Here is a 68,564-nt window from a genome sequence, read left to right as displayed (position 1 = left end):
AATTCTTAAATCTAATTGCAAATGTGAATATTTTTGAAAATCGAATTTCTCTTGCAATTGCCTCACAATATGGCAATTTATATGCTTTATTAACCTAGTGTTAGACTTTCTCAAGATCCAACTAATTCATGCAAAATATAGAAATTGCCCAGGTTACCATAGCAGACATTCTAGTCATCTATATAATATATTTTTAGGACTTATGTATATTAAAAGGCTATAAAATAGACTTGGCATTTCTACAAATGTTTAGTAACTTGTTAGCCATGTTTAGCTTCAATTGACAAAAACTTTCCTAGAATTTCTCTTCAAGTGTAAGCCTACAGGAAAGGTCTATATTTGCGATAACCTTTTTCTAATACACTTTGTAGACAAAAGGTCCTTCTAGATATATGGAAGGACAACAAATTATTAGTATCTACGCTTTATTGACACTTTGGCAAATTGATTTAGTGACAGAGACACGAGGGGTTGCTAGGATGGAAGTGACAGAGAGTCTTCTCCCAATAGTCGGTCAGGAAGTAAAAGTTTTTTCTGTTTTTTTTGCAACTTTCCCCCTTGCTAAGCAACATTTTGGGGCCAATTAGCCAGAAACCGTAAATAAATTACACAAATTAGTTTCGTTTTTTCCTTGTCACCCCCCGAACTACAGCGTATCCTGCTCTATGTAGCTTTACCAACATTGTCCTGGTCAACAAGTTAACAATTTTTTTTTGTTTTCGTTTTTGGGAGGAAGTTTCTGTTGGCTTTTATCATTGTTGGTTTTCTGGGCAAACATCAAATTTTGATGAGGCAAATGTTTTTGCCTGTCGAGCCAAAAGTTAAATTTGCTTTTGTTTAGTTTTTAGTTATTTTTTTGGTTGTTGTGCTGGGGTTGTGGTTCGCTTTGCCTCTCTCTCCTCTCTTATATAGTGCTAACAAGCTCATTAGGAGTAAACCAAAAGCAAAAATATTAATGAAAGTAGACGGGGGGAAATAAAAAAATTTGCTTGGTCAGCCACTTAAATATTTTTTTTTGGTACAAAAAATAAACTAACGAGAAACTTTCACTTGGAGTCTTAATTATTAATCATGGGTCTATGTTGTTTTTTGACCTTTATCGTTCCTCTAGTATGGCGAACTATCGCTGACAACGAATCCTGCATTTAGTTTGTACAATACGCCGCAAAGAGCACCAGCTGCCCAACGTCCCATTTATACGGCTCCACCGCCTTTGCTATCGACACGTACACCACCCAATATTTACACCAGAATTCCGGGTCGAGGATCAGTTGGAGGACCCAATGGTGGAGCCACTACCACTGCCACATATTTGCCTGCCTACGAGACCCGCACCTCACCCACCTCCCCTTACGGCTCGACCACCACATGCACCATGCCCCTGCTGGGTGGCCAATCGAATGGCTCGCTGCAGACCAATAGCAGTGCTGGAGCAGTTGGAGCTGGAGCTGGATTAGTTGGCACTAACTGTAATACTCTACCACATCCGGGTAGCCTACATGCGGGTGGAATCTCAGCCGCTTTGACCAGCTCGGTGACCAGCGGGAACATCACCATTGGAGCTGCCCAATCACTGTTGACTTCACCCAGATCTCAGGCGGCCTACACTGGCTTGGGGCTGGTCGGTGGCACAAGTGGCACTCAATCGCCTTTGCTCAGTGTGGGCGGCTCTCTGCTGGGCGCCGGAAACTATGAGACGGTGACCTCCTGAGAGTTACCCAAAGAGGACATCAAATGTCAGATTGTCTGCATAGGCGGCGGGAGTAGTACGTGCACAACATTGGGCGCCGAGCGCACTACCATTGTCTAAGGGATGTATACACACATAATAACTGAGGTAATCCGAATCTGTATTATAGTAGTTAAGCGATGGCACAGTGTGTACGAGTATTTTTGTTTCTAACTGTTAGCCTAAAACAAAAAAATAATTCAAAACCTACAAGACTTCCGGATGCTAAAAGAAAACAAAAACAAAAGAATGCAAATAACAAGCGGTTAAAAGTAAACTCCCAATTATAGAAATATATATTGAGATATAGATACTATTTATAGAGATATGAAAGAGATGTTAATATCACACACACAAACCTAATGCATTTACTTAGTTTACTCTACTTGGTGTCAAGGTATGTGAAAATGAGGTTAGATCTAGCCAATAAAGTGAGGTTAGATACTAAAAGTAGGGTTAACTACTGAAAAGTGAGGTTAGATCTAACCCTAAAATTGACGTTACCTTGGGAAGTATTCCATGTAAGGTTAGCTAATGAAATTGAGGTTATGGTCTATGAAAAATTAACTTGAAAATGACAATTCCACATACTTCAGATAAAAATTGTCTGCCTGCTTCACATACTTAATATTTACTTTGTATACTTGACTTACATTTGTGCGAAAGAACACTTCAGTGAACAAACAGAGCTATGCTTAAAACAAACAAAAACAAGAACAAAACGAAAACTAATTTAAACAAATACTTAAAACAACTACACGAACAAGAGAAAGCCCTTCTATCAACAATTAGTTTTAGTCACCAACTTGTACATAATTCGAGAGTTAAGCTTAATAGATATACAAAATAAATATATATTAATTAACTAACTGTGTAGCATTAATTCTAGACATTAAACTAATTGTAGTCTAAACTAAACTAGTTAGTCACATTGAATCTACGAAAAGACTATCCCAAAAAACAAAAAGCCCCCAAGAACGAATCCTGAGTATATATAGCAAATATATATATGGCATATCTGAAAATCGTACGTACATATATATATATAAATATAGTTAAAGTCAATATACATCTAGCACAAGCAACCAACATAAAGAAACTGAAATAGGCAAGAACTTTATCTAACCGATATCAATATATATATGTATACTATAAATGTGTGTGTATATGCATAGGAATCGATATATATATGTATATGGATAATGAAGCATCATTTGTTGAATTTGGTAAAAAAAAAAACACGAAAGAAAAAAAGGTAAAATAAATTTTATATAAAATCTGTTGTCGAAAACTTTATCAAATATATGTATGTACATCTATGTATAAAAAACAAAACAAAAACAAAGAAATATAATATAATTGTATATGTAAAAACCGAAAAACCAAATTTGCCACCCGCCCAATTTTCCAATTCAATAATCTCACACACACACACACACCCACTCAGAGATACACATACACACAAACTAAAAGTTTTCTCAATGTTCAACATTCTCTTTTCGGAAATCCCCCCATCTTAACCTGCAAGTGCTTTTTCAAAATGACAAAATCAAATTGTATTGTGACTCGAATTGTAAATGTAAAACAAATGAAATGAAATGCAAAAAGAAATACAATTTTTTATTATATAAGTGATTAGAGTTGAACTTATATATACAATTTATATATATATACATATGTATAAATTTTATTTCTCAAAATTATTTTCAAAGATTACTTTCAAAAGTTTTGCGTTTTTCCACTAACAAATGAAATTTACTTTAACAAAACCAACAAACTATTTGAGTTGTAAGATATATTAAATTATATAATATATTCATTTTATCGAATATAATTTAAAAAAGAAACAAAGTTTTTATGTGTAATACAAATAATTCTACAAAACCCAAAAACAAAACAAAAATTAAAACAAAAACAAAACTACAAAAAAAAAAAACAAGAATTATGTGCAAAGAATAAATAAAGAACTAAAATCTGAAAAATATATTAAAAACTTGTTTTTAATCATAGAGATTTAAAATAATTTCTTTACAAGAGAAACGATTAGTCGCCGGTAAGTAACTTAGATCTTTTACTATAAGAACATATTGGTAAGAAGTATTATTTTCCAATTTAGACTAAGTTAAGTTATAACTTAAAAACGGTTTTAAATGTACACCATAAATGCATTTAGAAGAGACTCCATATTCTTCTTAGATCGTAAAGCATTTTCCATAAAAGATATGAGATATAGAGATGAAATGAAAAATGCAAAAAGTTACGGCAAAATTCAGTAGGAAAAGGGGGTCAAAAAATTCCGAAATTGCGTTTAATAATATCTGAACGTACCCTTAACTTTAACGATAAGACAAAAGCTTTATTTACCAAATTATTCACAATTATGTTTGTGAAAACTTGAACTACATTTGAAAGTTTCTAAAATCCTTTATCGTAAACTGCATTTTTGAAGAAATTCTTAACTTTTCATTGGAAATTATTTGTTGCAAAAGGTTTATAACTCAATACAACACTCAATCTTGGTTTTATATATGATCAAATCAACTCCTATGCAAATTTCATTAGCTAAATATTTAGTTTTTTACGCGTCTAAAGCCACGACGTATTCCTGTGGTTCGTGCATTAATTTCAGACAAGCTGTTCGACATACCCTTTTTTGCATAGGGTATAATTAATTTAGCGTCTCACACTGACAGAAATAATAATTCATAATTTAAAGACTGCTAAATGGAGAAGAGGAAGGTTGGTTTCGGTTCCTATATGATTCATAAACAAAAGCTTTGACCTCGCTGCAGGACATGAACTTGTGTAAGCATATTTGTCCTTTTTTGGCAGGACACGCAATACACTTTTTTCATCATCGTCTCCTTTTGTTGGAATTAATTAACGAAACCCCAAAAACAGCAACATATGTTTGTGTGTGAGTGTGTGTGTGTGAGTGTGTGTGTGTGTGTGTGTGAGTAGGGGCCTAATAGAAAAAGAAGCAGTTGGGGGAACATTGAAAGAGCGTAGTATGTTATGTCCACATCCTGCGGCGAAACTTGTCACAGACTAATTTCGTGTCTCAGCTCATAAATTGATATTAATGAGTGGCACATATACATACATACATACAATACACACACAAAATTTATATATATTTATTTGCGTTTATTTGTTCGTTCGTTTTGTGACGATTCCTGACAGTTACAAAGTGCCCCCCACCAAATTCCACTCATCCCTGCTCATATAGCAATTTGAGAGCTTGGCGACCAAAGTCCTGCGGTTATTTAACATGAGTTGCCATTCAAATAAACATAAACTTCTCCATCCATCTAACAATTCACTCATGTATGTGTGTGTGTGTGTGTGTGTGTCTGTATACTCATCCCCTGTGGGAGACATGACACATTTAGTTGAAACTATAAATTGTCTTTACTTTGGAGAGGGTGGAGAAATTTCTATTTATTTTACTGGGAATTCGTTTGCATTTTCTTCTTAAGCCTCTCCACATATTCGAGAATCATTTCTGGTGTCTCGGATTCCCTTTCTTTGCGGTCAGACATAAAATTATCCATTTCCAATTGCCTACGCTGACCTATAGACTGAAGGCGATCCATTAGATTTTCATCCGATTGTTCATTATTTGTTTCCTTTGAACTTTGTTCTACTCGCTTTTCTAGTCCTGATGCATCTTCACTTTCCTCATCAGCTGATTCGTTGTCAATAAAGGCTTTACTTTTAATGGATGATTTTCTAGAACGTTTCTCTTTGGTGGTTTTCTTTTTGGCCTTTTTAGCTGGTGGTGGACTTGTGTTCTCTTCATTCTCTAGATTTTCTCCAGCATTTTCATCAACATTAACATCATCATCATCATCGTCATCTTCATTAGAGTGTCTTTTCTTTTGGGTTTGGTTCTTTTTGGGCACTTTTTTCATTTCATTATTAACAGTGCTAATAAGTTTTTTGGTTCTTTCTAAGACTTCGAGGCGTTTGGCCATTTGATTTTCTTGTAGTTGCTTTTCTGCCAACTGTCGTTGTATTTTCTCTTGCTGCAATTGCTTTTGCAATTCCTGATAGCGTTGCTCCTGCAATCGTACACGATCTTCATCCAATTGCTCTTGTTCCCTTACTCTGTTGAGCTCTTCGGGTAAATCCAACAAAATGGCACGACATTTTTTAGCCTGTCGTTGTGCTTGACGCTCATATTTGGAGGCTACAAGGCCATCAAAGTACCTAAATGAGAGTTTGATTAGTAAAAAAATGGCTAAAAAGAAGTTTCCCATTTACCTCAAGGCCACTTTTAGTTCCTGTTCTGCCAACATTAGTTCTTTTAGGTCGGGTCTCTGCATACCAAAGACCATTAGACTATATTGCTTAATAGTCACAGCTAGATTATATAGCAAAATAAGATCGTGGGGCGCCACATGACGTGCTTGGAGTAGAACAAACTTAGCCTCTTTGGCTTTGCCGCCTAGATAGAGGGATCTGGCCAAAAGTTGCATGATCGCCACAGATTTTGGTGGCAAAAAATCATCCAGGCATTGCTTATACATTTGACTAGCCTGCTTATATTTCTTCAATTCTAGCGATACATTGGCCAAATTGAGTAGACTCTGAGTGCAATATTTACTCGACTCTAAGATCTGCTTGAAGACAGCTTCACCCTCGTTGAGTAAACCTCCGGCGCACAGAGCAGCTCCAATGCCATTGGCTGCCCAAAGATTTCGAGGATTTTGCTCCAGGGCCTAGAAAAACGTCACTTTTAGTGAATGTTGCTTCAGCAATTTCGTTTACCCACCCTTCTAAAGAGCTGTAGGGCCTTCTCTTGATGTCGCTTGGACGTACTATCTTCTAATCTTCCGAAAGTGCGATGAACATTTATAAGACACACATTGCCCACTGCAACCATGGTATAAGAGTCTCTGCGTGTCTCCCGCCGACGTAGTATAACATTATGACAATACATAGCTTGAGTGGTCATTCCATGCTTCATGAAGTAATTGCCCATTAGACATCTATCAGAGAGAGAAGCAATCAATGTGAGGGACTAATCAATTGTTTGTCATTACTTACCTAGCAGATAAATTATCATTATCCACTTTAAGCACTTCCTTGTAATAATCCATGGCCGTGACATATTGGTGACGTTTGGCAGCCATTTTACCTAATCTTATGTAGCAATCTATGTACTTGGGATATTCTTGTATGAGATGCTTATATAAATTCTCTGCTAGGTCTTCTCTGTGGAGTTCTTCCAGCACACGAGCACGATTGAAGCTTATGGTAAGTCTATTACTCTCATTAGTATCTCCGGCCAATGCGTGGTCAAGGGTGACCAAAGCCTTCTGTGGTTGTTTGCCATACATAAGCGAAGCCCCCAAATTGTTAAACAATTCCACAGGGATACTTTGACCTATATCTTGAAAGATCTTTACGGCCTGCTCATAGGATTTAATGGTCTGTGACCAGAGCTCTTTGTTTTCATATGCCCTGGCGTAAATCAGCCAAATGTCAAAGTCCTTATTCAATCTCGGAGATAGTCCTAAACTCTTATTTAAGAACTCCAAAGCCCCATCCACCTTGGGACCCGCATTATCTTGTACATAGAGCATGGAGAGTAGACGCAATCCATATAAATTATTGGGCACAATCTTTATTAGCGTCTCTAGGCAATTCATTGCCTTGTCCAATTGATTGCGACGCATATACATCTGGGCCAGTCCCAAATGTGGTGGAGCATAGCCATTGGGACAAGATTTCACAGACATTTTGTAGAACTCAAAGGCCCGATCAAAATGGCCGGTGGCATGAAAAGAGCGTGCGATTTGTAAAAAGTTTTGAGCACGTAATTCTGCGCTGTCCGTGTGGGCAATAGCATTACCCGCCAGAGTTTGCACCCGCTCGTAACTCTTGACGTAGTAATAATGTTGGGCCAGGCAACTAAGGATCATGGGATCACGATTATATTGCTCATAGGCAGCGCACAACAGATAAATAGCTTCTTGTTGGGACTGCTTATCCAGTACATTCAGTTTAATGACAGCCATGCCCACCAAGGCATTCTGACAACGACCATTGCATTCGAGTGCCAACTCAAAAGCCCGCCGAGCCCAGTCCACACTGTCCATCTTGAGAAAACAGTGACCCACACCCACACGAACATCGCCAGGACCGCGTGGATAATGCATCAACACACTCTTGAAGTAACCCAAGGCACCTGAATAGTCGCGCCGATTGTAGGCCAAACAACCGCGTCCTATCAGACACGGAACATTATGTGGCATGATCTTGAGAATACTGAGAAAAATGTTATCCGCATCTTGCGAACGTCCGGAACTCAACATCATTGCATAGGCGCGTACCACCGAATACTGACGATCATTCGGCTGCAGTCCTTGCGCTGCATTCAAAAGATTTGTTATCTTTGCCTGCAAGGCAGCTCGTCGATTTCCCGTCTCACGGTACGCCATGTTTGTGAAATAACCCGCCAGGAGGGTATACGTCCGTATGAGATCTTCCTTATAGCCCACATATAGTTTTCCACTCTTCACAATGGCCGCCTCCAGCAGCATGACAAAGCTTTCAAATTGACGGGCCGAGTAATAGAGCAACTGAGTAAGGCGTAGGCTTTAACTTTAGTTAACATTTTATTTATCCTTAATTACTTACAGCTTTTTGTATCCATGTGCGTAGATTTAGACGCTTTGCGGATAGTTCAAAGAGAAGATCATGGACATTTTCCAACGTTTTATTTCCAATTTCACTCATATTGAATTCAACTTTTCACTATTTTCACAATATATTCTGATACACAAATGACAACAGTGTTGAAAAGTCTTAATTGAATGTGTCAAAAGGAGTTGCCATATTTTGTGTAACCACTTGAAGTAAGCAAAGAAATATATCAAAGGCACAGTGATTGAGGAACGATTAATTACTAAACTTGGTGAAAAATAATGGTCGATAAATTTTCAGGGTTTTTTATTTTGAAATCTCGCATATAATTTACTTTACACGATTTTAAAAATAAATAAATCCTTCATCAAATCTTTTATATAAGGCCACAGTAGAAATTGGGGCGGAATCGTTTGAGTTCCAACAATTTTCTATAGTTTTTACCAAAAAGCAAGAAATTTTGAATCTTGGTGCTGTGGAACTATCTCTAAGAAAAACAAAATTTGAAGCATTGGAACTCGTCTAGGTGAAATATGATGAAAACACTTAATATCCAATCAGTTGCTAATTTTGATTAATATATAAGCATAAGAGCTTTTTTTTCATTTATATTTTAAATTTAATTTATATATATTCGCTTAAACTTCTATAGAAGGAGATGTAAAGTGAAATTTTTACTATCAAAATTTCGCATTAACTACGTCATAGATATTACGTTAAATATCTGCAAGATAAACGAAAAATAAAAGAGAACTAGGTAAACACCTTTGTAAAGCTGACAAAACGAACATAAAATGTTATGTGTAGATATATTTTCTGAAAACGACCTTGATTTCTGCATATGTATATCGAAATTGCCGCCGTACCTCACCATATTGTCAATGTCATGGGAACCTGTAATGACGTAAATTACACTGATTTCTCTTTCAACGATTATGGGGCTAGTGCTATATATAAATAAACATTTCGTTTTATTGTTATGTTTGACGATTCTGCTATGCCTTCACATTCGTTTACAACACTGAATGGGTATTTATTTATTTTTATTTTTTTGCTTGTCACCTTTTTTGACCCAATATATACATTGCCCCACCTCACCTCCCTCTCTTATTGTTAAACAATTTCCGATAATTGTTTGGAATGAAACATTGATTGCGCACTTTGCTGAAACCCACAAAGAAACAGAATAATAACATACATTGAAACATTGTTAATCCATTCGATATGGACAGATTAGCTACCAGTTCAACATCCGCATCTGAAGAACTTGTTCTTGACTGTCATTGGACTGTTTTGGACTATAAATACTCTGGTCTGAGTGAACCTAAGCATCAGTCAACGCACTTCAAACGTTCGTCAAACAACCAACAAACCAAAAAACCTCAACTCAAAATGAAAGTAAGCAGATCTTAAAAAAAAAACAGAAATTTTTACTACATCTTATTAAATTTCACTCGTCTTCCATCTCCGTAGTTCCTCATCTGCTTCGCTCTCTTTGTTGCCGTGGCCCAGGCTCATGTGGTGGCTCCAGTGACCACTTATGCCGCTGCTGCTCCAGCTTTGACCTATGCCGCTGCTGCTCCAGTTACCACTTATGCTGCTGCTGCCTATCCCCGTGCCTACTCAGCCTATGCTCCTTCGGTCTACTCTGCCTCCTATGTTGCTCCTTCGGTCTACTCCTCATTTGCTTCACCTCTGACCACCTATGCTGCTGCTCCCGTTGTCTCTCTGCTGAAGAAGTAAATCCATAAGAAAAATCATCCAAATCATGTATCAAATTGCCAGAGCGTTAAAAATAAATTTATGAAATGAAGATTGACAAAGGGTCTTATTTACCTAATAGTTGTTCATATAAAATTGATAAATAGAAAAGGATTTTTGCATTAACTTTAAATTGAATGGGGAGGACAGTCATTGGGAGGTAAATCAGTTTCGGATTGCATGATTTCAGCTATCTCCTATTCAAAAATGAAAATTAATAAGTAATAATACTAAAAAACCATTGAAGTTAAAAATTTTAACCTATTTATATTATGCAACCCTAACTAGTTCCTTATAATGGTTGTTCACCACCAAAATATTGCCTATGGGCAACACTGGTAGATAAATGTCGACCGACTTCCTGCCTTATTGCCTTAAATTATAACATATTGCTCAGTTTAAACACCTTAAAAGCTTTATTTTAACCAAATTTAATAATTTCAGAACCTGTAAAGTGCATATATGTATGTTCTCTGCTGACTTATTGGCCTCTCTTCCTATGTGAAATATCTTGATAGTTTGACCCCAAAAATCGTGTGACTGTCAAAACAATACCTTATAGTTGAAATTTGCAATTCAAATCTTGTTTGACCTCATCCCAATTGCATGGACACTTGTACATATATAATGACTAAGTAGTATATATATAGATATTTGGGTATGTGTGTGTGTGTGTTGGAGGATACATAAATTAGTAGATATATGTATGCAAGTCCTTGGTCTATGTCGTTTATCCACTCAACACGCTAGCTCATTGCCTGTGTCATCTAAACAGTTTACGGTTAATTCGTTAGCATACATATTTTATTTAAACTTTGGAGTTGTTAGCCCACTTTGGGAAAGGCTTACTATGGTTGCCTGCCCAGGCATCCGGTTGCCCGTTAATGTTATGCAAATGAATTATGACTCAACTGGGCAGGAGTTGGACTCCATGCTTCATGGAACGTGCTAAGGAGGCACGTGTTTGTCACACACACACACATACACACACGCACACTTCGCACACATACAAATCGTCACATAATCTTCCATAAATACTCCCGCAAACATTACATGGCTGAGATGGGCAAAATGAGGGCTACTCATGACAGGAAGTTGTCAGCTTAAACTAAGTAAATTTATTGATTTTTATTTACTTAGATTAACTTGAAGGAAGACCAAGAACGAAGAACGAAACCTCCTGCTTCTCCATCTCTAAGTCGGATGCGCAGATTTGTGAAAAATTCATTCCGAAAAACTGTTGGCAAACTGTTTCTTTTGATCAACTTCCGCTGGGGTGAGCAGCGATTATGCACAACAAAAAGTTTTTCGGGCGCAAAACATTTCCGCTTTCTCTACTCACTGTAAATGGCAGAGGTTTTTTGGTGGGTAGAGAGGGGGGGTAGCTAAAAGTAGTAGGGGAAAACTTTTGCCTAAATCACTTAGCCCAAAAACAAGTGTCGGCATGTCGAAAAATCACGCAGTACGCGCAGCAGTGAGAGAAACTTTTTGCCAAAAGCCAGATCCAAGTGGAAAAGTTTGCAACAGTTGAGAAATTCTAGATATAAACATATATATATCTAATATATACATATATTTACTTGTATTGTGATTACATTTATTTTGGCTTTTGACTTGAGTCTGGCAAATTTTGTAAATAATTAATTATTGTTTTTACACGAAATATTTTGTCAATCAACATTTGCCAAGTTAAATATTTAATTAACATTTACGGTCAAGTAATAAGAACCAAAATTTTGGCAAATGTTTATTATAAATAATTGAAGGAATAACTGTCAAGATTGTTGCATAAATTATGAAAACATTTTGTTATGTGTAAATGTTGTTTTAATAATGATTGCCTACTTTTAGGTGGCTTATTGACAAAGTGTTTACACTATATCACAAATAATAACTATTCAGTTTTAAGCAAAAAAAAAGAGCTGCCACAACATTAAGTGAAGATTAAATCATTTAGAACAGTTTTCACTCTACGACAAAAGATTAAAAAGAGAGGAAATGTTGCTTTAAATACTGTTGCCTACTTTAGGCAGTAAATTGATGTAAAATTCAAGTATTTGAGCAGAGTGAAAATTCGCCAAAAATTAGGAAAATATATATGTATATTTATTTGCAATTTTCAAAAGTGCAACAAAATGAACTCCTTTTCCCATTGCCTTTTGACTTTCTGCACAACTGCACTTCAAACTTGAGACATCACACTCATTTGTCTCTCACTCTTTCAGTTCTCTTCGGAAGCTTCGGAAGGACTTTGAGGACGTGGCCGTGACGAAATAGCCATTGTCAAGGCATTGCAACTGACTAATAAACAAGCAAGAACGTGTAGAAGGATTATTTTCTTCCCTTTATTGTTGTTGTTTTGTTTTTGTGTCTTACCACTTGAGACGCATCCGAATGTGTGCTCCAAGGATGTACATGTAGTATATATTTGATATGCACTCAACTTGGTCCAGGCTTAATTATAAGGAACAATTTGATGGAACAAATGCTGGCAGCACCAAAGTAAATATTTTACAAGATGTTGGCAGCTGAATATCGGATTAGTTCTCAACTCAATTCCAACTCCTTCATTCCATTCATTCAATTTCGATGTGTATTGTATGTTTTTTTGTGCCCACTGTATTCTGTTCTATTCTGTACTGTATACGGTTCTCGCTTCCGATCAGTTAAGCTGATGCCATTTTCTTCAATTGCTTTTATCATGTTCTCGTTTTGTTTGCCTTCCATTCAACTTGTCGCATTCAGAAATTCAAATATCCTAGGGTTGTTGTCTCTTGGGTGGCAAGTACATACACACACTCTCACACACACACTGCAACGATGTGAGAGATTGTCCTCTTTGTATAACAATACTGAATACCACTGAATGAATATTCTACATATTATTGCATACTTTGATGAGCAACATGCCAAAGGATATTGGACTGAAAATTCAAAATTCCCAAAGCTCTGCAAAGCCGGATATTCAATTTAAATAAAGTAGGTTATTAACTAACTTATTAACAAGTCAATTTAGCGCTGAATTATTTACGATTCTATTAAGCCGGGGAAAAAATGGTTGCATTTTATTACGATTGCATACTTTGGGGATGTCAATTAATGCCTATTTTGGTACGACATTATATAAAAGTATTAATATTTGCTTAAGTTGATACACTTCTTTGAAGGCATTTATTAATTTTACTGGAAAAACCAACAATTGTACAATTAGTGCCTACTTTTGGGAGTATACATGTTAGAAATCCACGATTTTTTGAACGAAACAGATCAAATAGATTATTTTGTTAAATTAAATGTTTACAACAAATTTGAAATTATGAATGATGGTGTTGCCTAGCTTAGGAAACTTATTTATATAAGAAATGTAAGAAAAAGGATACGATTTGCAATTTTCAATGGAATAAGTTTCTTTTTCATATATTTTCGTTCTCTTGTTTACTTTGTGAACTATTTACATTCATATAATTCGAAATTCTCTTTTATATTTTGCAGTATGTAACTACTTTTGCATTTCATTTAATGCAGGCCTTGAACCGGACAACATCTACAGGCATTCGTTTGCACAATTTTCTACCCTTTCATTTATCATATTCAAATATACTATATAAATATATAAGTATATACACATATCAGGCAAATGCTCGTTATGCTCGGCCATTCAAGGCTAAAATACATTAACAAAAAAGTTTTTTTGGCAAAAAACTTTTGTTTTGTCAGCTTTTTGTTTAAATTAATAAAACATCAGCTAATTTAACATACTTTATTATACAAACAAACTAAAAATTTACTAAAATTTTCCTGAGAGCTCAGTAACAACAGCAACAAGAGCAAAAACAAAGCAAAAGCATTAAGCAAACACAGTCCAAAAGTATGCTTTAACTTTGCGCATTACATAAATTCACACTGATGCACAAACACACACACACACATCTAGGTACACACACACAGAGAGAGGGTGAAAGAGGGATAGAATGAGAAGGGAGCTTAGAGTAGAACTAGAGAAAGAGCCATAACATTTATCATGAGCACTTAAGGATGCTTAAATTACAAACAAAACTCGAGGAAAGGGGAGAAAATGGGGAGAAATAGAACACACAGAACACAGAGCAACAACAACAACTGAAAACAACAACAATAAAGTTAAATCAATTTGATAAACTGTCAATAATACACCATAATTTAATGTCAACAGATTTCTTCTCTCTATAATATTGTTTTTTTTTTTTTTTGTGTTCTCTCTCTCTGTTCGTGTCATAAGAAATTATGATGATGTTACCATGTTTCCTTCCTTCCACCAAATTTCCCTCAACTTTCCCCTACTCCGTATATCCTATCAGTTTCTCTCTGTTCTGTGTGTCTTTAGCTTTCTATTAGCAGGCAGTGACAAGCGGACAACAAGACAAATTTGCTGCCTGAGATTTGTCAAAGATATCACTAGGAAACAAAACTTCTAAAAATCTCAAAAGCAAAGCTCAGCCAGTGGATAGGATAGAATGAATGAATGGATTGGGAGTGGGAGCGAACACAATGCCAAGAAATGGCCCCTTTGACGCCCCCGTTGAATGTTGGTGAGAATGATGACAATGATGACGACTTGGTCTCTCAGTGCGTGCGTGCCTCGAATCCTTTTGTGTATGTGAGTGTGTGTGTGTGTGTGTTTGGGTGTATATTGCGGGCTGTTGGCAACGACCTTCATAAAACAAACACGACGATAATGAATAAAAGAGAGACAGACATGAATCGCAGGGTGGGAAGAGAAATGGTTTGGAAAAGCGGAAATAGGCATTTGGTGCCAGGCACTGAGCAAACATTACCACTGAGACCGAGACACGACCCACTCAACTTGAAATCCCTGCAACTAACTAGGCGATAATCGACATTTGATTTGGTGCCGACTGAAACTTTTCGTCCCAAAAAGAGTTGCCAAATACACACTTTAAACTAGCTAATCCCTTATGGTTCACTCCATGGCATTATCTTCTTCTGTTATCGGTTTAATCTTTCAAAGGAGAACTTTAACTTTGCTATTTATGCTACTTCTTTTACTTAGCTACCTACCAAGTAAAATAATTTTTTTCTTCCCTTCTTTGAATACCCTGCAGTCAGGTTGTCAATAAGAGTATATTAAAGTGACGGAATTTTCGACTCAAGTTCTTTAAAAAGTTTTCCACCGCCTTTTGTTTAAGAATCAAGATTAACTACAGTAACTTTTACAATATTTTAATTAAATAATGATAAATCAGTTAACTAAGTTTCCAAAGAATCGGAGAAAAAGTAGTGGAGTTACACAAAGATATATATTAAACTGGAGAGATGGACTTTCAGTCGTGGGCATAGGGGGAAGAATATTAAGTTTAGTTTAACATATAAGTTGATTTTTTCGAAAATTTCATCGGTAATCGGAGTAGTAGTTGGTCTCGATAAAGTTTCTATACTCTGTATATTAAAACCATTTAAGATTTTGACAATGTCCCTTTTTTGGGTTTTATTGACTCGAATCTATCTGAAAGCACTTTTTATTCTCTTTTAGGACCTTACATTTATTAGCCTACTTTTGGATATCTGAGTTGGATGTCATGATTTTGTGTTTGCGACTTGAATTATGGTAGGGTATTTGGCAAGTCGTTGCATTGCATTTGGTTGAATTTCTCGTCGAGTATTTTTCCTTTTTGCACATTTTTCACTTTACGAAATTAAGCCAGTTAAGCAGCGGAAGTCATGTTAGAGCTCCGCCCTGGCTCTACTTCCCCTCAGCCCAACCAACAACAACCTGACATTGTAAATTTGCATAAAAGATGCTTTTCAGTATTTTTTTTTTGTTCGTTTTTTGGGAAGCAAAGAAATGAAAACCCAACCTGAGTTTTTCATTTTTTTTTCTCTCGCTCTTGTAATAAAATATTTTTTAGCCAAAGCAAGAAACAGGAGAAAAAGAAGCCAAAGAAAGCGAGGGAGAGAAAAAAAAAGTAAACTAAACAACGAATAAGCAAGAGATATGGAATTTTTTGTCTGTGTGTGTGTGTGTGTGTATGTGTGGAATTAAGTTAACGGAAACGGAAATGGAAATGAAAGCTGCAACGACGTGGCCATATGGCCCCAGCCAGTGAGAAAGATGATCGCCGACAGCTGCTGCATGGCATTTTTTTTTTTTTTCGTTGTTGTCTTTGTGTGTCCTTTGTGTGTTTGGGTTGTTTATTTTTGTTTTTTTGTTCCTTTTTTGGTCGCTTTGTGTTTTCCGTTGCCTTTGACCTTGTTGGCCTAATCCTCTAGCGAGAGCAGGGAACTATGTTGATTCTCTGACTGAGAATATTGACATTGCAATGGAGTTGCATGCGCTGGGGGCGGTCTCAAGACATGCCAATAGTTACAACAGCAAATGCACATGGCTGAAATAGAGTGAAAATAGAATGCCACGAATTCAAAGAGAATCGGAAATTAGTCATTGCAATTATTGTTTCTCTCACTGAGACAGATGAGCAGCATCCAAGTCACAATGGCAATGGACAATACCATATTATAGTTGGAGTCATTGGCTAACAAAGAAAATTTATTCATTAAATTGGGAATAGTTTGTTGGAAAAAGTAAAAGTAATTACCTTCATTTGTGTGTTTAGACCATTCATCTGTTAGATTCAGACTACTTAGGGTCACAATTGATATAATTTCCATTTTACAAAGTGAGAGAACTTTCTTTAAAATCGAACTATTTCCTTGAGTAGTTTTGTAGAGACTAATTTGTTTTCACATTATATACAATGTTTGTTGCTTAAAAATGCAAACATCTGTTTCTTTTTTGGGTCTTGTATAAAAACAGTTGCAAAATATTTCAATCTGTTTTGTAATTAGTTGTTTTAGTGCTGTGATTTCAACAGGTTTCAGGTAACTGTGTTTTTATGGGGCTCTAAACTATTCAGTCATAGACAAGAAACTTAGATATGCTTTTTAATGTTATCATAAAAAGCATTTCATCAATTTAACAGTTTTCACAGAGAGATTTAAAGATAGTAAAAAAAGATGTTAAAAATATTAAGAATAATTTGGTGGAATAAAAACAAAAGCAAACACAAATTATTTGAAGTTATTTCAGTTATTTTAGTATTAAGCATAAGTAGCTCTTTATTAAGGTTTTCCACAATACTTCTTAATATTATCTAATAACTCAGCTGAAAATTTATAATACTATTATCATTATATTTTAATCTCTCTTAAGTTTCAATAAATAACCTTTAGTCTGCTTATAATATATTAAGTAGGATCTGCCATGAGGATATGGCAATATGTTCCCGTATAGATTATTCAAGCTCTTGGTTAGGACTTTTGAAAACTGTTATAGATCTCATCTCATCTCATTCTCATCTTCTTCTTATTTTTTGAAGGCTATATCATCTAAATTTGTTGTCTTTAATATGGGGCTAGAAGAATGTTTAAAACGATTTTTAGATGAATCTCTAAATTGTGTTCAAATTATTCATTATTAAGTGGAAAAGGTTCAAAATGAGGTAGTCAAGTCTTTTACGAACAGGTGAAGTCCAATTTTCGGTTCTTGGCTCGTGACACTTTAAAGATAGAATAAATTAAAGAACTAACACACTGACTAAAGTTATCGAAATTGTTTTGTTCCTTCAAGTTAAAGATCCTTAAGCCGTGGCAAGTTTTGTAATAATGGTTTTAATTTATCCATGTCCTATATATATATATAAATATCGAAATCGTTTTCAAATTCTTCACCTGTTTTGTTTGCCATTATATTGTCTATTTGTTATGGAAGGCGTTGGCTGTTTATCATTTGCCGCATTGCATGACTTTGGCTCGTATATCAATATCAGAGAATCCGTCCGCCTCCCACTGATTCGAGTAACCTCCCCATTGACACCCGAAATAAGCAAGTAAAACTAATAAATAAGAGGAAAAAAACATACAAACTTGCATTTATGGCCAAAACAAACAATAATAATATTGACAAAATTATTACCGGCGCCCCAAAAGAAATTCTTTTGCACAATGAAATTGTATCCGAAAAGCAAAACAAAAAAAAAACAGGTAAACGAAAAAGAGACACCTTCGTGACTGGCTTGAAAAGTTTGAGCTGTGGCATTTATAGTCGAGAGGAAATACTTGAGCAAGGACAAGACACAATTCTTGTCTATCTTTCCTCTCTCTCTCTCTCTGTCTCTCTTTCTATCTCTATCTAGCTGTCTTTAAATAGAAGTTCGTGTTAAGTATTCTAATCGGTTTTGAGCAAATATCCGCTGGCATTATTTTGTGGTAGAAATTTCGCCATGTCGGCTTGCACGCATGTTTTCCGCGGAAGGCAATATCCGGCATGTCCGGATATGTGGTTTTGTTGCTTGCTACTTGTGCAAAAAGTGCAATTAAAGTAATAATGAACCTGCACTTTTGTGCATCTCTTTCTCTCTCTCGCTCTCTTGACAAGAGAGCAAAAGATTCATGGAATAAATAGGCTCTTGGTATAGTCATCCTTCAACATCATTTGACATATTAGCATCATTATAAATCTCTCTCTCTCTCTCTCTCTCTTTAAGGTTTTTTCTCTTTTTATTTTTGCTCTTTTGTCCCTTCTAGCATCCAGCAGCGTGCATGAGTGTAATCAAAAGGAAGCTAACAGAAGCTTCAATGAAAAGCAAGCCATATAAATGTAAACTGCCTTTTCAAAAATGAAAAAAAAAAAGTTATATAGAGCAGTATTTATATGTATGATCCTTCAGTGGCAAAGTCCTGACGTAATGAAATTAAATATTTAAGCTTACCAAGGCTGAATGGGCCACTTTTGGCCAAAGCGACAGACAGCCAGAGATAGAGCAAAGCCAGCAAAACAAAATACCCAGAGAGGGGAGAAACACAACATAACTTTATGCCATGTTTTATAACACGTTGCGGTTGCTAGCCCTTATGCGTGCATTAGGATTAGGATTAGGAGAAAAGGCCAACTGCAATGGCGAATGTGACAACTGTGCAATGCGGCTTACGACCAACTCACACTTAACTGGCTAATGTCAGGACCCATCGAAATAGAAACTGCTGCGAAAACGTGCGCTGATTCTATTTCTCTCTCTCTCTCACCCTCTCTTTCAACTAACAGTTGACAATATTTTTGCTGTCAATTCTAAAATTTATTTTGGCAATGCCATTCGATTTGTCTCCTGTCCATGGCACAAAAATGAAACGTGAGCGGGGTTTGATTTGTCACAGGAAAAAGCTGCTCGCATATAAAATATCTATTTCAACAATTTAAGCTCACTTTAAAGTAAATAAATAGCCAAACGCATTGGAGCGTCGATGCAACAATTTTTTAATTACCATTTAGGCGCCTGAACGAGCACAGTATAAAAAAAAATTACCCAAATTGCTGGAAGCATTTCAGTACTTTTTTTCTTTTTTTTTTGGTGAACAGAAAACAAACCTACCAGCAATTTTCACTGGCTGCTGGTTTTTTCCCGTTTTTCGTTAGGCATTAAAAAATTAAAAAGCAAAAGGGCGAACAAAAAAACAAAAATTATATGGGATACAAGGAGAAAGTGGAAAGAAAAAGTGCGGGAAAAAAACAGAACGCCAGGGAAATTAAGTCAATGTCCTGCGGGGTCAGTTGCGTTTGGATAAATGTAATTAACCTACAGGATAAGCATTGAGTTGGGTCCTTTTAATAATCAAGGACAAGCACAGACGACAGCACAAGGCGAGGAAGAGACAGATAAATAGAAAGGGAGAAAGAGAGTTGATTGCGATCTAAAAGTACTTGATTATTTGAAATGTTTTGTGCTGCAAAACCTATAGCATACTTTTCAGGGGCAGCATTTAAATTGCTTGACATATTTCTTTACAATATCTATGGCATACTTTTTTGGCCCAATGGACTAGGAAAAATAGATGTAAATATCACACTTTTCATATTTAAAGTAACATAAAGAAAAACATAGATAAATTGGCTTCGTAATCATTGTGGGGGGTCGTGTGGGCTGTGCCCGGAGAGATATTCATCACCTTAAATAGACCCAAAAACCACATCATTAAGGCAGCCGCCTTGCGAATTAATTACAATGAGGCAAAGGTGCAAAACTCAATTGAGAATTGCGGGGGTGGAGCCCCAGTGAATAGAAACCAAGAACGAAAACATCATTGACAAGTCGAAAGGGAGCAGAAGGCAGATTAAGCTGGAGAGAGAGGAGGAGTAAGAGCAAAGGAATAAGCTGCTAAGAATGGAAGCGTTTCTGTAATTACCTTTGGTCACACGCACACACACACACACACACAGACACATACTCGGAGATATACCCACCCATACACATAATTAACTCGATAATGAGGACAAACCTCGTAGTGGTAGTCGTAGGTCCTATCCAAGTTGTCGCTGGAGAAGGCGTAAATGTATGTAATGGTGTGTTAGCCTTGTTGTTTCTGTGGTTAGTCGATGAGACAGAGCGTACACACGCACACACACTAACACACGAACACACAAAAGAAGATAGAGCGAAAGAGCGGACTTAGTCACCCAACCCAACCCCCCTCTCAATTGCCCTTTGTTTGCCAGGATAATGACTTCCGGTTCGCCAACAAAATGACAACCGGAATACGTAATTGCTTTTAAGCGTTTTCAGGCCTGCTTTCAATTTCCAAACTTTCCTCTCTCTATCATGGCACAAAACCTTTCTTTTGCACAAGTTTTACGCTGGAATTGCCAGGAATGTGACAACGCAAAGCACAAGAAATACAAGGAGAAAAAAACAACAAGAATTCCCCTCTATTGTTAGCCCTTTTCTTTTTTTTTTTTACAAAACTTGCCACGCATTTGACCCAATTCTTGTTAAGTTAATGCAACAATGCAAAAAGGGGGAACAAAAAAAAAAAAGAACACACCATGTAAAAGGTGTGAAGAACTTGTAAAAGTATGCGGCAAATTGCTAACAAATAAACTGCAAAGTGTTTGCCATGCAAATTAGCAAATGAAAATGTTTCGCAATGTGCAAAGCGAAGGGAAATTATAGAATAATAATAACTGACCCTTGATTATCATTATCCTTATAAAAGGCGCAAGTATCAGCACTCTATGAGTATACAAAGTCAAATGACCTAATGTAGGTGTTTATTAAGTCATTTGCCATTTTTTGCAAGACTTTCCCAATTCTCTTATATAAAGAAACAAACCTTCAGTAGGTTCAAATGTTAACTCCTTTCTAGGATTTCTTCTCTTTCCAAGAAGAAGTGAATCATAACAACAAAGCTGCTCAGCTGAAGGATGAAAACTATTATATTTTAATCGACTTGACCGAAGGCTTTTGGTTAACCACCAATTAAGCACAATCTGCCAAATCCTTCTTATCCCTCAGGCAGCATAATGGTCGTAAAGACAGATGATTAGATAGATGGACCAACAAATAGATGGACATATGCATGTGTAATTCTCCTGTTGATGCTGATTAGGGATATATAAGTGGAAAAGGTTTCGCTCATACATTGACTACTTAGTTACCCTAACCATAATAAACAACAAATGAAATTAAATCAACTATCACTTGAACTTAATTAATCACCTGAACTTAAGTTTCTCATTCCAAAAAATTATGAATTTCGTGTGGTTTGATAAACTGCTTTTAAAGATTTAACTCAAACACTTTTGACCGATTCTTGGAAATTTAGCTAACGCCCTTAAGCCAATCCTTAGAATAATAATATTTCAGGTCTTTTACTCTAAGGAATATGGCAGGGCACAGCTCTCTGATTAGTACCAATTGAATTACATATTTAAGTAGCACACACACACACACACACCGAGAGATTCCTTCTTCTTCTTACTTGGTGAGTTAAATCTGAGTTAATCTTAGCCCCAGCTTTTCCTCCCGTTGGGAAAACTGTGCAGAGGTACGGAGATTGTAATGATGCAGAGTAGTAAAACGCAGCCATTTTACAGAAATAAATATTTCATTGCCAACTTTTACGTTTGATTGCGGTAAAATGCTAATTAATAGGCGGATTCCTTTCCGCTATGCCTCACCTCTAGGAAAAAGAATTTTGTTTTGTTGCTTTTTTATTTTTTTTTTTGTTTTGTTGGCTTTAAAGCAAAACTCTTTAACGTGGCTTAAATATTAATAGAAGCCATTTTGTAGTAGCGAGTTGGTTATTTAAATGTCTAGGGAATTGACGGTCTTAAATTTATATAAAATATATATTAAATATTCTCTTGTATTTGCTTGTATTTGGGGCATGGCCTTCTTGTGTCGAGGGGCTGGCTGAAAGGGAGGAGAATTTTGGGCCAGTTTTCAAGCGTTGGTTTAATATTTATAGCAAAATCCCTAAGGGTCAATGGCTTTTCGGAAATTTCAAGCACGAAAAAGGTTCGCATATTAAATGGTTATCTTCTACTCCTTAACTCTCTCTCTCTCTCTCTCTCGCTCTCGCTCGTGCTCTCCATTTCTCTTTGCCTGTACTCTCGGGGGATATAGAATTACATATTTTAACTGGTTTGGACAATTGGCTTGGAATTGTACTAATAGATATAACCTATATTTAAAGACGGGTTATCCTCAAAGGAAGAGGCACACAGAGAGAAAGACTTTACGTAATTTGTAATTTTCACTTTTGCTCTTCCGCTCAAATTGTCACGTTGCACAAATTAATTACATCCTCATTCCAAGGCATCCTTTTGTGCCTCTCTAAATATATATTCCACTCTAATAGTCGGCATTGATTTACCTCCTCCCACTCATTTTCACACCACAAAATGCAATCCCAACAACATGCCTCATAGTTTTTCACACACACACACACACAGAGAGAGAGAGAGAGAGAAAGAGACGGAGAGGGAGGGGATGTTTATAGGGTTTGCATATTTCATAGTAGCTAAAGCATAAGTGACACTTGTTAAAGCACATTTTCCACACCTCTCACCTATGTTATGTACCTTCTGCATCGTTCTCTGCCTTTGGCCAGAGGCAAAAAAGCATATTTCAAGTGCGGCACTTCATGTGCGTCAAACAGAGACCAAATGTTAGGAGGAAAAAGCACACGTTAGTGGCCTTAAAGGTGTGTCCGGGACGGGGGCAATACGGGTTAGAGTGTAGTGCATCCAAATAGGAAAGAGAAGAGAACCAAAGAGAGAGAGAGATGAAAAAAAAGTGCTCAAGTCGAAAGCCCTCGAGTTGTTTTGCAACATTTGAACACGTCAAGTTTATTTTTTTTAAGGTCAACATGTCGCTAGCAGCAGAGGCAGACGGGCCTAAAAGCCAGACCCCAGCCCCCGAAATCGTGAAAGGGCTAGAATATTAGTTGAAATTTCATTTATCGTTTATCTAGCCCAACGTCTGTTTTTGCTGTCATTGTCTTTTTAGATACTTTGACAGCAGCGCCTTTTCAATTTCAAGCTTAAATGAAATCCAGTTACTGGACTTAAGTAATTCATTACAAGTGCATTTTCAAACACTCAAAAAAAAGGGAAGGGATAAAGAAAAATTCCTTTTTCACAAATGCATTTCAGCTGCTTTTGCGTATTTGCAGCTAAAGTGGAAAAGCACACGTAGACTCAAAAGGAGTTGAAATAAAAGGAGAAACAATTTCATTAGAAATAACTGAGAGCTAGAAATCGTAAAGTAGTGATTAAGTGTTGGAAATCGACTAATAGAGATCGACTGATATACTCTTAATAGATTTCGAGTGATGCTGAAACCGTATTCCAAGTTGATTTCTTTTAGATACCTCATAAGACCAAAAATATTTATAGATATATATATATAATTTTTATCCTTATGTTTGGCCTACAAACACGATTAAAAAAAAGTTAAGATTTAACACAATTTTTCCTAATAAGCTCTAACTAAAAAATGCATATTAAATCTCTTGGGCTCTTTGCTTTTGATAAGAAATGATAACTTACCAATCAAAATAAACCTGATTTACTACCAGAAACCCCTTTAGCAATTTATTTTGTACCATATCCATGTCTTTTTGGGTTGCCACAAACGTTTATTGTTACTCAGCCATGGTTATACATAGTATCTGGGTCTGTTTCAGCTTTGGCTACCAGTTTCTCCTTCTATAAGATGCCATGTTTACTCTTTGGGTGTTCACAGCTTTTTGTACAAACACACACACACTCGTATGTGTGTGTGTGTGTCTCGTTGGCTGCAAACACTTTTTCACAAAATTTTCTCAAAAGAATGTTAGACAAACCGCTTTGTTGGCAACAATTTGGGTTAAAACTTAAGTGTTTTGCTTCGAGTTACCCTTACCCATCACGTCGACGACCCCTGAATACACCGCCAGCCCCGTTCTGGCTCATTCGGATGCTGCTGCTCTTAAATTCTTTGCCACTGCAGTGCTTTGGCTCTGGCTAAAAATCCTAAACCCACAAGAGAAGAAGAACCAAAGAAAACCAAAAAGAAAAAAGGAAAAAATATATAAAAAGAAAAAGCAACAAAGTTTACTTTTTTGTTGTGCTACACATTCCGCAGTGAAAGAGAGAGGTAAAAGCGAATTGTCCTTTTGCTTCTTGCATCAAATGGCTAAAATGTACTTTCACTTTTAGCTAAAGAGCTAAGCACTTCTTTCCATTTCTCTATCTTTTAGTAAAAATAATTAACATCTATTAGAAAATTGCAGAATACTTTTTTGGGCCAGGAGAGCGTAGGGTAGACTAATTTGATTGAAAGTTTGAAGAAAACTTTTCCAGGAGGCCAGCCACATCAAAGCCAAAAAGTTGTTGGCCCAAAATGCGGCGCACACTGCATTCAAATGTGAGCCATCACATGAGCAGAAGTCGCAATTCGCAGAGATAAATTTGTTTGTTCACATTTACGGTTCGGATTATTGGTAAGTATCTCTCTCTTTCTCTCTAGCTTCGGGGCTTCTTCTCTAACTTAACTAATTTTAAAGTTTTTGCAAATCTAGAAAGAGGAAAACGTATAGACAAGGGAGGGAGGATTTTTGGTACAAGTTTCAGTTTAGCAAAAGTTTACAACGCAACTGATTTGGCTTTGGTGTCGCCTTTTTGGTTTTCTCTCTCTCTCTCATGGAATTAGTTGCAATTTTCAGGCAGCATCTGGGGAAAATTTCACATTTAGCTAGGAAATTGTCTACAGCAGATTGCGGTTGGGTAGCATCATCATCATTATTATCATTCCCTTCACTATGGGAATTGACACTTTTCATGGCAAATATATTTTTCTGTAAACAACACAAACACTTTAAAGTTAACAAAGTATTTGTAAACTTCAAAAGCAATTTCCATTAGTGTTTCACTCCAATGTTTCAAATTAGATACGTTTCGTTCGATATTCAAATGCAGCCCTGGGAATTTAGTGCTGCCAACTGACTACACATATGGATTGGTAAAAACATTTTTCAAATGAATTAACCAAACCAAGAGTACTTATGTACGTTCAAGAGATTTTTTTCATTATATGAATTTGGTTTTAATTTCGATAGTCTCTTCTCATATCTAAAACACTGGGAACTTTTCAACACCAATTTGAGAACAGTATTGTAAGCTTTTATCGCTAGTTCTACAAAAAAAAGGCTAAATAATTGGAGAATGCCAAATCTGTCATTTACAAACGTTACATTGGCAACCCTGGAGGGCAAATGACAGCTGAGATTATCAGTCAGAGAAAATGTGGGCAGTTACAAGCAGTTTCATTAAAAATCTCTTTAATCTAGATAACTTAAGTTCTATCTTGGCCTCTGTGATCTATAGTTGCAACTACAAACTGTATTTTCTATGGCTTTGGATCTACAATGAACCGGATCGAGCTGATGTTATAATCTTCAATGAACAGCAACACAATATTCATGACGAAAACATTCATACCAAACTCCAATGTAAACGTAAATACTGCGAACAATGTCGCATCAAACGTCTGGTAATGTATTTGTATAATGCCAAACATTCGATTGATGTGGCCCAGCTGGCCATCTCGCATATCGATATGTATTTAGCCCTGGAGGACGCCTGGCTACGTGGTGTTAATGTGCGAATTGTTACCGATGGCCAAATGGTTCGTGTGCGCGGTACAATTACTTACTATCTCTTTAAATTGGGTATACCAATACGTTTGGAGTCCTCGGGATTTGTGCTGCATCATAAGTTTGCCATTATTGATGGAGAGCCAAGAATTTTAGAATTGGAACAGGATCAGCAGCGTTGGTATACACGTCTTTGGTCACGAACAGGCTTTGTTATGACTGGATCGCTCAATTGGACCAGGCAGGGGACTATGAAGAACTTTGAAAATGTTGTCGCCATTTCGAATCGCTCCGTTCAACAGTTTTATCAGCCAATTTTCGATGAAATGTGGATACGCTTTCATCCACTGGAAATAGAAGATTTTGAGTTTCGCGATGTAGAAAATAAAATTGTTTCCCGGATTGCCACGCAAATAAACGATGTCAGAAAATTCTACTAACTAAATCAATGTGTTTATATATGTATGTAACTATCGTATCTATCTCAAGTTTTTCTTGCCCTTTTATGGCAGTTTGCGAAAGTCTTTTTTGAACAGTTTTTCTCGATACGGGGAATTCTAGCAAGTTAACCAAGTTAACAAATAAACCTGGTCCCTGTTCCCTTTCCCCACTTGCAGTTTTTGTTGCTTTATTGTTGTGTATTTCTCTTGGAGTCTTGATTACACTTTGGTTGCTCATAAATTTGTATCAGGACGGTTGAGAAGAGAGGGGGGAAAACCGTTGGCAAGTTTCCTACTATTTTTTTTGGTTTGTGTTCTGCTCCATGTTGGGCAATATAAAAAGTGGCGCAAAAGTTTTTTATTTCACCTGGGTGACTTAAAGTGAAACTTGAGCGATCCAATGAAGAACAAGGGTGAGAAATTTTTTTTTGTATGGCTTTCGGTTGTATTTTGTTTTAGGTTCCCCAAAAAAAAAAGAATTTTATTAACTGCATTTATCGAATTTTCAAATTTGCTGTGAGCTCATCGTCTGAGAGGCTCTTACGAAACTAATATATAGAAAATAAATATATGTATGTATATAAAGCAGATGGGGAAAAAGTTCTATTTATCTTTCTAGGCGGCATGATTATTTTTCTCCGTATTCGATAAAATCCTCTGAGAATTAAAATTCAAGATCATGTCTCGGGTATAGGTAACCAAAGTGATGAGCTCATGGAATGTTGGATCGGCATTCTCCAGATAATTATTTAACTGGGGATTATGCTGATTTGAGGGAGTCTCCAAATCCTTAAAGTTTCGCACGAAATTCTCCAGATATTCATTAAGCACACGATGTTGTACCATCACCTGAGAGAGTTTAATCGGTGGACGATTGTTCGATAGCACATTGCTGAAATCGGGATTCATTTCGATATTTTCATCACCGCTGGTACTCAGATCGGAATGCAAGGCTTCATCATCTGTGGCAATGGAATTGCTACCATCATCCGCTGGGTTATTCTCATCGACTTCGCCTTCAGAGAAATTTGATCTTGGACTATCTCCGTTCTCATCCATTTGCAAGTCATCCATTTCCACATCGTACTCTTCGTATACATCATTTGACTCCTCGCCCATGGGCACTCTAACGGTTTCCTCATCCTTGGCTATTAGTTCTTTAACACGATCTGCGTAGCGTAGGGTGTTGAGAGTGTGTTCCACGGAGGTCAGTCCGGGGGCTATCATGGCAATCATACAGGTCTTATTACGTTTTCCACCCACAAAGGAATCGCGGAGAACTTGAGTGAGCTTTGATCCACGGAACGGCAAGTGACCAGAACCACGACTTAATGCGCGAATGCATTCCTTGAGAGCCAAAAGTGACTTGTTGATTTCCGCTCCCTCGATACGGGTTTGACGATTCGCTGTCTTGGTATCTGCTCCACGTTCATTGCCAGCCAGATCCACAAACGAGCACTTGCCATGAATGGAGTCTCCCTTGTAGAGACCTATCTGAAAGACAGCATGTGAACGCGATGACTTGGCATTGGCGGAAGTCTTGCCCGAAGTGCGCTCTTTATTGCCCAACTCTATTAGCTCTAGGACATCATCCACCTTGGTGACGGCCATTTCGGTAAGGCCAACAACTACCACCTGCTGATTGCCATCCTCAAGTACACGCAGCATCGGCTTATCCGGATGAAGTAGATCGTAAACCTTGGTGCCATAAATCTCAAAGAAACTGCAAGTTATCTCGGTATTCATTTTGCGATATTCCGGTTTGGCCATCTCAATGAACACATCCTTGGCGGCCATGGCATAGATTCCAGTGCTGCAATCTTGAACCTTACCCAAAAATTCACCACCCATGGTGTGCGTCTTGCCACTGCCCGTCTGTCCATAGGCAAAGCACGTGGCGTTGCCACCCTCAAACATTGTACGTATCAAAGGACGAGCTGTGTGATCATAGACCAACTTATTGGAACACTGTTCATCGAATGTGTAATCGAAACGGAATTTATGATGTTCTAGGAACTTGGTGAGGTCCACCTTGTTGCGCAATTCATGCACCACCAACGAGTCCGGACTGGGCACCGAAATGACATCTACGTTCCTATTGGTTAGCTCCGAGCGACTCATCGGACGTTTGCGCACACAGACTGTGATCTGTTGCACCCGGGCTCCACGCGGACTTAGGCTACGCAGCGGCTTGAAGGCGAGTGTATCACGATATTGACGTACCATCATGGCAACCTCCCAGTTGGGATTACCCGGATCTCTGCTCATCAGGGCACTCTTCTCCTGACGCTGTTCGGCCTGCAATTGACGTCGTCGTTCACGTTCTTCCTTCATGCGTTCCACTTCACGCACCACACTGGAGCAGCGCAGATTGCCAGCTGTTTGGATTAGGATTAGCTAGGATCTCAGTTGGAGATTGCAACATTAGAAATCTTACTCTTTGATTGCTTTGTGTTATTCTCCGCTATACGTGCCGCACCACGTAAGAGACCCCCTCCACCTGGACGTGTGACAATCAACGACTGAGTCTTCCTCGCTGCTAGACTATTGCGACGCGGAGGTAGTTTATTGCCCGGTCCACGTAGACGTCCTCCTCCATAGGGAGTATTATTATGAAGCAATGACTTGCGATATGTATCGGTATCCTTACCCAAGGCAGTTTCGCCGTTACCGCCTCCCATCATTTTGCCGCCAGTAGTTGGGGGCATTTCGGTAGTTAAATTCTTAAGCAAACCCTCGTTAAGGGCCAATACAACATTCATGGATATCTCTTTGCCTCTTATATTATTACCCTCAGTCCATTCGGTTGTTATGGAATCGTGTTCAATATTCTTGGATGTAACAATCACCTGGTGTATGCGTCCGTCCGAACGTTTGATATTTATTGATTGTCCGATTGGTAAATGTTCCATATATATATATATATAATATCTCTCTCTCGTTTCGCGTACTTTTGTATCTATTGGTGTGGTATTTATTGTTAAGGCGATTGAATATAAGAAAAGCTTAATTTACAATTTGTTGTCTCTTTTGTGGATGTATGTTTCGTCAATTTCAACACCCTAGCTGAAATCTGCTAGATATATATTTTTGGTCTATTTTTCAAACTTACTTAAATGTTCTCGCCTGCTGTTCTGACTTCTTTGTCCGAACTAGGTTTCGTTTTTCTCTTCTTGAAAAGTAAATTTTGTCCAAAAAGAAAAGAAAATATTGAAAATATAAAAGCGAAACAATTAAAAACCACTTAGATGAAACAATTTTGAAGGTTATAAAGAACTCCTTTTTTGTTTTTGTTGTAACGCGAAATGAAGAAGAAAAAATATCGGACTTTTCTATATATATTTATTTATTTAATTTTTCCCCAGAGTTTATGGCGTTGTTCATTTCTGATTTAGTGTGATAAAATGAAGGAATCAATCTGAAATGTAAATCTGAATTTTGATGTAGTTTAAATAGAATTCCATATCATATGATAGATAAGGTTCGGTTTACTAAGTGCCTATATCTCAAGCAAAATCAGACAGATTTTATGGGCAAAGGAAAAAAATTGTTGGGGCGTTGCTTTAACTGAGGGAGGGATTCGCTCGTAAATTTACCGTCTTCCAAGAATCACACACACCAAAGCACATACCTCCAAATAGGTGTGTGTGTGTGTGTGTGTGTTTGTGTCGCTTTTGATATATGGGCCATGCTTCGTTACGGGTTAGTACTTTTCAAATTAGATTTAGGCGTCCTTTTTTCACAGTCATAAAATGTTGTTGTTGTTACTCCCATTCCATTTTATTTCCCATCCAGCTTCCATTTGCCAGTTTCAATATTTACCCAAGGAAAATTTAAGATGCTGACACAGCAAATGGAAGGACTCCCTTAGTTTAGAGTCTAGACACAGACATCGTGTCTTAAACATTTTTGATTGGATTACAATTAAAAACAAGAATCATTCCCAGGTTGAATGCTGCCTGGCAGGCCGATTAAATTAGTTTACGCATCGCCTGATCAACCAACTCATGTATAGGCATGTATGTAAGTGAGTACAGTGATGGACATATAAATAGATATAAAGGTATATAAATAGATATTGATATACAAATTATTTTGCCCATTTGAAACACATTTTGTGAAAGATTTAAGCTTTAAATTCGGACATTTGAGAGCTGAAACTGCTAAGAGAAGGAAGATTAAATTTTAGTAAATAAGGACAAAAGGTGAGAAGTTTTAGATTAGCGAAGTCTTTAAGTGAAAAATGTTGTCAAGAGATGAAGAAATCAGACGAGAAGGTCCTTGTATTGATGGAAGCAGCTGTACATCTTAAGGCTGGGCTTTTAAACACGCGGGACACCAACTTTCACCAGAGTAAGAGTCCTACAAATTATGCCCATTTGATAAATGGGCTATATATTTTAAAAGAGAGCAGTATGTATTCGAAAAGTATTCCTTGTTCGAATTAGATAGCAAAAAACATTCTAGCTGGACCTATTTTTACGAACAGAGCTGTATATCTAGGGTCGAGGGTTCAGACCAGAGTAAAACTGCTTTTGCCTCAAGTAAAATGCAGTCAGGTGTAAAAACTAATTTACAGAAATTTTCTATAAGGCCATAATGGGGAACAATGCTAACCAAAATGCTGGCATAAAGAATAGGAAAGGCTTTTGCTTTGGCTTAATACTTTAAATTCAGGCAACATATTGTTCAAATATTTCGAAAATTTTCATTTAACATTTAGCCAATCTATAACAATATTTCATAAATTTCCTGTGATTGCTGTTCGCCTCAATATTTTTATGTCTCTTGTCTTAAACAATGGACAAATATCAGCGACTGGGTCATAATGAGAGATGGGTATACCACAAAAGAGTCCTCAACCATGTCCATTCCCAACATCATGAGCAGGAGCAGAGTATCATCATCGTCATCATTATCATCATTGTCATTGTCAATATCTGGAGGGAGGACATAAATCTCATGGCTTGTACAATCAGAAACGGAATCAGAAAGCAATGCCAACTTGTCAGCCTGCCTGGCGAATAGATAGTGTGTGTGTGTGTGTGTGTGTGTATGGCAACTGCAAATGGCGTCAAGGGCGCCATAAATGAGAATTTCCGACTCATTTCCGTTGTTTGTGTGTGGTTCATTTGTGGCGCATAATGAGCAATAGCAGTGCGGCGAAAAAAGGACAGGAAAAGAGGGTATATCACCCAAAAACCAAAAAAAACAAAAACCTACTACACACCCTGAAATGTAGGTTATTATTGATTTTCATTTAAAGTGGAATCTCTCGCTCACTCTCTCTTAACCCCGCTGCCATAATGACATTTCCCTATTGAGGGTAAGGGAGCAAGCAAAATGTTATAAAATTTATGGCCATAGTGCAACTGCATCCGTCGAGTAGCAAGAACAGCGAGAAGGTAGCCGCAACTTGACCTTTGGCCCATACAAATGCAATTTGCCATTTGTCAGCATTAGGCACAAATTACATACAGTTGCCAAATGAGATGATGCCTGCCACCCTCTCAAGAATTCCAAGGACATCGTCATCATAAATGGGTCAAACACAACCTGAACCCCCTCAAGGAACGTGACTAAATTGTTGCGAATGAGATAGTGATAGAGAGAGAGATGGATATTCCGGAATACAATTCAATTAAATGCAACTTTTAGATGAAACGAAATTTATTGTAGTCAGGGTGGAAAGTGCCCGCAGGCTTTGGCATAGCAGCATACAAAAGGACCTCATAAATTTCATCCTTTAATATGGCTCGGGCGCAAGCGATAAGACTGTTGTAACATGTTGATACAAAAAACCAAAATAAAATATGTCGCCTAAAATGTGTCAAAGATTTATGCCAAAATAATCGAGCGTACATAAATTATTATGCGGCGGAGGGAAGGGCCGAAAGATGATAAACAAAACGGAAAGAAATAAGCCCATGAAATGTCTGTCACGTGTAGTCAAGATTCGAAATACTTCTTATTTTATTTTAGTTTGACTCTCCTTATACACAAAACAATAAACAAAAAAACCCAAAAAAATATTAAAAAAATCAGCGAAAAAAACAGACAACAGAATACATTTAGGACAACATCACCCACCAATGTCTAAGATGTTTCGGAGTAACTTGGCTATGATGTGCAACACTCGCCGCCATACAGTTCCACCAAGTGAGGAGCACGTGTGAGTGTTCGCAAAAGTTTAACCATTTACATTATACCTGTTCATGATTTTAGGAGCGACTTATTGGACATGGTTGAAGGTGAAAGCGAGCTAGATGGACGTTCGTTAATGTCAACGTTGTCACGGTGAGTATGCTAGGCCACTGGGGCGTATGATTAACGCTATTAGGTCATTCTCTGAGAGAGAGGATTTAAGGCCGAGATTTGCATCTACATTTCTTCCCTAATTCTATCTTTTAGCCTTCGGAATCAAGATGTTTTGCTTGATTATCTATTCACTTTTTTTATCAATCATTCATCTTTTTTTACCATTTATTGACATCGAAATAATTCCAACTCCCATAATCTTCCATACAGTTGCAATTTGTGCGTTTTTCCACCTTGAATATTTAATATAATTAAGTTAACCATTTTTTGAACAATGTGTCCATCATTCAGTTATTTAGTCTTTCTGTTCTTTCTGATTTTGCCTACCTCCTGCATTGACTCACTTTCAGTTCTAATTAGTGTAGCATCCAAAAGTAAAGCTAACATCATTTATTTTACCTATCCCCTTGATGTCTGGTCTGTCGATTCCTAGCACACCATTGCTGCTCATTGATTATGTACAGTTTAAGGCTGCCCGCTCCATACAAAGCTACTGGCGTGCTTTTCGCATTCGTCAGCTGTTAAATAAACGCACCAAAGCGGCCGTTACCATTCAGAGTTGGTGGCGTGGTACTATGGTGAGGAAATCCTATTTACGAATGATTGAAAATATGTTGCAGCAACGCATAGAAGAACGTTTTAATAAGGCAGCCATTAAAATTCAAGCCCTATTCCGTGGTTGGTTCGTACGTCAAACGGTTCACGATATGCATAGCCTGAGGCGCATGCAGGTGGGTGCCGCCGAGGATTTGTTGAACTGTGTGGCCTTCAAATTGCATCATTTGTTGCGCACCTATTCGATACCAGGTGTTTATTCCATAAGGAATTCCAAGTAAGTTGGAAAACTAGGTAACTTCTAGCCGAAGCAGCTGATTATTTCTCTCCGTATTTAGTTGTCTTTCACGTGTGGAAAAATTGTTGGCTAGTCTGAACTTCCGCTTTCACAATGGTCGTGTGCGGGCCTTTATGGCCAAACGCATGACCGATGTGAGAGGTCAACGTCAGCGTTTTACTTTAAATTCCCGTTATACAGAGGTTCCCTATCACGGACCCAATTTTATGGGTCTATGTAGGCCGCAACCCGATCAGGTATTGCATCATACCAAAGATCTGGATCGACGCATGTTCAAGATCATTGAATTGTATGAGGAATCGCAGCGTGATAACAAGGCTCAGCAAGTTTATAGCAATCTAGCCGAAAGTATGCCAAAATGATTATAAAAATGTTTAACTTTAATTCAAGATTTTCCTTTTAGAGAAACGACGTAAACAGATTGACAAAATACTAGCAAAACATAAAAGTAAACGACGTGATTTCTGTGGCGATGTCATCAATAGTATGAGACGCTGGAAAATCTGGGATGAACAGAAACTACTTGTTGATCAAGAGGTCTTTCGTGATCCGAACAATTTGGAGAAATTTCTCCATGAAATCTCTGAAATTCTAGCGGAAATTGATGGCAGAAGTTGTTACTGTAGTATACCCGTTTACGATGAAATCTATTGTCTATAAAAAAAAAATAAACAAAAACAAGCAACAAAACAGCAAATCACAGCGAATTTTGTTTATTTACTTTTTGCGTTAGAAGAGTCCAAGACAGCTGCGATTCTTGTATTTGGTTCCGAAATATTTTTTCTTAATTATTGATTAATAAAATAAATCTAGGTTTTTTTTTGTATATATCCCACTCTTTTTATATTAGATCTTCAAAAATGAAATCCTACCCTAAAAGAACTATACTGGAATCTAGCCTCTTTCATTTTTTGTGGTAGGGGAGAGGGCCCAGTTGTGACATTCTCAAATATTTTTGAAATGCGGTATTGAATTACAGTTTGAGCCCTGTAAATCATGTTTGTTAGACGTTCTGCAGTTTTTGGACAGACCCCAACGTTAATAATCGTATTGTATATACGCGTACCAAACATCGTGTTGAAAATCGTGCGAAAAAGTTTTTTTCCATTTTTTTCAAAGTACCAAAATTTTGTGAAATCAACAGTGAAAAGGTGAGTGCAATGCATCAAAGTATTGTATTTGCCGTATATTTTGTGTTTCTATAAAAATTTATGTGATTATGTAGTGTATATAAAAAATATAGATATAAACTTTAAACTATAAAAAGGCCCGGTTATGACTCAGCTGGGGTGCCCAGTTATGTCCCATTTTTTTTTGCACTCGGATTATGTAAAATTATCAAATTCCAACATTTTTGTTGTTGTTTAACAACAAGGAAAGGAAATTTACATATTGAGACCAGTTTGTCCAAGAATATTCTGGAAGATCTCGATCGGGAATGTTCATTCGAAGTGCGCTAATATGCAAGCAAGTTATTTCGCTTGCAAAAACTGCGAAAGTGACATGGACGACGAGGGCTTAAAATCGTTCTCATTTATGGCCATTTTCTTTTGGGTTTTTCATTGTTTTTGGCTTTGAAGCCCTTCAAAATAAGTAAACCATTAAATCACAACAATTCGTGTGACATTCCTTTCATATTTTCTTATTTTCAGTGAATTTCTTAAGTTGAGTCATAGCTGGGCCACTTTTTTTTAAAGTTAAAAAAAGTTATCCAAATTAAATCTGTTCCAAAATTTTTTGAGTATGTCAAATAAACATACATTCTTTGGAAAAAAGTTGCGTTTGGTTAATATTTAAATGTTAAACTTCTTAATTTTTCATTTTCCCGAACTGAAGAAAAAATTTCGAGGTTTTTCAAAACCCGGGTCATAACATAACTCCCCTACATTTTTGGGCTGGCAAAATATATCTCCACTTTTTTGTCCCCGATATACCAATAACGTATGCTCCTAGCTATAAGTAAAACACTATCAACTACATCGTTATGAGTGTATTTATTAAGACTGAAAGGAGTTATAGTATGTTGTTTTTTTGTGGAATTTCACAGGAATTTTTTACTTAGGAGAAAACTGCCCTGAAGACGTCGACTGAAAGGAAAGAAAACTATGATTAGAGAAATTCTTGAGTTTTATTTCTGCTTGAAGCTCACCAAAAATATTGCCAAAAAATCGGAAAAGCACTGTAATAAAAGCGGGCCTATTTGGATCAACCCATTTTTCGGTGATATCATCTAGAGAGGATTTCGTTTGGAAAAGGTTTTTTGAATTGATTGTAGAATTGTAAAAAATCTTACCAAGATGCTCGCAGTCCAAGCGTTCGTTATTTAAATTAATATTATTTGAGCCACCACCAATTGGTAGCGCGGTAGTTACATCGAATTCATCGAACTCTGGATCGGCCATCCTACAAAAATTTGTCCACTGTTTCTGTTTTTTGTAGAAAATTACTCGAAATTTTTTGTTAACTTTTCAGATTTATTCTTAAACTTTGTGTTGTTTATTTGTGTTGTGATTTCTGTATGAAAACAAATTGACTTGGCAAAGCCTATTTCGATTTTTGGTTTACCTGTGTAAACTTTATTATTCATTTGATTCTGTCATCATTTAAACAAATCTTTTGGCCACAGATGTTTTTTATGATGAAAACTTTTGGTACATTGAAATAAATTACACATACAGTCAGTCAATCTCTACAGCAGTTACGTCTTGGTCTTGTTCTTGGTCTTGTTGGACATACATAAATTAACAGGGGGCAGTTTGTCTGGCAGGCTTTTAATTAGACACTAAAACTTGGCATTCTATTTATTTCCAGCCAGTAAACTCTGGCGACGACATCAAACAGAGAGACAGAGAGAGATGAGTGTCCGGTGAGCAAGCACAGCTGGATATTTTAGTAATTGTAATATGTATGCTCATCATCATCATCAGCAGCAGCTAAATCATCATCATAATCATCAACAACAGCAGCAAAAGCATCGTCAAATATGCAATTACAGGACAAAACGAAAAATGTGTGCCTAGGGTAAAATATCATCTCCCTTCAGTCGTCGTCTTCTTCTTCTTCTCCTCCTGCTGCTCCTCTTTGTGACCTTCTGGTCATTTATGTCATACAATATATACAAATAAAAGCAGAAATTAAACATATTCATCATTTGGCAAACAATTTCTGTTGTTGTTGTTGTTTTTTTCTTTTTAAGCTAATGAGTGTTGTCATTTGAGGTTTGCTTTCTCGGACAACTAACACAAAAGCTGCCTGGGGACAACCTCTTTATCATTAAGTTAATTACCTACGTTATATATGTATGTATGTATGTATGTATGTATGTATGTATATGAACAATACATACATATTTATATGTGTATACATCGGTTTTGCCTCAAGAAATCACACCCATTAATACCAATGCAAATTGTTTAGCCAATTAATTTGTCAACTTCTTCTTTTTCGTTGTGTTGTAGTGTTTTCATAGCCTGGTTTTCTTGTCATGCTTATGACATGTAACACAAACAACGGAAAGCCACATAATTATGGCAAGCAGATGTCAATGACAGAAATCTAAAGATGTCAATAAGGACGTCTCCTCAGTTACGAATTCTCTGAATTTCTTTTTTGAAAATATCAGCAAAGTTTTTAATTCAGTCCGTGCGAAAAATTCTACAAAATTCCAAGAAATAAATCGAAAAAAACAATAAAACCAATTCTCTTATAGAACATATGAACATACAAGAATGAATACAGCTTTATATGTATATACCTCTTTCTCGCTCTTTCTCACTTTCTGCCCCTTCCAACTTCACCTTCTTTACCGAGCAGTTGAAGCTGACTGATTTAAATAGTTGGTCAAAATGAAAATGGAATGAAAATGCCCTTTTAACCACTGAAAAACCAGAGAAGAGTAAATTCAAAATTAAGCTTATTAAACCAAAAAAAAAAAAAAAACTTTTCGTTCAACTGTTGGAAAATTACAATAAAATAACTAAAGGATAAAACATTTCCACTGAAAACGAGAGAGAAAAAAAATGAAACAAATATATGGTATATAATGAAAAAGTTTCGTAAGCTTTTGGCAAATCTCAAGCAGATTTGCAAACATTTCGGAGAGAAGCAAAAAAAAAAAAAAAGAAAAAGAAGAAAAGTGCAAACAATTTCTACGTTGTAACAAAAAAGTTACATCAAACTCATTTGGTCAGTTTTGCTTTTAATGGATGTGGCTATATGTGCAAATATCTCCCTTATAGTATATATTTATATCTATTTTTTGTTATTTTCAACGCATTTTAATTAAATGTGTCAAGAGTAAATCTTTATTTTTTTTTTTTGTATTTGTGTTGTTTTGGTCAAAGGGCCGAGAATTAAAAGTTTTTGGCTTGCCCAAGATAATTTTGACAGTTTTAAAAGTTTAATTCAAGAAGTGGGCGTTAAACAGTATGCTGGGGAGCTGTGATGCGGTCAGTTCAAGCAGATTTTAACGCCAGCTTTGCTTAATTTATTTGCCAAGCGATAGCCTTAAATTCCATTTTGGGGGCCTTTTTAAGAAAATTTTTGAGGGAGTCAAATTGAGGCTTTTGGCATGGTCCATTTAATGGTTTGTTCTAATGAGCTTAAAAGGGACTCTCACTCACTCGCTCGTTCTCTCCTCTTGCATATGTTAGCCTTTCACGACAAGGAGGGACTGAGTGTGTGTGTGTGTGTGTGTGGCTAACGGTAACCACATCATAGGACCATGTTTGCTTTCAAATTAATTACAAGTTTGCGGCCAAGACGAAAGCTTCTTACAACCCAAAAGTCACACATGGACAACATGAACAACATCATCGACATCGCATCGACATCGACAACGCGACCCACAAAATGGTTTTTGGGCCCCAAAACAATGAAATCTGAGGAGTAATTATGTAGCAAACAACCAAATATATACATACATATATATTTTTATATAATTAACTGTATAATGTGATAGGAAAAAAAGGAAGGAAACTGAGCAAACAACCCTAGGGTTAGTTACCTTGTTAATGGCTTGCGCCTTTCTATCTCTTGTTAACAGCATATGTAATTAACTGCATTTTCCCCTTTTTTCCTTCGACCATTTCAATTACTTTTAGAAAACACATTTCCTTCGTAAAAGTTTTATAATGTATTAGGCCTATTTTATCCATTAAATGCACCTGCTTAAATTAACATGCAAATTTTGAGTAACAACCCCATAATGTATCTTTTGAAAAACATTAAAATTAGAACATGAAAATCAACGAAATTCAGGTACATAAGAACAGGTAATATATAGAAACATACATATATAGCACAATTAAAAGACAAAGTTTGACTCTTAAAAAACATATGTAATATTTTCACATTTAAAACTCCTTACATAACTTTTCAGAATTCTAAGAAAGCTCCTCTCATTATCCCTACTCTCAAAGAGTCTTAAGAAAAAACCAAGTCCAAAACTGTTACACCAAAATCTTATACTTGGAAATACAAAAATTCTTACTGCATTTTTCTTGGCTTGTGTAAAAGTTAATTTATTAATTAGTCCCTTAATTCAGATTTGAATATTTATATTGCCAATAGCAAAATGTCAAGGTTCACAATAGTTTCGATAAGATTATGTTGGGCGTTGAACCAGAACAAAATAAAGCTACACCTACTGGATTTGGTTTAATACGAAATGAATATTTACTTATGTATTAGAAAAGAAATACAATTGACTGACTTGATTTATATACAAAAGTATATATACGCGAGGGTCACCTTGTGGGTATGTATGGACAAAGTTGAAGGCACAATTTAATAAATAATACCTGAAGAACTCCTTAAGTTCGTTCAAGCTGATTTAGTTAATTACAATAAGTTAACACTAAGTATATTTTATGAAATAGAATTGATCACACATATAAGTATTGGATTGATTAATTCAAATCTATTTTTAGAAGTACTATTAAAGCGAAAAGTATTTAAAATTGGGCATTTTGCATTTTTAAGCCATTTCCAATCCCAACTCAAAATTTGACAGATCTTCTTTAGCCAAAAACAGTTATATTTAACTTTTAAAAAATTGAGTCAATAAATACTGATACTACCCAATAAAACTGAAATCTGCTTAGGCCATAGTATGAATTATTGAATCATTAAAAACCTAAGGTTTTCTTATTACTTATTGAAACCGATTTTTATACTCGATTCACACGATTCTAAATAGGATAGAAGAACTCAAAAGTTGAATTGAATGTGGTCATGCAGCTCTTCTTAGCTTTTTGTTATTTCTTAAACAACCCTCGCACATGGTATTTCTATATAAAGTGATATATGTATTTATCTAAGAGATATATGTATGTACAGACATACATATATGTAATGTTATCAGACCCATGTAAGAAAAGCAATTAACAATACTTTTAATTGGCTAACCTTTTTGTTTTCTTTGGTTTGGGTAAGTTCACTTTCACCTAAAGGTTTTTGTTTGGCTTTGTTTTTGCCATTTGCCATTTGCTTTTGTTTGCCATTTGACATTCGAACTGTATGCGATTTATGGGATTGGCTCTGTCGATTACTTGGCCATAAATCTTTTGGCCATTTGCTTATGGTCAGCAGCATCTCAACTGGTTCACTTTGACCTAACGCCATGCATATCTCAGTTGGGGTTGCGATGGGGGCGGGGGGTTTTGGAACAGGACACGCATTAAGTTTTCATGAGCATGTTTTATTTAGTTTTTGTTCCATTTTATCTCCTTCTCCTTGGTTTTCTTTACTCTGATAGCCAAAATATATATATATATGATACATATATTCATGCCCTTTCTCGGATTTCTGCTCCATTATTATGGCATTAACACAGCCGTTTAACTCATTTCGAATGGAAATGTTCGTTGAGCGAAATATAAATACAAAATATGCGAACTTGCTTGCTTCTAATTTGCAAAGTTTTTCACGTTGGCTGAAGCCCTGAACTGAACTTTAACCCGCCGCAGGTGTTAAAAATGATTTGCGAAAATGTAAAAGTTTCTCTTATAAATTCATAAGCAGTAAAAAAGAAATATATATGTATGTATATACGTACTATATATATAAATCGTTTTGCAAAAAGAAGTTAAAATTGCTTAAGTTTATTTTAGTGAAATATGAGCAAAGTTATATATAATTCTGTAGCAAAAGTCATGAGGATTGTATATTAGTTTTCTCTACATAAATATGTCATTTAGGCACGCCTTCTAAAAAATAAGTATGATTTAAAGTAAATGATTAAATTTATATCATTTTGTTTCATCAGAAGTTTTTGCTAAAAAATTTAAAACGTCTTTTGGCTGGAAGGAAAAAAAAACTGGGAAAATTCATCTTTCTTTGATGATAAAAACAGCTTAGGCACGATATAAATAACTTGGCATAAAGGTGGGATAATGACCTTTTTACCATGTCCTCTATACACACACACACACACACAAACACACACCTACACATCAGATACTTGAAATTGTTCAAGTCAACTTGGAACAAAAAATGAAAATTTAAATCATGAAAATTTTCGAGTAAAACTTACTAAAAGAAATATTCAAGCCAAAAACTTTCAACACACACAAGTGCAGATATATATACATATATAAATGGAGAATATGGTATATTTCTATGTAAGGCAAGCAAACACACAAAAAAGTGCCACCACCTGGCATCACCCAATGGCAAACAGTGAGTTGGTGGGTGAGTGGGTGGGTGGGTGAGTGAGCAGCGAATGCAAACCTCAGAAATGCCGCCAACAATTTAACAACTGACTTCATCTGAACTAAGCAAACAGTAGTTGCATATGGTGAAAAATGTGAAAAGCAGAAAGGGAAAACCAGGCTAAATGGAGGTCGGTGAACAAAAAAAAAAAAAAAAAACGAAAACCCAGGAAAACAAAAAAAGACAGGAGATTCGAGCAAAAAGAGCATGTTGCTTCGCTTTGTGCTTTGTGTGATGCTCATTTCTCTGTTTTCCTTCACATGTGTATTTTCCGGGGCTAATTTATGGTTTTTTTTTCTTTTTTTGCTGGTGTTAGTTTACTAAAACAATTTGTAACAAAACCCCAATTAAACCTGCTGCCAAGGTTTCCAACATTCTTTAGTAAAGTTTGATCCCAAAAGTATGCAATTGTATTCAAAATGACATTTCAATCTGCAAATGGTTGTTTTTTTAATAGGACAACTAAATTTGTTGTAGGTTAATTCATAATAAACAAGCTCTTGTAATGTAGAGTTTTCGTTGGGTAAAAATTATTATAAAAGCAGTTTCGAGTCTCCATATTTTGGATAATGTGTCAATAACATTTTAAAACTGCTTTAAAAAGAGATTAAGCTAAAAGATACTCACTTTGTAAAATGTTTTTCAATAAGATTCTAATTTTTCGACTACTATGATGACAATATTTAGGCTACTGACTCCGAGTTTAAATACCCTTGAAATTTTTATTGTTCATTATATAAAATGTTTTATCTAAAAAGTCCAATTTCCGCATGACAACTATATCGTATAGTTATTCGAATTTTATTAAAATATTTGAAACTATTAAAAATATGAGATCTAAATGATTTTAATTAACCGATGTTAATAATAAGTCACCAATGGGTATATAAACCTGACAAATGTTAATTTTTATCACAATAAATAAGAAAAACACCGAGTTATCACACTTACAGGCTTTGCCGTTTTATTGGGGCTATATCATATAGAGGTCCCATGCGGCGGAATTCGAGATAAGTAACCCAAAACATGAAATTGAATTACTAATTAAAAATAGTTTTTGAAACATTCATCTTATAAAATTCCAGCACACAATCAAGCTGAACGAGCGAAAATTCCAATTTTATCTTAGCATTTTTTCTACATAATTATTATTTTATTATTTATTAGTCACTGATTAATGTTGAACCAGAGGGCCGGGGCTAACTTTGACCCCGTCAAAGTTTGTATACCCTTGCAAGTTTTTTGTGTAAAAGGTCTAATGCTTGCGAAAGAACGGCTTAGAAAATAACGAAGTTATTGATCAAAGTCACTGTTCACCACCGATTGTTCCTATGGGAGCTATATGATATAGTCGCCCGATCTTAATCAAATTTGGCACAGTCATTAATAGATATGCTAAACTGAGAAATATAAATTTTTATGACAATTGCGTCAAAAGTAACGAAGTTATTGACAAAAGTCACTGTTTTCGAAAGATCGTTCCTATGGGAGCTATATGATATAGTCACCCGATCTTGATCAAATTTGGCATAGTCGTTTATATGTGTAATTAACTCACCAATATTAAATTTCACGATAATAGCTCAGAAAATACCGAAGTTATTAAGGACAGTCACTGTTCGTGACTTTGTCATTTCTATGGGAGCTATATGATATAGTGATCCGATCCGGCTGAATCCGAGATATACAACGCCTGCAGTATATACAAGCCCACATGCAAAATTTCAGCTCTGTAGCTCTTACGGTCTAGGAGGAGTTTGCGTTGATCCAGACGGACGGACGGACGGACGGACATGGCTATTTGAACTCGTCTCGTCGAGCTGATCATGAATATATATACTTTATATGGTCGGAGATGCTTCCTTCTATGCGTTGCACACTTCTGACCAAAATTAATATACCCTTTTTGCAAGGGTATAAAAAGTCAACTAGGGTGTCCCGTAAAAATAAAATTTTGGACTCTCAATCTGCACTGAAAATTGGAACGTAAAAATTATATTTAACGAGAGATTTCACAAGCATTGATTAATGCGTTTTTCATACAAATAAATAATAAATACTATATACATACATATGTGTTGTATTACCTTAAAATAAATCAAATATTTTACAAAACTTTATTTGTCTTCCATACATCTAACCAATTCCAATAATATTTGATACAAAATAAAAGTCGTTTACACAGAATGACCCATTTGATGACTAGGACTAGGACTAGAATTTTCGTGCTTCATTTTTTTTCCACCATATATACATACATATATGTACATACGCTCAGCATTTATATGTACAGTGAAACCTGGATACGATGAACATCGTTATACGAAAAACTCAACATAACGAATTTCTTTTTAAGTTCCTTGAAAAAAACTAATACTATTATTAAATAAGTTCCTACATAGCAGATTCGTCATATCGAGGTTTCACTGTATTTGCAAAATTCTAATTCAGAATTGTTTTAGATGACTGGTTCCAAGGCCATCGTTAAATAAATAAAATTTTCAATGGAACATTATCTTGGTTCTTGGGTATATAAACCGAAATTGTTCCAACCTAAGTTAGTAATAATACGGCCGCCACCATGAAAGTGTCTTGCCTTTATTGTGTATACCTCTGCCTTGCATTTTGCGAGGGCTTAACAATTCAATCAAGTGTGGTTTTAAGGAAGAAAGGGAATACAACGAGTGATAAGTGAGTGTACAAATTGTGATACACAAAAAAAATATTAATTCAATATACGAATAAACCCCAAAACAGCTCATTAGAAAACAAAGACTTGAATGAAACAAGTATCTTAACATCCTGTCCACGTCAGTTTGGAAAAGAAGGGATATTCAATATTAGCCTTCCGGGTCTCGAACCGTTTCCCGTTGTGTGCGATGCTAAAATTGCGGGAGCAGGTTGGACAGTAATTGCCAGTCGGTCAAATGTGAACCTGAATTTCTTCAGGAATTGGACGGACTACAAAAAAGGTTTCGGAGACATTTCCGGTGACTTCTTTATAGGACTCGATAAGCTCCATTCTATTACTAAGTCCCAAACCCATGAATTATATATTCATTTGGAGGATTTCGATGGGGTCACACGTTTCGCTCAATATGACGATTTTTACATTGAAAATGAAAATGTGTCGTATCAAATGACGAAATTAGGAACTTTTACTGGAGATGCTGGAGATTCATTAACTCATCACAAGGGTCAAAAGTTCTCGACTTATGATAGAGATAACGATTCACATTCAAGCAAGAATTGTGCTCTTGAACGCCTAGGTGGTTGGTGGTATAACGACTGTGCTTATAGGTATAATTATTTAATGTAGCTTAATTTTAAGTTGTCATATTAATATTAATTATTTCTATCTCTTTCAGCAATCTGTTTGGAAACTATTACACAGGGCAATATGACGGCTCTATGGCAGAGAAAGGCATATATTGGCATTATTTTCGTGGTATGAGCTATTCCTATAAAACGATGAAAATGATGGTGCGACCCAAATGCGGATGTTAAGCCAAGGCAAAAAAAAAAAATTAAACACAATAATGTCTTATTTTTATGTATAACCTATTCTTTTATTCATTTTAATAAAACCCTTGAACAACAAAACTCAATAAATGATAACTTTCCTTCTGCTAACAATTTATTTTTTTAATAATTTTCGAAAGTTTAAATTTTGAACACAATTTTTGTTAATATTCAAAGCTCATTCTACTCGTAAATCATATGAGAACATAATCAATTTTGTTATTTTACAGATTGGGCCATTAAGTATATGCCCAGCACGTTTTCAAATTATGAGGCAGAACCAAAAGCAGGACCAAGGACAAGGACATGCCAATGAGATATGTATCAAGAAATCTAAATTTGTTTGCTTTTGCCAACGATTTTTTCTTTTCAGTGCGCAAATAAATTAACATTAACATATGCCACGCCCCTCCACAACAAGAAACATAAAGCCTGTTTTCCTTACTTTTTTCAGACCAGCCAAATGGCTGAGCCGATTAAATTGGCAATCAACTCGAAAAGAGGAAAATTTCACGCATGCCTAAGGGAATCCTTCATACTCTTTTCATGCTTCAGGCACAAATGACATAATTACATGTAACTAGCCGAAAAAAAAAGCACACACAGAATACATGTTACGGAGAAGAAGTTTACATTTATGAGCCCGTCGGCTGTTACCTGGAAATTGACGACAGAATATGCCACATGATGGTGATGAGGATGATCATCATCATGGGAAGGCCCAGAGCGAGCGTTGCTATTTATGTCGCCATCAACGTTGCGGAAAAAGAAATGGTTAAAATGGGAGCAAGTAGCAAAATGGCTCCGTTGACACAGTTTCGGTGTTCGCCCAGCTGGGTCACCAGCAAGGATGATGCAGCAGCAGCAGCAGCAGCAGCATCCAACAGATGTGAGTGTAGAGTACTGAAAGCCGCAGGAATTATTACGAATGAGCGACGGCGGCGGCAAAGTTTGCATACTTTAAATGGTCTGCATAGTTAGTTGAGATAGTTCCTCACTATATGTGGATCTATCTATAAAATTCAAACTGAATAAATAACTTGAAAACAACAACAACTCTTGACAAATTTTGCTGTCCTCGACCAGTTTATCCAATTAACTTTAGGTGACCTCAGAGCACTCAGAGCTAAAAGGTGACCCCAACGCACTTAGACACAAGCCCCGTGGCATTTTCTTGGCCAGACATTTGGTCTTATATATTTTAATTACCATTTACATTAAAAGCTAAAAATTGCAGACGCTTCTTCATTTGCCGTTTGCTTTGAACTTTTAAAATTAGATTACAAGAACAAAAATCTTGTTGTTATTGTTGTTGTTGGAATATTAATTTTGGGTCTTTGGCATGGATTAAACTATGTATGCGTGAATGGGGAAAATGAAAAAACCATTCCCATATCCTTCTTTCTTCTATGTCTTCATGAGCCAGACCCAATCAATGAAGTAGAACAACAAGAAGAGGGTGGGTAAAATGTGGAGAGGGGTGGCGGAAAAAAACTTTTTTTACTGCCGCATTTCTTTCTTGTTTATTCTTTGAACTTCTCCAATTAAAAGTAAATATTGTGAGTAGTTTATCTCGATTTCATTCACACAGAGACCCTAGCATGCAATAGCACTACGAGTTTGCATAGGTTCCACTACAACAACTCAGCCCAAGCTAAGCCCCGCCCCCATTTTTCCGTCTCTGCGCCTTCTATGCCTTTAGCACGAATTCAGAATCAGCACAAGTTGACTAAGGCTTCGCCACACGCTTCGCCCTCTCGTTCTCTATGGAGCCTTTGTATCCCTACCGTTGTATCTGATTTCCACTTGAATCCCAAAAAGCGTTCCGCAGTGCCTTAAACTTTTGGCCTTCCCCCAACCGAAAAAGAAAACTTTCTTTGCCGCGTAATTTAATGCCATTTAAAGTAGAGAACACCAGACCAGACAGCCAACTTCATTCCGTATCTAATGGCCAGCGATGCGTAAATGCCAAAACATGAACTATACATCGTATTATATCAAGAGATGGTCGGTCCACAATTAAAACCCATGGCAAGTCTTATGAGAATTGGAAGATATTTGGCTTTACCAACCTTTTGCTTTGATTTTTTATTAAGTTTTGCATCTGGCCAATTTCTACTCACGCCCTTGGTGTGTGGGTGTATGTGTGTGTGTGTGAGAATGTGTGGTGCCAACACGTTTCAGCTGAACAAAATCAAGGAATAATTTTATTTACGATTCAACTTTGTATTACAGAACATATGAGTAAGTGCTGAACACTCACTCACTCACAATTCACTACTCACTCCTACACTAAAATTGAAGGCGTTTGCTTGTATGCTATGAATATATACAGTAAAGGCCACAAATTTATATACATGTTCAGCTTTAAAGTTTATTTATTATTTTTTTATGATCAATAAGTGAGAGAAAGTAAATTTTTTAGTGGAATATAAATCGATATTTAGCTAAATCACAATATTTAATGCACAGTACTTCTTGTGCAATTTGTTGTTGCCCTTTAAACCAATTTATTTATCAACTGTAACAAGAAAAAAAATACACGTCTTCATTATAATACGTAGAAACAGGTTTTATTCGTTCTAAGCATACATTGGGACTAAAAAGATGGTGCATTAAGATAGATAGTGGAAACTTGTTAAATTTTCCAGGCATGATAATGAAAGGAACTAAAGTAAATATTTATCTAAAATTGAAATAGTTTAATGATAGGCTGAACATTTTACGAAGCGGCACCATTAGATTAATAAACTAAGTTCCGAATCAGCCACCTAAAAGGATATAAAGAAACAAAGGAGTTCTATTTTCATGTCCTCTACTGTCCATATTTAGGTATATGTGCGATACAAGTAAATATCTGTTTTTCTTTGGAAAAAGGTGGCAAGTTTTATTGGCTCGAAATGTAATAAAATATAAACAAGTTGGTGGGGTGTTAAAGAAGAGAGAGAAAGAAAAAGAGAAAGAGAGAGAGAGAGTGTGGGTGGTTAAGGAGAGAGCAAAAATAATGCAGAAAGCATAAAAATGCGTGGCACAAAACTTTATGTGCAGAAAACGGAAACTGAAATGGCCCCATGTTAAGTTTTTTTTCTTTATGTAAGAGCGAAAAATAAAAACCCCGAAATTAATGCCAAGAACTTTTTTTGTTGTTCTTTTTGTTGAGCAAACAGATGTGAGAATTTGATTCTTATGTTTTCTTTTAGTTTACTTCTTTTGCTTATTTTTTGTAATGTACGACGAGTATGTGAAATATAAACTTGAATTTTAGAATCTCTGTGAAACTTAAAATGCGGCTCAGTAGACTTTAGTTGTATTTCAATTTACTATATACATACTTGAGAATTTAAGATTTACCGAAGATTCTTTTATTGTCCAAAGAGAAAATTTAGACTTGCTTTGACTTCAGAATGCCAAAAAACATCGATCAACTATATTAATGACTCTTTTTTGGGATTTGAGTTAAAGCAAGTGCAAGGATACATAAAGAGTTTGCTGCTAAATTCTTTTTCTTTTTTTAACTTACAATTTGCATTCATGCTATCGCCTTTAAAGAGTTTTCGACCTACCCACTTGACTACCATCGACCGTCGGACCGTCTCTCTCACTCGCTATATATCTATGAGTATCGTCATTTCACTAGCCATTGTTTTTTTGCCCAACTGTTCGTTTTGGCCTTTGCCTTTGCAGCACAACTCATTAAAAATTCCATTTTCATTTTGCCCATCATCCATTTTGATTTCATAGTCGAGTGCATGGCGGCGTGAAGGGGGAGGATTGGTGGCAAGTGGCAACGGCAAGCGGATGGCTGGCTGGCTGGATCCCAGCAGCTGGGATCGCCGTCAACGTTGGCGTGCAATTTCCAAAAGTGTTTACTTTCTTGCACATTGATTTCCACAGAACGATAGAGAGAGAGAGAGAGCAAGAGAGGGAGAGACAAGTAGCTGAAGAACTTTCACTTTGGCTTTCGGCCTGGCAATTTAATATTTTATTTATTTTCGCATTGTTGTTTTCTCCTTCGTTTCGTTTCGTTTCGTTTCGTTTCAGTTTGGGTTTTGTTTTATTTTTTATCCAACTTTTGTTGGTTAAATACTTGCGGGCGTAATTAAAAAATAAATACGAAAATTATGAAATGGAATGGATACAGATGCCGAATGCTGAATGCAGAACTACTTACTGCACAGTATATGAAACTGTAGCAGAAGCAGAAGCAGACGCAGTTGAAAGGGGCAACGAACTGGCCACAGTTAATTATTTGCCAGCCAGTTTGGCGTACGTGACGTATGCGTAATTTTTTCTCTTATTTTGTTACATTTACTGGGCTTATCTCTCTGGTCTTTGCCTTGAAAATGAATTATTTGCCCAGCATTCAATCAATATATACGTATACATATATATATATTTGTACTATTGAACCATATATAAGGTTGTACATACAATATACGAACAATATTTATGTAGAATTATGCGTGTGCAATTATTTTCAAGGGACAGGCAGAGTCTGACCCCATCTCTCTCTCTCTCTCTCTCTCTGTGAGTTAAGAGAGAGAGAAGGAGGGACACTGCAAGTGGAAAAGGTCAAATTGTGAAATAAATATGATAATACGATAGTCATAGCTCTATTTGGCCAATCAAAATGAACAAACTATACGTAAATTGGCGCATATCCCAGTGAGTTTTTCATCAGAATATGTAAATCGATATAAAATAGTAATAAATTGTAAATGGGCTTATCATATTTTGACCCACTGTAAGCCCTTTTCGCTATTATTCCAATTTGACTATTGTCATTGCGTTAATAAAATCAAAGAATTAACATTCTCACAATGACTCTGAAATACAGAAGAGTTTTTTTTTTATAAAGCAAATGCATTGTAATTATATTAAATAAAATCAATACAATGCAATTTTGTGACAATATGATTAAAAATAACAAAGATACGTGTTAAAATGTAAAGCTAAACGTTGAGTCAACAGTTAAAGTTAACTGGGTCAACTAGGTTAGGTCAATAAATCACTAAGTTTTCCTTTTTACCTTTTTTAACTGACAAGACTCTTCTTGCAAAAAATTCATTTCTTGCATTTCAAATGTTTTGTTGATGCCAGATAACTAATGTTTCTGTAAAGTTAAATAGCGATAACCAACACTAGAAAACGGCATTAAGGAAGAAAACTTCAAAGCGGAGCAGGAGAACTTTAACACAAAATCAAAAAACTAAGAAAATTGAATATAATTTATGGTAAATAATATTAATTTCAAAATAAAATGTCTAACATAATAAATAAAATAAAACAATTCTTTGTTCATTTCCCACCTCCGTGAATCAACTTTTACATACAATACTTAGCAATACTTTTAAGCACACTATTCAAAAAACACGATTATTTTGTACCTTTTTACTTTTGGCTGAAACATATTGTCGAAAATTTATTTCAAAATAAATTAGAATACTCGTTGATCACATTTTTCGAATTGATTTTTGCTTGTTTATCATCATTGAATTTATAACACTATCACTTCCATTTCACTCACTCATTATTTTAGTGTTTGCTTTAATTCATTTACATTTTGACACACTCACACCACACAGACGTACACACAAAACTCGATACACATTGATTCGAAAATGGATAGAATTAACGTTTGTATAATCGGTTCTGGCAATTGGGCCACAACGATTGCCCGCAATGTGGGTAGAAATGTGGCCAATTCACAGCATATGGAGCCCATCGTTTATATGTATGTCTATGAGGAAATAGTTGACGGACGAAAATTAACGGAAATTATCAACACGACGCACATCAATGTAAAGTATATGCCGGATTTTGTATTGCCAACTAATATTGTAAGTAGGGACGACAATTTGCTGCTGTTTCTTTAATTAATAGCTCCCTCTGTTTTTAGGTGGCTGTTGATGATGTGGTTAAAACAGCTAGAGATGCTGACATTTTAATATTTGCCATACCACCGACCTTTGTGAACAGCTGTTGCAAGACCCTCCTGGGTAAGGTCAAGCCCACGGCTCATGCAGTATCTCTTATAAAGGGTTTCGAACGCGGTGATGATGGTCAAATAGTTTTGATTTCACAGATTATAATGAGGCAATTGAAGGTTGAGAGGGAGAACACTCTCTGTTCGTTTTCTTGAATAATATGATTCTACATTTTTCTCCTTAGATACCCTGCTCTGTGTTGGTGGGCTGCAATTTGGCCCATGAGATAGCCAATGATAACTTTGTAGAGGGAACTATTGGTTGTCGTGATCAGAAATACTTTCGTCTACTACAAGATATCTTCAAGTCGGCCACATTTCGTGTAGTAGTCACTGATGATGCTGATTGTGTGGAGATTTGCTCCACCCTAAGGGTAATTTCGTAACTCTGCCAACAAGCTTGTAATATTTTTGAACTTTGGCTTTCAGAATGTCATTGCCTTTGGTGCTGGCTGTGCTGATGGCATGGAACTGAACGAGAATACCAAAGCTGGCATTATACGTCGTGGTTTTCTAGAGACTCTACAGTTTGTGGATGTTTTCTATCCTGGTTGCCGCATGGCCACATTTTTTGAGGCTTGCGGCATCTCCGACTTGGTCACCAGTTGTTATGGTAGAAAATTTTTAAAATTTTTCTCTAAAAGTTTTTAACTTTTCTTTCGTTTAGCCAATCGTAATCGCAAATTGGCCGAGGCATTTGTCAAGACTGGACAACCTTTGAGTGAACTGGAACATATTTTGATACCAGGTCACGAACCTTTGGGTCCAGTCACTGCCGAATTGGTACACATAATGCTTGAGAAGAAGGGTCTAGCTGATAAGTAAGTTATGGACTTGAGTTTTTTCTGACTTTAAGCTCGTATGTTTTTTATAGATTCCCATTATTCACAGTCATCTATAAGATCTGTGTGGGTGATCAACCTCTAACACGCTTGGTAGAGACCTTACGCTTTGCTCGAGAGGATATGTAAGAGAATGTAATTTGGATTTTCTATATTAATATTGATTTCATTATTTTTTTAGCTTTCATCCCACTCATACTTTTCAACTCTAATGAAATTTAGTAACAATAAAAACATCAGAAAAAACATTTTTCTCTCACTTATTATTGAAAATGCGTTTTGAAAATGCGAGTTATATATATATGTCTTAAGCATTTGCACAATAAATGAATGAATGAAAGAATGAAAACCCATTTGAACTCAATACCCAAACAAAGGCCATGCACATTTTATTGTTATGCGTCTTTTCTGCGTTTCTTTCTAGTTCTACTTCTTCTGTGTTTTGTTTTTTGTTCAAGTATTCCTTATGGAAAGTGCACTCCATTGAATGCACCCAAATGCTCCAAGCACTTGTTGAGGGTTTCACTTCACAACAGAAAATATGGAAAAGGGAATGAAGCTGAAAATAAAACCGCATTGCTTTCCCTTCTATTCTATTGTTTCTGTATCGAATAGTTTTTGGTATTGTGCTACCAATTGAAATAAAGGAAATGGGAGCAGGCAACAACAAGAAGCATCAAAACGCACCAGAAACTCGTTCTATCCTGAGTGCAGTCTGAATGACACACTTCCTAGTACAGTGACAATTCGATATTCGTAGGTGCGTTTTGCGAATTCTCTTGAACCCGGTCTTCTAGAACCATAAAATGAGTTGGGTACTTCCTAAATAAATATGTTCCTTGCAATTCTTGATGATAATTCGATATAATGAACAGCCTTAGGAACTTGTTTTGATCCATTGTGGTTATTAAGCATTTGTAAAATTGTCGGACTAATTTACGATCTTCCTGAAGTTTAAGTCTAACATGGTTTGAAGTATGGCAAAGATTGCTATAGTCCAAAGTGAGCCCTTTTGCACATAACCTTCCAAAAGGACTTCAATCTTGCTTTAAAGCAAGCTCAAATTTAAAATTTTTGTAGACATTTTCGAAATGTTTATAATAAATAACGAACTGAGTTTCAAAAGAAGATTTCTGACATCTTTTTTAGGTTAGTTTGGGTATTTTGAAGGTGTTTAATTTTGAGCTTTTATGGGCAGTCTTTATATTGCCTTTGGGTCGCGTCACAATCGGATTATACAATCCGAGTAGTGCAATTTTCATCCACTTTAGTGAGATTCCACTGTGCTACCTGCTACCTATGCCAGGTTCAGCAAACTTTTGTGGGCATTTAACAATATGTAATCAATCTAAGTTACTGCTAGATATATAAATTATAAGAGATTTGATTGTTCGCACTCTGTCTCTGTCTCTCTATCGATCTGCCTCTATTAATGTAATCAAATTGCATATAATAATTTTGTACATTTGAATTAATCCTCTTTACAAAATCAGCGGTAATCTCTTTTGTCATTTTTTGATTTAATTATGCCAAAAGGGGCGAAAAATGTGTCACAAAATTGTGCACGCGATTAAATGAATTGCATAAATAATTCACTTAGTAATAATTTTACAATGGTTATTATAGAATCTACATCTATATTTGTGTACATTGAAGAGGATTGGTCGGCGATGGAGAAATATATGGGAGATGGGAGGTGAAAGCGAACTCTTTCTATTTTATTGTAAACAATTTTGTTGTAAATTCGTTTTTGCAATTGTAATGGAGCTTATTTATGTAATATTCATATTTGGTTGTTAGTGAAGAGATTAGTGATTAAATTCTGAAGTATTTGCCGTCTCCTATTTATGTATGTATGTGTTGTTCCTGTGATTTTTTTTTTTTCAGAGTTTGTTAGATTCCCACATATTCCCAGGCACGTTGTAGGAAGTTTGCACTAATCTTTGGCACAGGAGGTCGCTCATCTTCATGGAAATAGTAATACATTTCGCTCATCATATAACGAATTTTTTGCATTATTGGGCTTTCGGCATCTGCCACAGTCTGGACTTCATCCTCTTTAAAGAATCTCCAGAATACAGCGAGGCCAATGCCAAATGTGGCCATTAGAAAGTAAATCAACTTTCGAAACATTTTACGGGACTTTTCCAAGTGATTTTTTTTTTACTATAATTTTCTAGGTTTTTCTTTTTTTTTTTGTTCCTCTTGCCCTTTGTTAGGTTAAAGGTTTTACGTTTTTTTTCCAGGCGTTTTAAATGGTGGCTAACTGTTATTCATAGCCCGCCCTTAATTACTATATATAGAGAGAGAGAGAGTCAGTTTTGGCTAGAAAATTTGTTTTCAACTTACCACACAAATACGATAAAAAAATTTATATGTTGTTAGGTTAATTTCGGAATCTATATTAACATTCAAGGCATAGATTGGCAGGATCGACTAGTTCAAACGTTTGATAGATAGATTTCTCTATGACGACGTTCGAACTGATGTTGTTGTCGTTGTTGTTGTTTTAACACAATTTGTTCAATTTCGCAACAATAACAAAGTCAACACTAACACCAGAAAGGAAGAGACAGAGAGAAAGAGAAAATGGGGCAGGGGAGTCTGACTGGCACGAAGGACTTTCGTTGTATTTACCAACTGGGTTGGGTTTGGTTGATGGTTGGTCTTGTAAAACACGAAATGAAGTATACTTTTAGGCGCACTCCACTTGCACACACACACACACACACACCTATACACAAACATATATAAATGAACAGATACGTTTGCATAAGCCGAGACGTGTGTAACGTACAAAATTGTTATTTATTTTTTGAAGTGCTTGCGCTTTATTTCAAGCGAAGGGGCGAACGAAATGTGTCTGAACGTCATTGAGTCAGTCGGCCAGTCGGCAGGAAACCAGGTGCACACACGCACACACACACACTCACTCTCTTCTTAGCATTCAGTTTACCATTTGTCGTCACATTTGGCAAATTTACCGTGTAATTATCAGTAAAAACGAAAAGCCAAAAATGCCTTCAAAATGCAACAAGAATTGGGCAAATAAGTCTGGTTTCTGTTCTGGTCTGCAACTCTTTCTCCTTCTTCCTCCTTCGTGCAGCTGCAGCAGCTTCTGCCTGGTTGGTTGATATGCAAATTTTGTAGCTTTTTCATGTCTGGTCGACTGGCGTGTGTTTGCCTAACTGGCATATTTGTTTAGTCGGACCATGGCCCAAAAATGTATTTTGGAGCGGGAACGAATTCTCGTTTTGAATTCTCATTTTAACCTGCCCCTTTAACTCGCCCCTCATATGCATGTATTTTCATTTTTGTCACAGGCAAAGATACATATGTATATGAAATTTGCACAGTGCTTCATGGCTCGAAAATCTATAAATACAAAACTAGTTAATAAAACTATATACCAAATTGCATATTTATGTTGGATGGCTTACCCCAGAAATATCTAAAAAGATAGTTCGACAGAATCTTTAAAATTTAATTGAAATAATAACTAAATATAAATAAAATATTTACAAACATCAAGCCATTAAAATCTGTAAAATTTATTTCCGTAATGGAAATAACCTTTTTCATGTCCTAAATCTATCTTAAAAGTAAAGCCTTTGAAAAATTATACCTTCTTTAGCTTACCCTATTGAAATGAAAACTTTTTTTGTTAACCTAATTTACTTGGGTTTGTATGTAGGAACAAACCTTTAACTAACCTTACCTTGATGCTGTCCAAAATTATATATAGCTAGCTAGAACCCTAATTTATAAAGAGATAGAAAGAGATTCCTCCACTTCAAAGAAATGTCTAAAAAAAATAGAGCACTCTACTATGAAATACAAACAAATTTTATTTACACATTTCCAAGACTTTTTACCACTGTGCTTGATTGCTTGGTCTTTGTGTCGTAATAAAGCGATTGATATAAGGTAAACTGCATGGTTTTATAACTAGATTATTATTTTTTTTTTTTGAAAAGACTAGGTTAGATAGTTCAATCATAAAGTTTTTGTTTAACCTGTCGTGACATAAACGTAACCGTATAATTTCTTGCCATATTATTTTTTTACTATTTTTTTCCAAAGAAAACTTCTGGCTTACACCTTAAATTTGTTGTAGAAATCGACAAAAGGTCAAAAGACCAATTGAAATTTCCCTTTGTTCTTGTTTTCTTTTATCCTTTCTTACTCCATGGACGTCTTATCTATCAATCAGGAAGTGTATATCAAAAGATCCGATGGTCGTGTTCATTTGGCTAGTATTATCAAACTGGATGGCGGCTCAAATAATATAGTTACTGTAGAATGGTCCGAGGGCAGTGCCATACAGGGCAAAGAGTTGCCCATTGAGTCGATTGTGAAGCTAAATCCACAGATTTATGAGGCCCCCCTGTGCAGCACAGCCTCGATATCTCCCAGAGCTACGCCAAAATGTCCTCTTGCCTTGGCCCGCCTAAAGGCTGGTGGCAGCTCATTCGCCCCACGGCGTTTGGCGCCGCGAGTTGTGACCGCCATGCCCAGGCAATTGCCTCGCGATGATGTAGTCTTGGATCAGATTGATCACCTGAGGCAGCAGCGTGAGAAGCGTCGCCAACAGCAAGCTTTGGCCAGGGATATGCGCGAGAAGCAAAAGAACGAAGATCCTGGTAATCCACATTGGGAATTGGCCAGAATGATACGCTTACACCGGTTGCAAATGGATTTTCATCCACTACGCTTGGGTATACGAGGACAACTCAAACAGCATCAGATTGTTGTGTGTGTTAGAAAGCGTCCATTGAATCGCAGGGAGCAAAGGGAAAGGGAGCTCGATGTCATCACTGTGCCCACGAAGGATTCTCTGGTTGTGCATGAACCGCGTAAACATGTCAATTTGGTCAAGTTTCTGGAGAATCACAACTTTCGCTTTGATTATACGTTCAATGAGGAGTGCTCCAATGCCATGGTCTATGAGTATACGGCTCGCCCATTGGTCCGTCATGTCTTTGAGGGGGGAATGGCTACTTGTTTCGCCTATGGCCAGACTGGCAGTGGCAAGACACATACAATGGGTGGCCAATTCACTGGCAAGCAACAGAATCCTCGGGATGGCATCTATGCCATGGCAGCCGTTGATGTCTTTGATAATTTGCGACAGACCAAATATGTTCGTTTGGGTCTAACAGTTACCTGTTGTTTCTTTGAGATCTATGGCTCAAGGGTATACGATTTGCTTATGCCAGGAAAACCACAATTGCGAGTCCTTGAAGATGGTCATCAGGTCGTACAAGTTGTCGGTCTCACCGAAAAGGCAGTCAAGGCTACCAGCGATGTTTTGACCCTCTTGGAATTGGGAAATACTGTACGCACTTCGGGACAAACATCAGCCAATGCCAAGTCATCACGCTCCCATGCTGTTTTCCAGATAGTTTTACGCTACACTAAAAATAATCGTCTTCATGGTAAATTTTCACTCATCGATTTGGCGGGAAACGAGCGAGGAGCCGACAATAGCTCAGCGGATCGTCTAACCCGCTTGGAGGCAGCTGAAATCAATAAATCACTGCTGGCCCTCAAGGAATGCATTCGTGCATTGGGTCGTCAATCCGCTCATGTGCCCTTCCGTGGCTCGAAGCTAACTCAAGTGCTGCGGGACTCCTTTATTGGTGGCGTCAAAGTCAAGACTTGCATGATAGCCATGATCTCTCCTGGATTGAATTCTGTTGAGCATACTCTCAATACTTTGCGCTATGCAGATCGTGTCAAAGAACTCACGGCCCAACCCCCTTCTCCCAAGAGACCAGCCACGGATCATGTGGTTTCACTCTACTACGATGAGGAGAGCAATGGCCTATGGAGCCACAGAAATTCTCTGCCTGACTTGACCGCATCTCAAACAGCATTGAGACCAGGACCATCTGCCACATCTTTGCCAGAAGATGGAGATGCCAGTGCATCTAATGGTATATACAGTGTATGGAACTCACATAAATGTCATCGCAACCAAGAGGATGATAACTTGGCCTATTTCAATGCTGTCACCGATAACTATCATCTAACCGAGGAGGCAAAGAAGCAGGAGGGAACAGCAGCCAAGAACAAACCAAAGTAAGAGTTTCTTCTTTTCGATTTCTACAACAAATAATCTATTAGGTGGTCCACTCCACAATTAGACAACCACTTTCAGACACATCCAGACATATCATTTTACACATTGTACTCGACTCAAAATTGACAATCTTTAAAAGTAATGGAATAAAAATTTGTATTGTGTGTGAAGAAAGAAAAATTATTTTAAATTAAAGACCGGGAATATAAAGGTTTAGGAATAATTTAGGGTGCTGGGGTCAAGACAGAGTTTGACAAACAATAAACAAAGAAAAGCTCAAACAAGTTTTCATCTTCACGGTCATAGAATTAATGATAGTGTAAAGAAGAAAGAAATATACGACTTTATTTCATCTTTGAGTGTTCTATTTCTTTTAAAAGGTGTCGAAAATGACAAGACTCATCCCAACAGTAAACAGGATGAGCAAGCATAACAATAGATTATGAATAGAATCCGACTTTGGCTCATAAACAATTCACTTGCAATAAAATTAACATTCTTTCCAAACTTGAAGCCTGAAAGTAACGAAATAGTATGTTAAGGCTTAAAGGAGTGTGCCCTTAGTTTCGATGGCTAAGATAGTTTGGAGGACACGTTTCGTTCTCCCACCACGAGCATTATGTTATGGAAGAATCTGCTCTCTAATGTTGTTGAGCTTGGCTCACGAGGAAACGAACTGAAGGAAATAATCATGTTAACACACAAGCTTGTGATCTTAAAAACTCTTGCCTTTCTCCAATCTTTTCAAACTTTCAACATATTTGAGAGTTTATTAAAAGGATTCTAAACCTTTACATAGTTTTGTATAGGTTATATATATAAATATTTCTTCAAGGTACGAAGTCAAAAGTTTAGGAAAAACCTTTTTCTACTTACGATTTTAGATACAGAAAGTCAACATGCTTACTCCGTTTTAGGGGATATATCAATTCAATTCCTTAGTAAATTTCAGTAGCTTGTCTCTTCTCATAAGTTAAACTGCTGCTTTACTCATTTCACTAAGATTCCAATGACTTTCAATCAATTGTGGTTCCAGTTTCGGTCACCCAAAATGATTAACCAGATGTCCAAGAATTGCTTTAACTATTCATAAGTATTTATCTATATCGGATGCCTCTGATGGGTCAGTTCATTTAGCTTGTCAAATAACCCAACACAAATACAAATACATATGCACATATATACATATACATATATGTATATATATATGAAGGTATAACCAAAAATTTCCCGTCACTGCTGAATTCAAGCTAAGCGCAAACATTTTCCGCATAGTTGCGCATTAAGTCAAACCAAGCCAAATCCAAAAAAAAAAAAGAAGGCGAAGAAAACTTACTTTTCGTTGCCCTACCAACTGAGTTTTTCTCTCATTTTTATCTGCTTAGAGAGGAAGAGGAGCTTCTCTTCCGCCTTCATTGACAGCTGTCAATATACAATATGCGCTACTTGGACCGAGGGGGAATGGCGGGGGTGCGGAAGATGGCGGGGGATTATGATGAAGCAAAGACACGTCTTACGACAAAGCTTTGTGTCAATATATTAAATTATGGCTTAAAGGCTTTTACCTTTGGCTTTTGTGCAACTTTTTGGTTTCATTTAGGCAAAAAACTTTGCGCAAATCCGCCAATAAATACGTAAAAGCATTTTGTTATTTTTGCTTATTTCTCTTTCACTCTCCCGCTGTCTCTCGCTATCCAATTGTATTCTCTTTCTCGTTTGGATTTTGTTACTGCCCATTAATTAAAAATGAAATGAAATTCGACTAAAAATAGCTAAATAATTAAATGCATTTTTGCATAGACTAACAACAACAACAATGAGAACTCGGGTAAACATTTCAATTTTGAAAATGTCTGACGGACTGACAGTTAGACAAAGAGACAGACTAGAAATGCGGGAGAGGGTTGGAAGGAAGGGGTGAATCGGGGGGCAAAACTTTGTTAGTTTTTGCAACTTTTGCCATTAACATTAAAAACCAATTAAAATAACTTTAATCAACTAGAAGGCAAAACTAAATAAAAAATACTCCTTCCCTTCTTTTCCACGGTTTCTATCTTCTTTTCTATCTGTTTTCTCTTCCACTTTGTTACGTTGCTCATACGCACCGTGAAACTCGAGTTTAAGAAAAAGCTCATAAAGTGTTGGAGCGAGTATGAAAAATCTTTTTTAATTAAAAAGCAACTGTTTTGACATCATAACTGAGTCATTGCAACTTTTGCTATAATTTTGTTTTTTTTTTTTTTGTTTTTCTATTTTCATTATCTATTTTTTTGTTATTTTAGTTTTTAATTGTGTTATGCCACAACTTTTTAGCTGTCAGAATGTTTATCATCATATGTATATATATAGGTATATATTTTAAATGAGGGGGGACTAAAAGATAACTCCATACACGCTGCTGAAGCTGACATGAGCAGATTTATGTCATATCCGCTATATGAACTTAATGAGTAACTGATAAACTTATTTGGACCTTGGAAATTATCGGCTTCACTTAGTTCTGTTGTAAAAGCCCTCAGAACTCATGTGCTTCAAATCATTTGTTGCTGAAGATTCTAATTGAGAGAAGTAGTTATTTGGACTAAATTAGAAGAATGTAACGAGCTTAGAATCAATTAGTAGACCAATACAACAAGTTATTTCAATATATTTATCTCTGATGATTTCTGATATTTAATTGAAAATGAACGTATAACAATTACTTATTTACACATTAAATGTTATCAAACATAACAAGATACTTATATCGATCAAAAAATGTTTGAGCTTTAATTTGTTGCCAAGTCAAACTGAAATTTCAACTGCTATCCAGATTCGTTTCAGCTACTCTTTTCTCTCTTATCTCTCTCTCACTCTCTATCTCAGTTTTCATCTCAAACTCTGGCTCTTCCAATCTCTTTGAATGCCTTGCAACATTCCCATTACTCACTCAGGCATAAGGACTTGAGGCTTCTATCGATTCACTCTTGAAGAAAAAGTTTCCTTAAGGCATTTTTGGTGGTCTCAGCCACTTGCCACTTGGCTTCAGTTACAGTTTTAGTAGCCCAAAAATGAAATTGCAGCAGGCAAAAATGCATTAGAGAGAGATAGAAAGAGAAAAGTAATCGATATAAAGAGATTTGCTGCTTTCGAAATCTGGTTTTAGGCCGAGTTAACTGAACACATTAATGTGACTTATCAGTTTCAAATTGAAATGTTTGCACTTGAACGAATTCGAAACGCGTTTCCTTCCGGTTCTGTTTGCTAAATGGCAAAATGGGAAAAGTGTGTGTGAGTGAGTGTTTATGTTTATCGAATTTATGTAGGTAGCCATGATGTTAAGGACATAAGGATGAAAGCAGAGATAGGAATTAGGGAAATGGCAGGAGAAGACGCCAGCAGTTGATACCAGCTACATATACATACATACAAATATACATATGTATGTATATCTCTTCTAGCCGTTTTAATGCCAGGTTAGGTAAACACTTTGCGAAATGAATTAACTTTAAGCCACAAAATTTGTGCCCGTGTGTCGTATATGTGTGTGTGTTGTGTTTGCTCACGTATATATACACCTACATACATATAGATATGCGTGTGTTTCTGTGTGTGTGTGTGTGTGTGTGTGTGTGCTTAGACATAAATGCTCGTAATTGTTTATTTACATAACTTGACGTGAGATTAAAGACACTTTGATTAACGATGCGAACGAACCAAAAGACAAGAAATTAAATTGTATACATTAAATTTTTGACAGGCAAATTCAGATTCAGAAATAGACACACACACACACACACACATTGACTAGGCAATCTAATTGAAGTTCAAAAATATCAATTAAATACACCTCCAATATCAATTTGTCAATCAAAAATCTTGGTAAACAATCTACAAATATTCTCTGATTTTAGGATGAGTTCCTTTCTTCTCTGCATGAAGTAAATAAGAAAGATTTATAATAACTTATAAGATAATCAATGCGTTCGGGAAAACTTTTCAAATCAAAGACTTCCGTCTCTATCAGGACTTAAACTTTATTCGCATTATCATTTGGTTTTCATTTTGGACTCAGAGCCAGCAAAATCAAACATATAAGATTAAAAAAGTATTAAAAACTCAAGACAATTAATAGGTTAATTTAATTGAAGTAATTTACGAAAAAAGGCAAAAGGATATCTCCACTTACTCCAGCTTGACATTTGTGCCATCTGCTATCTATTCAAACTAATTTCTAACACAAGAAGGGGTTATCTTTAGATACCTTCTATTACTAAAACAAGATATACAACATAGACATATGTAAGTATGCACAAATAGAATCCTTCCTGTTGCTTTGGCAAGCTTTAACTAAAGCTTACTTGAGCTTTGAGATTGAGCTAAACACCTGAACTCGTATGATAAGTGAGTCTTTTATGTAAGTCAGTTCTGCATTCACATTCAAAGGTGAATAAACAACTCATTTTGTATGAGAAGTGGGGAATGGGAAATACTATTTGCTTTAAAGCCCTTCTGAGATGCAGTCAAGAAATTGGGTTTCAGTTGCAGTATAAATGCAACATATGAATGATACACAGAATGCACAGAAGCAGATTATATGGGTAACCAAAAGTTGGCCACAAACGCTGTTGACAAACAGAGACAACAACAACAAGGTAGTTCAAAAGTCGGATTTACACAGAGTCAATATGTATCTTCATTAGTTTTCATTATAAGAACCAACTTTTGGGATCGGAAAGAGACATATTTGTGATTGAAAATCATTTACTACACATAAATCAAGCTAGAAAAAGATATTTTGGTAGTTACAAGACAGTACTTTTAACGGTATATTTTAATCATTTGATATTCTGTTTTATTTAGGACATATTTCCAAGATACAGTCCAGCATTTCTTAGGATGCTTACTAAGGTAAACGATTGGTTTAGTATCTCTGAGAAAAAAATTCTTAAGTGGCTAAATTTGAATTAATGAAAAATTCTTTATTAAAAATTGGCATTTCAGCACTTCTAATATACCCATACTCTCCTCACTACATAGTATGAATAACTATCTCGCTTAAACGTTTTTTTCTATCTATTCTTAACAATCTATCTCGAATTGCTCAAACGCTCAAACTATTTTCACTTCGTTTCGACTTTTTTCTTTCTTGTTGTTGTGTGTCATTTCGATCTGCCTGGGAAAATGTTTACAATGATAATTGTCCTGCTCCTTTTCCTTAGTCCAACGCCCCCTTCGTCGTCCTCCTTAATCTGCCTTCTTCAGATTGTTGTCATTTTCGAGCCAATAAATTGTTGGCAGCTGCATGTTTTCTCTGCCTTTCTCTCGCTCTCTCTCTCTTTCTCTGTTGTCCTGTTCATTGTTACTGTTGTTCTGTATGTCCTTCCAGTTGGCATGGCTCGAGGCGAATTATTTATGTCGAGAATTACAGTTTAAATAATTCCCCTCAGTACTTCAGCAATGGCAAGCAAATAAATAACATTTACTGCAACTTTAAAATGCATTTCAGATTAAACAGATAACGACAAAAACAAAAAAAATACCAACAAACGTAATCAGCTAAAAATTGTTGCACCTGAGAAAGATTGCTACAAATATTCAGATGTGTTTGCGTTTGTGTTTGTATGTAAATTTTTGAACTCTTAAGCCAAATTGGCCCAGTTTTGCACCACATTTTGAGACGTCAAGTCAAGTGGCAAACATGCAACTAACAACTATGGCGAGATCGCGTGTTGCAGAATATGAAAAAAAACATTAGAAGAAAATGCCTCAAGATAAAACTAAACTTTTGCATATTTAACCAACACTGTCAGACGTCGTTGCCAACAAGGAGGACACACTGCAATCCAAAGGCCACTAAAAGTCAATTAAAACAAGGTTACCCGGTATACAAAATTCAAAGTCTAAATCATTATTTTTATAGAAACGTTAACATTTTGGTATTTTTTAAAGAATTTCAGAGGAATGTTGGAAAGAGGACACTAAATGGAGGAGGAAAGTGGACTCGAATCCATATTCTATACCAAAAATTTACCAACAAATTGTTTTAATTTGGGATCCAACGTATTCCTGATACAGTCTAAGTTGGCTTATTGATACTGGTTCGGAATATGGTTAAAAGGTTCTCTTTGTCATTAAAGTTTACGTACTTCTACTTCTGGCACTATATCACGGGTCGTTCCTTTTAATGTAGTTTATTTAAATTAGACTTACCTGAAAATAAAAAAACAAATATGTATTAGACTAAAAAAACTAAAGAAATATATGAATAAAGGATTATGAAATATAGTTTTTTATATAACACTTCAACATCTTATACAATAGTACAAGGAATTGTATTGCATTTAGGTTCAAAGAGTATATAACTTTGGAGTATATAAATCTTGGAGATATCAATAGAGTTTCAAAATCGAAGCACAGGTCTTCCCTAAGGACAATCTTTTATATCGAAGTGACTGTAGGATATATTCATGGGTTTTCATATGCTAAGCCAAAGAACAACCAACGAGGTAGCATTCAAAGACAAAAACACCAACTTAACACAATTTTAAGTAAAATCTTGAATTTTTGTTTATTAGCAATTAAACAAACGAAACTGTCAAAAATCTTGTTTATCCCGCATGTTTAAAATCTAAATTTAAATTTGATATACTATTTTCTAATATGTATTTCTTGCATTTTTTATAAATTTTTCCCCTATTGATGCTATTTTTAACACAATTTTCGCATGTCAAGTTGCAAGTTGCAAGTTACATTCATATTGACAATTTCAGTGACAATTTTTAAAAACATTTTTTCTCGCACAAATGTATTTTCAATGAAATATGAATAATATTCTCTGTCAATAATAATTTTTTTTTTGTTGTGAGGGGTGTGTAAAATTACCCAATAAGATGAAAAATAAAATAGGCGTAAAATATAACAGCCATTTATATAATCACTGAGAATTTGCCCTTTTTTCTATGGTAAATATTATATGCCATAGGCAACAATTGATGTTGTTGTAGCAAATATGTAAAGAGGAAGAGAAAAAGAGAGGAAAAATTGTTAAAAGTGTGAAAAGAAAACAGAAGCAAAGTGTGACAACAGCAGGAACAGGAACTATAACAGGAGCAACAGCAGCGACGAGCCCCAGAGAACTTTGCAAACATAAAAGTTGGTTTTGGAGGGTCCTGGATCCTGTGTCGTGCGTCCTGCGTCCTGCGTCCGGGTAATGTGTGTATGTGTGTATGTCACGCTAACCTCGAAATTGCCGCCAACAATTTAACAAGCAGACGTTGTGTGAAAAATATATCAAACAGAAGAAAAGCAAAGGCGGCGACTTTTTATAACGAAAATTGCGTTAACACAAACACACACACACACACATACACACACATTGGGCCACCTACATGACGGCAGGCATGTCCCCATAGTCGAATTACCAGCATAAAAAGTGGCTACCATGCCGAGCAAACATTTTCCCAGCCACGTTTTGAATTATGCATGTCTGCCACACATGACTCGCTGCTGCTGCTGTTGCTGCTGCTCTTCTCTCTCCATACCCCCTTCGTAGCAGTTCCCCGCAGGCCAAAGAAAAATATACATATTCACAAATAAAATGACAAAAAACACAGAAAAAGAATGCCGAATAAAGTTGGGGGCAGAAGAAGAAGAAGAAGTTAGAGCTTCCAACTAGTATTTGGCTCAAGTAACATGCAAATGCGCTCCCAAGCAGCAACAGCAGGACATACAGGATATGTGCTTGTGTATATTATGCTACACCTCGACCCCTTTCACCTTCTCCTCCTGCTCCTGCTGCTTCACACTCTCTGACCAAACGTAATGACTAAATTTGCCACCACCACCAAAAAAACGAGAAGAAAAAATCACTGGGGTACACTTACCACACACATTTGTATGCATTATGTACATTTTTTTGGTAGTACGAAACTTTGCTTCCATTTTCATCTCTTTTTTTTTGTTGATAAGTCTTCAATGTGCAGGATGAATATCCTTTCGTATATAGGATGTGCTACTAGTAGGCTTTTCACATTGAAAGATAACTTAACCAGATGTGAAAAGACTTTCTTAAAAGGAAATTCCTACGCTTCTTTTACTTATTCATAAGTAAAATCTTTTAGTATTAATATAAATATTTGTATAATATATTTCTCGTAAGAATTTACATTTACAATTTACTTCCTTATTTTAAAAAGTTTTCTGTTAAAAGTTTAATTTTAAAACGTTATAGTTTTTCTTTCACTAACTTAATTAAACTTTAACCATAAAATGTCTCTCATATTTATAATTCCTATTTATTACAATAATTTAAGTTTACCTATTTTTGACATTTTGACATGCACCCAAACAATGTTTGATTCTTCGAAAATTGATGGCAAAAAAAAACTTGAGTTAATTACTTTACTTTAACTTTTTATATTCAATGTCATAGTCATATTCGCAATGCAAATCATTTCATGAATATTTGTTCAATTTATAAGAGTCGTCTTCTTCTTCTTTAGTCTGCCAACCTCAAACCATTTGCAATTAGCATAAACTTTGTTCGTATTCATTGCAGGACAATCAATAATAATAATAATAATAACCAAATGCCAAGCAGCAGTAGCAGCACCGTTTCGAGTCCTTAGTGCTCAGTGCCATTCATTTATCCCACTCAAATTACGAATATAATTACGAGTAGAGCTAGAGCAAAACAGTAATTAAATGAAATATACTCAAGAAAGTCAGACTAACAGAGAAAGAGAAAGAGTGAGTGGGAGAGAGGGAAACTTGAGAAAATCGCGTGACTTTCAAACGCAAGTCAAACCAGGCAAGAACTTAGCATACAGCAAAAGGGAGACCTCAGACTATGTATAGCTCAAGTTGAAATATAAAAATATACTTATTTTTAATTTGAAATTTGTCGTACATAAAATAGACCTTGGCCCGAAAGACCTTAAAAAAAAAATGGCAATCCACTTGAGTTGCGATTGAATAAAATATTTTCCTTCTTTTTTTTTTTGAAGTTTGTGAAAACTTTTTTTTCTACCAGCCTGTTTTTTATTCTTGGTTATTTAACGAGCCTGCCACTTGTTGTGACGCCCACAACTTGATATAAACATACATATATAAAAGTATATAGAGGTACAACAACATAATTTAACCAACATCTTCATATGTTAGGGGAGAGTTAGAAGTGTTGGCAAAAGTTTTCCGTTTGTCAAAATGTAATAAAGTGCAAACAGTAGCAAAAATAATGTGAGCTCATAAAAATACATAAACTTTTTCTTTTTCTCTTTGCTGTTGTTTTTTCATTCTCCCCTATTGAAGTGATTGTTTTACCCTTTTCTACGCACACACACACACACACACACACACACACACACATACAGACACAAGAAAACTTGATCTTGACACTGACAAGTGATGAAAGCGAAAGCGACCAGCGGGCATATTTGTATCTTATCATATTATGTTGAAACAAAACATGGCAACAGAGGGAGGTAGAGACCTTAAACTTTCTAGCCATTACTCCCACAGAGTATAAAATAGATGACAGCTTTTAATTGAGATGATGTAGATTTTATTCAGCTCATACTTTTTTAAGTCATGTCAATTAAGATACCGAGGAGGTCTTCTGGGGATTGCTGAACCTGAAATCTTAATATACATAAAGTCTAAAGGCTTAAGATCTGAACAATTTAAAAAAATAATCGTGTGAGAGAAAAATTAATTGAAGTCGTTTTTCTTAAATAGAAAACTCTCGACTTTTCTCGAGTAGACATGAAAAATTTAACATTTGCCTTTATTAGCCTTATCTTGCTATCTCAACTCTCTGCAGGACTATTGTAATGTCTCTGCCAATCAAGATAGTCCCTAAGGGAAAATCTTTCAAATTCTTTAACAAACTAACAACACATTTCCCAAATTTTGTTGTTATCTCAGTCTTTCCAAGGTCTTTCCACAATATGTCTTACACAATATGCATTAGAGTTCATCTAGTAGTATGATGCACCAGAGTATGTCTCTGTGTCTCTATGGAAAATAAAGTTTCTCCTTCAATTAGCACAATTATTTAATTACTTATTCTTTAATTACTTATTTGTAAACTAAGTGTAAAACTATCGAAAAGCTTTATATACAAACATATGTAACTATGAAAACGTAGTTTGAATGCTAGATTCTATTGATTGAATGAGCAGATTTGTCAGGTGAAGTTAATTCAAAATAATTGTGAAAATTACTTATCGACTAAAAAGTCGAAGGTTTTAATAAGAAATTATTATTTCGAGTTTGGCAAGTTTTTGGGAATTCCGGGAATTTAAAAACAAGCACAAGTCGTATCACAGGCAAATATTTGGGAGTAACGATTTTCTTTCCAAAATGATCGATATCCCCGAATAAAATTAGTAGCCATTGGAATTTGTAAAGCTTATTTTAAGAAACGTTAAATAAAATAAACCATTTTCAAAATGGAGATAAGTAATTGAAGAAACATTTTGGGAAACTTTTTGGTATTACGTTATCGAAACTCATTCTAAGTTCTTTGAAGGTGTTTAAAACTCTTGTATTCAAATTATGTGCCTGTTTAAAATTTCTTCGAAATAATATTTTTCCCATACACATAAATTTATCTTGTCGTTTGTTTGTTCCTTCCATTGTTTGCACTTGAATTCACAACATACCCAATGGCCCATATATACATGCATACATATACATAGATTCTTGTTTGGA

At 36.0% G+C, this 68,564-nt stretch overlaps 11 protein-coding genes and 1 long non-coding RNA gene across 16 annotated transcripts in view; 7 read left to right on the top strand and 5 right to left on the bottom strand.

Annotated features, from left to right (window-relative positions):
- Window positions 1-2,892, top strand: part of LOC6639872 — a 52,813-nt gene extending 49,921 nt beyond the window's left edge. Inside the window, exon 14 of the mRNA XM_002062660.4 lies at window positions 1,112-2,892. Coding sequence (XP_002062696.3) covers window positions 1,112-1,711 — 600 coding nt within the window. The 3' untranslated portion in view covers window positions 1,712-2,892. The remainder of the gene's footprint in view (window positions 1-1,111) is intronic.
- Window positions 2,893-5,175: 2,283 nt separating this feature from the next.
- Window positions 5,176-8,580, bottom strand: LOC6639856 (RNA polymerase-associated protein CTR9 homolog). Its single transcript, XM_023181937.2, has 5 exons — window positions 8,378-8,580; window positions 6,782-8,319; window positions 6,507-6,723; window positions 5,996-6,453; window positions 5,176-5,941 (listed from the first exon to the last, which is right to left on the bottom strand). Exons 1-5 carry the CDS (start codon window positions 8,474-8,476, stop codon window positions 5,176-5,178), a joined length of 3,078 nt encoding a protein of 1,025 aa, XP_023037705.1. The 5' UTR covers window positions 8,477-8,580.
- Window positions 8,581-9,242: 662 nt separating this feature from the next.
- Window positions 9,243-10,196, top strand: LOC111519824 (pupal cuticle protein C1B). 2 transcript variants are annotated; one of them, XM_023181901.2, is made up of 3 exons: window positions 9,243-9,412; window positions 9,616-9,781; window positions 9,857-10,196. In XM_023181901.2, the coding sequence occupies exons 1-3, from the start codon at window positions 9,363-9,365 to the stop codon at window positions 10,124-10,126; spliced, it is 486 nt and encodes a 161-aa protein (XP_023037669.2). In that variant the 5' UTR covers window positions 9,243-9,362; the 3' UTR covers window positions 10,127-10,196. The 2 variants fall into 2 exon arrangements, with proteins under 2 accessions (XP_023037669.2, XP_046866162.1); XM_047010206.1 differs by having other exon boundaries at window positions 9,246-9,412; window positions 9,563-9,781.
- A 6,126-nt stretch (window positions 10,197-16,322) lies between these two features.
- On the bottom strand, window positions 16,323-16,861 carry LOC124459998. Its single transcript, XM_047009976.1, has 3 exons — window positions 16,738-16,861; window positions 16,606-16,674; window positions 16,323-16,527 (listed from the first exon to the last, which is right to left on the bottom strand). Exons 1-3 carry the CDS (start codon window positions 16,808-16,810, stop codon window positions 16,400-16,402), a joined length of 270 nt encoding a protein of 89 aa, XP_046865932.1. The 5' UTR covers window positions 16,811-16,861; the 3' UTR covers window positions 16,323-16,399.
- An 8,897-nt stretch (window positions 16,862-25,758) lies between these two features.
- LOC6639691 (mitochondrial cardiolipin hydrolase) lies at window positions 25,759-26,550 on the top strand. Its single transcript, XM_002062663.1, has one exon. It carries the CDS (start codon window positions 25,759-25,761, stop codon window positions 26,548-26,550), a length of 792 nt encoding a protein of 263 aa, XP_002062699.1.
- A 489-nt stretch (window positions 26,551-27,039) lies between these two features.
- LOC6639637 (kinesin-like protein Klp59C) lies at window positions 27,040-29,987 on the bottom strand. Of its 2 annotated transcripts, XM_015178969.3 has the most exons (4): window positions 29,663-29,987; window positions 29,201-29,509; window positions 28,988-29,143; window positions 27,040-28,928 (listed from the first exon to the last, which is right to left on the bottom strand). In XM_015178969.3, the coding sequence occupies exons 2-4, from the start codon at window positions 29,460-29,462 to the stop codon at window positions 27,166-27,168; spliced, it is 2,181 nt and encodes a 726-aa protein (XP_015034455.1). In that variant the 5' UTR covers window positions 29,463-29,509; window positions 29,663-29,987; the 3' UTR covers window positions 27,040-27,165. The 2 variants fall into 2 exon arrangements, with proteins under 2 accessions (XP_015034455.1, XP_002062700.1); XM_002062664.4 differs by having other exon boundaries at window positions 28,988-29,509.
- Window positions 29,988-32,535: 2,548 nt separating this feature from the next.
- Window positions 32,536-34,418, top strand: LOC6639638. 3 transcript variants are annotated; one of them, XM_023181887.2, is made up of 5 exons: window positions 32,536-32,716; window positions 32,776-32,847; window positions 33,302-33,700; window positions 33,762-34,069; window positions 34,125-34,418. In XM_023181887.2, the coding sequence occupies exons 1-5, from the start codon at window positions 32,643-32,645 to the stop codon at window positions 34,379-34,381; spliced, it is 1,110 nt and encodes a 369-aa protein (XP_023037655.1). In that variant the 5' UTR covers window positions 32,536-32,642; the 3' UTR covers window positions 34,382-34,418. The 3 variants fall into 3 exon arrangements, with proteins under 3 accessions (XP_023037655.1, XP_002062701.3, XP_023037656.1); XM_002062665.4 differs by having other exon boundaries at window positions 32,536-32,722; XM_023181888.2 differs by having other exon boundaries at window positions 32,537-32,709.
- Window positions 34,419-35,696: 1,278 nt separating this feature from the next.
- On the bottom strand, window positions 35,697-36,264 carry LOC6639636. The gene is made up of 3 exons (XM_002062666.4): window positions 36,015-36,264; window positions 35,871-35,951; window positions 35,697-35,808 (listed from the first exon to the last, which is right to left on the bottom strand). Exons 1-3 carry the CDS (start codon window positions 36,121-36,123, stop codon window positions 35,780-35,782), a joined length of 219 nt encoding a protein of 72 aa, XP_002062702.1. The 5' UTR covers window positions 36,124-36,264; the 3' UTR covers window positions 35,697-35,779.
- A 7,751-nt stretch (window positions 36,265-44,015) lies between these two features.
- On the top strand, window positions 44,016-45,018 carry LOC111519829 (ficolin-1-like). Its single transcript, XM_047009950.1, has 3 exons — window positions 44,016-44,125; window positions 44,192-44,734; window positions 44,803-45,018. The coding sequence occupies exons 1-3, from the start codon at window positions 44,016-44,018 to the stop codon at window positions 44,939-44,941; spliced, it is 792 nt and encodes a 263-aa protein (XP_046865906.1). The 3' UTR covers window positions 44,942-45,018.
- A 5,443-nt stretch (window positions 45,019-50,461) lies between these two features.
- On the top strand, window positions 50,462-52,032 carry LOC6639851 (glycerol-3-phosphate dehydrogenase [NAD(+)], cytoplasmic). Its single transcript, XM_002062668.4, has 7 exons — window positions 50,462-50,796; window positions 50,856-51,062; window positions 51,128-51,316; window positions 51,372-51,555; window positions 51,610-51,763; window positions 51,817-51,909; window positions 51,966-52,032. The coding sequence occupies exons 1-7, from the start codon at window positions 50,578-50,580 to the stop codon at window positions 51,994-51,996; spliced, it is 1,077 nt and encodes a 358-aa protein (XP_002062704.3). The 5' UTR covers window positions 50,462-50,577; the 3' UTR covers window positions 51,997-52,032.
- A 1,433-nt stretch (window positions 52,033-53,465) lies between these two features.
- LOC124460008 lies at window positions 53,466-54,281 on the bottom strand. The gene is made up of 2 exons (XR_006953964.1): window positions 54,134-54,281; window positions 53,466-54,077 (listed from the first exon to the last, which is right to left on the bottom strand). It is a non-coding gene; the product is annotated as an uncharacterized LOC124460008 (long non-coding RNA).
- Window positions 54,282-55,793: 1,512 nt separating this feature from the next.
- LOC6639879 (kinesin-like protein Klp59C) lies at window positions 55,794-58,043 on the top strand. The gene has a single exon (XM_002062669.4). The coding sequence runs from the start codon at window positions 55,974-55,976 to the stop codon at window positions 57,870-57,872; it is 1,899 nt and encodes a 632-aa protein (XP_002062705.1). The 5' UTR covers window positions 55,794-55,973; the 3' UTR covers window positions 57,873-58,043.
- The last annotated feature ends 10,521 nt before the right edge of the window (window positions 58,044-68,564 follow it).

Source organism: Drosophila willistoni (genome assembly GCF_018902025.1).
Source record: "Drosophila willistoni isolate 14030-0811.24 chromosome 2L unlocalized genomic scaffold, UCI_dwil_1.1 Seg196, whole genome shotgun sequence".
In the NCBI taxonomy this organism is placed as follows: domain Eukaryota; kingdom Metazoa; phylum Arthropoda; class Insecta; order Diptera; family Drosophilidae; genus Drosophila; species Drosophila willistoni.
Note: the sequence above shows the minus strand (reverse complement) of the source record. Positions and strands in the feature narration are given on the sequence as shown.

What these genes read in the sequence shown, in the direction of transcription:
- LOC6639856 (XM_023181937.2), bottom strand. Translation starts at nt 8,476, where the DNA reads ATGAGTGAAATTGGAAATAAAACGTTGGAAAATGTCCATGATCTTCTC. An exon ending in GCACATGGATACAAAAAGCT is followed by an intron (nt 8,320 to 8,377) that starts GTAAGTAATTAA and finishes CGCCTTACTCAG; the next exon opens with TTGCTCTATTACTCGGCCCG. An exon ending in AATGATAATTTATCTGCTAG is followed by an intron (nt 6,724 to 6,781) that starts GTAAGTAATGAC and finishes TCTCTCTGATAG; the next exon opens with ATGTCTAATGGGCAATTACT.
- LOC111519824 (XM_023181901.2), top strand. Translation starts at nt 9,363, where the DNA reads ATGTTTGACGATTCTGCTATGCCTTCACATTCGTTTACAACACTGAAT. An exon ending in TCGTTTACAACACTGAATGG is followed by an intron (nt 9,413 to 9,615) that starts GTATTTATTTAT and finishes CGATATGGACAG; the next exon opens with ATTAGCTACCAGTTCAACAT. An exon ending in AACCTCAACTCAAAATGAAA is followed by an intron (nt 9,782 to 9,856) that starts GTAAGCAGATCT and finishes CCATCTCCGTAG; the next exon opens with TTCCTCATCTGCTTCGCTCT.
- LOC124459998 (XM_047009976.1), bottom strand. Translation starts at nt 16,810, where the DNA reads ATGGAAATTATATCAATTGTGACCCTAAGTAGTCTGAATCTAACAGAT. An exon ending in GTCTAAACACACAAATGAAG is followed by an intron (nt 16,675 to 16,737) that starts GTAATTACTTTT and finishes TTTCTTTGTTAG; the next exon opens with CCAATGACTCCAACTATAAT. An exon ending in GATGCTGCTCATCTGTCTCA is followed by an intron (nt 16,528 to 16,605) that starts GTGAGAGAAACA and finishes ACTCTATTTCAG; the next exon opens with CCATGTGCATTTGCTGTTGT.
- LOC6639691 (XM_002062663.1), top strand. Translation starts at nt 25,759, where the DNA reads ATGTGGGCAGTTACAAGCAGTTTCATTAAAAATCTCTTTAATCTAGAT.
- LOC6639637 (XM_002062664.4), bottom strand. Translation starts at nt 29,462, where the DNA reads ATGGAACATTTACCAATCGGACAATCAATAAATATCAAACGTTCGGAC. An exon ending in TAACACAAAGCAATCAAAGA is followed by an intron (nt 28,929 to 28,987) that starts GTAAGATTTCTA and finishes TAATCCAAACAG; the next exon opens with CTGGCAATCTGCGCTGCTCC.
- LOC6639638 (XM_002062665.4), top strand. Translation starts at nt 32,643, where the DNA reads ATGTCTAAGATGTTTCGGAGTAACTTGGCTATGATGTGCAACACTCGC. An exon ending in TTAATGTCAACGTTGTCACG is followed by an intron (nt 32,848 to 33,301) that starts GTGAGTATGCTA and finishes GTCGATTCCTAG; the next exon opens with CACACCATTGCTGCTCATTG. An exon ending in TTATAGCAATCTAGCCGAAA is followed by an intron (nt 34,070 to 34,124) that starts GTATGCCAAAAT and finishes TTTTCCTTTTAG; the next exon opens with AGAAACGACGTAAACAGATT.
- LOC6639636 (XM_002062666.4), bottom strand. Translation starts at nt 36,123, where the DNA reads ATGGCCGATCCAGAGTTCGATGAATTCGATGTAACTACCGCGCTACCA. An exon ending in CTTGGACTGCGAGCATCTTG is followed by an intron (nt 35,952 to 36,014) that starts GTAAGATTTTTT and finishes AATCCTCTCTAG; the next exon opens with ATGATATCACCGAAAAATGG. An exon ending in ATTTTTTGGCAATATTTTTG is followed by an intron (nt 35,809 to 35,870) that starts GTGAGCTTCAAG and finishes CTTTCCTTTCAG; the next exon opens with TCGACGTCTTCAGGGCAGTT.
- LOC111519829 (XM_047009950.1), top strand. Translation starts at nt 44,016, where the DNA reads ATGAAAGTGTCTTGCCTTTATTGTGTATACCTCTGCCTTGCATTTTGC. An exon ending in GGGAATACAACGAGTGATAA is followed by an intron (nt 44,126 to 44,191) that starts GTGAGTGTACAA and finishes ACCCCAAAACAG; the next exon opens with CTCATTAGAAAACAAAGACT. An exon ending in TATAACGACTGTGCTTATAG is followed by an intron (nt 44,735 to 44,802) that starts GTATAATTATTT and finishes TATCTCTTTCAG; the next exon opens with CAATCTGTTTGGAAACTATT.
- LOC6639851 (XM_002062668.4), top strand. Translation starts at nt 50,578, where the DNA reads ATGGATAGAATTAACGTTTGTATAATCGGTTCTGGCAATTGGGCCACA. An exon ending in TTATAATGAGGCAATTGAAG is followed by an intron (nt 51,063 to 51,127) that starts GTTGAGAGGGAG and finishes TTTTCTCCTTAG; the next exon opens with ATACCCTGCTCTGTGTTGGT. An exon ending in AAGAAGGGTCTAGCTGATAA is followed by an intron (nt 51,764 to 51,816) that starts GTAAGTTATGGA and finishes TGTTTTTTATAG; the next exon opens with ATTCCCATTATTCACAGTCA.
- LOC6639879 (XM_002062669.4), top strand. Translation starts at nt 55,974, where the DNA reads ATGGACGTCTTATCTATCAATCAGGAAGTGTATATCAAAAGATCCGAT.